Here is a 58,237-nt window from a genome sequence, read left to right as displayed (position 1 = left end):
TCCAAGTCGGGAATTGAGAAAGTATCGCCAAGTAAAGGTTGGTCGTAAATTCTCTGTGCTATGCTACACTACCTACTGTGTTACGGCTGTATGGAAGCATTCACATACCTCCGCAGTTTCAAAGTGTAGCTAAGGAAAAATATAATTATTGCACATGCAATAGCTTAGTAGGCTACAATTTATTCATGGCACATAGCCTACAGGGAGCAACATTTTATCAAGGTCAGTGTCAAGCATGATACATTTTTGAAACCACTTTTCCTTCATGTTATGATTTTATAGTTTATATTTTAAAATATGCCTAGATTACCTTTTGCCTAATGTCGTTGTGTCAACTTGTCCCTCAACTTTCTATGCAGTTTTTGCATTAACCAGTAGGTGACGCTCTCAAGCAGATATTTGGAAATGTTAGGCACCTCAAAGATTGTCTTTTATATTGACAATATATTCGAGTGACAGTTCTAACAATGGAAATGCATGTCTTTAAAGATGATGGAAGGCAGTCGGGAGGAGGCAAGATCAGGTGGGACCATTCTAGACAATAAGAGGGCAGATATGTGTGTGAACAACTGGCCATAGAGATAGAGGACTCATCTTTGTATCTGTGCCATTATAGTGTCTGTAACAGCATCTCCATTTTAAAGTAGTAAATTTTCTTATTTTTTTTGGCTGATTTTGCCCAACTCAAAGGCATCTCCGCCAAGTTGAATACTTTAAAATAGTGGAAGCCCTCAATGGCCATGCTTAAATGTGTTATATCCATAATGAGTCCTCTATATATCTCTATGACAACAGGCACAACTCCAAAAAAGTAATTTTTGCGTACATTGCCGAAATGCCACTTGCGTACACGTATATCAGTGCATTCGTAACAAACTAACTAGTACGAAACTTCTATTCGATCAAATAAGCATAGTGTAGAAATTCAATTTTTTTGTTAACCAAATTCAAAACGTTCTCATTGACCTCCAAACAAAAATGTCTTATTTATTTTATTTTATTTCACCTTTATCTAACCAGGTAGGCCAGTTGAGAACAAGTTCTCATTTACAACTGCGACCTGGCCAAGATAAAGCAAAGCACTGAAACAAAAAAACAACAACACAGAGTTACAAGTGGGATAAGCAAAAGTACTGTAGAGTCAGGATGGGCTATTTACAGATGGGCTGTGTACAGCTGCAGCGATCGGTAAGCTGCTCACATAGCTGATGCTTAAAGTTAGTGAGGGAGATAGAAGTCTGCAACTTCAGCGATTTTTGCAATTTGTTCCAGTCATTGGCAGCAGAAAACTGGAAGGAAAGGTGGCCAAAGTAGGTGTTGGCTTTGGGGATGACCAGTGAGATATACCTGCTGGAGCGTGTGCTACGGGTGGGTGTTGTTATGGTGACCAGTGAGCTGAGATAAGGTGGAGCTTTACCTAGCAAAGACTTATAGATGACCTGGAGCCAGTGGGTCTGGCGACGAATATGTACCGAGGCCCAGCCGACGAGAGCATACAGGTCGCAGTGGTGGGTGGTATATGGGGCTTTGGTGACAAAACGGATGGCACTGTGATAAACTGCATCCAATTTGCTGAGTAGAGTGTTGGAGGCTATTTTGTAAATGACATCACCGAAGTCGAGGATCGGTAGGATAGTCAGTTTTACGAGGGCATGTTTGACAGCATGAGTGAAGGAGGCTTTGTTGCGAAATAGGAAGCCGATTCCAGATTTCATTTTGGATTGGAGATGCTTAATATGAGTCTGGAAGGAGAGTTTACAGTCTAGCCAGACACCTAGGTATTTGTAGTTGTCCACATATTCTAAGTCAGAACCGTCCAGAGTAGGGATGCTAGTCGGGCGGGAGGGTGCGGGCAGCGATCGGTTGAAGAGCATGAATTTAGTTTTACTTGCGTTTAAGAGCAGTTGGAGTCCACGGAAGGAGAGTTGTATGGCATTGAAGCTCGTTTGGAGGTTTGTTAGCACAGTGTCCAAAGAAAGGACAGATGTATACAGAATGGTGTCATCTGCGTAGAGGTGGATTGAGGAATCACCCGCAGCAAGAGCGACATCGTTGATATATACAGAGAAGAGAGTCGGCCCGAGAATTGAACCCTGTGGTACCCCCATAGAGACTGCCAGAGGTCCGGACAACAGGCCCTCTGATTTGACACAATGAACTCTATCAGAGAAGTAGTTGGTGAACCAGGCGAGGCAGTCATTTGAAAAACCAAGGCTGTGAGTCTGCCGATAAGAATATGGTGATTGACAGAGTTGATAGCCTTGGCCAGGTCGATGAAGACGGCTGCACAGTACTGTCTTTTATCGATGGCGGTTATGATATCGTTTAGTACCTTGAGCATGGCTGAGGTGCACCCATGACCAGCTCTGAAACCAGATTGCAGAGCGGAGAAGGTACGGTGGGATTCGAAATGGTCGGTAATCTGTTTGTTAACTTGGCTTTCGAAGACCTTAGAAAGACAGGGTAGGATAGATATAGGTCTGTAGCAGTTTGGGTCTAGAGTGTCACCCCCTTTGGGAATCTCAGACAATATGAAAGAGAGGTTGAACAGGCTAGTAATAGGGGTTGAAACTTTTAGAAAAAGAGGGTCCAGATTGTCTAGCCCGGCTGATTTGTATGGGTCCAGATTTTGCAGCTCTTTCGGAACATCAGCTATCTGGATCTGGGTGAAGGAGAAGGGTTCTTCAAATTGAAAATGTGGGGGAACCCTTTTAAGTTAATCGAAGAACCATTTAAAAGGGTTCTTCAAAGAACCCATTTTAATGGATCGTCAGAACCTTTTGAAGAACCTTTTGGGGTTTATTTTTTGAACTACCTCCTCTCCCCTAATTATTATTATTATGCATAACAATAACAACAACAACACAACATTTTAGTTCTCTGTGTTTATTATGATTTTAGTGGCAAAGCAGAATACATTTTTTTAAATATGAGGTAAACTCCAAGCAGAGCCCCAAGTCCAATTGGTATATCCTCTGGCGTGTTGATGTTAATGTGTTGATGTTCTCTGTATCCATAGCTAGAATGATTTTGCAGCGCATGGTGATCTAACAGGTTTTCTGTTTTATTCGTCAGAGGTGTAGGGAGGGTGAAATCTGTGAAACCAAAAAATATTAATTATACAGATGATTAACAAAACGTGCACAGGACAGAATTCATAACTTGGTTTTTGAGGTGAATGTGAATGAAAAGAAAACTGTTTTGATGATGGTTTTCATAAACATATCTTATCCATAATGTAAAGGCCTATGGGATATTCATTGAAGAGGTAAGGAAGGAGGATGGTAAATGTGATCTGTAAAACATACCAATACCAATTGCCATATCTTTGTATGCCTCCTCGTCTGTGTACCTGCAGATACAGACACAACATTGAGCAGTTCAGTCATCTGCACCCAATACAGCTAGCCTTTAACATATTCTTATAGTCTACATATTCTTACCTCTTTGTTGGTTGATATCCATTGAATTGTGTCCATTTTCTGTTTTAGAAAGATTGGCACAAATATGAACAGATAGATGGTATCATCATAAAACAATATCAATTTAGTTCATGGCAAGGGACAAACCTTACCTTAAATTGAGGAGATCTCTACATTTTTCAGTTAAATGCCTGCACCTGCTGTCTTATCAAACTTCGAGGATCTTAGAATAATCCTTGTTGAACCCCTAATTGTTAGAGTGTGGTTTGTGTCATGCTCCTGGCACCTACTACCATACCCCATTCGAAGGCACTTAAATATTTTGTTTTGCCCATTCATCCTCTGAATGGCACACATACACAAACCATGTCTCTATGGTCTCAAAGCTTAAAAATCCTTCTTTAACCTGTCTCCTCCCCTTCATCTACACTGACTGAAGTGGATTTAACATCAATAAGGGATCATAGCTAGTTACATAGTTACATCAATAAGGGATCATAACGTTCACCTGGATTTACCTGGTCAGTCTGTCATGGAAAGAGCAGGTGTTCATAATGTTTTGTACACTCACTGTATGTTACAGTATGATTGTTTATTGTATATGTTTTATCTGAATTTAGATCAAATTGTGTAGTTGTCAATGAAATGTGAAATCCTTTTGCAATCAAACCTCTGCAGTTTATTGCCTGACTATTAATGTTGACTATAAAAGGTGTGGAGGCAATTGTCAAAGACTCCAGTTACCCAAGTCATAGACTGTTCTCACTGCTACCGCAAGCGGTACTGGAGTGCCAAGTCTAGGACCAAAAGGCTCCTTAACAGCTTCTACCCCCAAGCCATATGAGACTGCTGAACAATTCATCAAATGGCCATCCGAACTATTTGCATTGACCCCCCCCCCCCCCCCCCCCCCCCCAGGTTGATTTACTCTGATCTGGTCAGGCATCGTAAGGTAACACAAAATAAGCACAAACTCATCCATAATGCTTAGATATTTCAGCAGCATCTCGTGGAAAGTTTTAGTGTGTGTGTTTTGGTATTGGAAAGACTTGCAACAGTAACCACGTTTCCATCCAAACATTTTATACAGATTATTTACTTGACACATAAAAAAAGTCACGACCGGCTGATTGAAACATGAAATGCCAGTACAATTTCACACGTTTGTTCGTTCGACATGGTGGGATCTTTTTGTGTCAGTAAAATGAATTATGGGAGAAATGGCAGTGAATACGGCTTTTTTGCGCAAATATTGATATAATAACCATCAAATCGAAGTAAACTTGGAGTCACACGATTATAAACTCGCAATAATCCAAATAACTTCACAGATCTTCATTGTAAAGGGTTTAAACACTGTTTCCCATGCTTGTTCATTGACGGTCGTTAAGACACTAACAGCTTACAGATGATAGGCAATTAAGGTCACAGTTATGAAAACTTAGGACACTAAAGAGGCCTTTCTACTGACTCTGAAAAACACCAAAACGTGCCTTAGGCATGCTGCAAGGAGACATGAGGACTGCAGATGTGGCCAGGGCAATAAATTGCAATGTCCGTACTGTGAGATGCCTAAGACAGAGATACAGGGAGACAGGACGGACAGCTGATCGTCCTCGCAGTGGCAGACCACGTGTAACAACACCTGCACGGGATCGGTACATCCGAACATCACACCTGCGGAACAGGTACAGGATGGCAACAACAACTGCCCGAGTTACACGAGGAATGCACAATCTCTCCCTCAGTGCTCAGACTGCCCGCAATAGGCTGAGAGAGGCTGGACTGAGGGCTTGTAGGCCTGTTGTAAGGCAGGTCCTCACCAGACATAACCGGCAACAACGTCGCCTATGGGCACAAACCCACCGTCGCTGGACCAGACAGGACTGGCAAAAAGTGCTCTTCACTGACGAGTCGCGGTTTTGTCTCACCAGGGGTGATGGTTGGATTCGCGTTTATCGTTGAAGGAATGAGCGTTACACCGAGGCCTGTACTCTGGAGCGGGATCGATTTGAAGGTGGAGGGTCCGTCATGGTCTGGGGCGATGTGTCACAGCATCATCGGACTGAGCTTGCTGTCATTGCAGGCAATCTCAACGCTGTGCGTTACAGGGAAGACATCCTCCTCCCTCATGTGGTACCCTTCCTGCAGGCTTATCTTGACATGACCCTCCAGAATGACAATGTCACCAGCCATACTGCTTGTTCTGTGTGTGATTTCCTGCAAGACCGGAATGTCAGTGTTCTGCCACGGCCAGCAAAGAGCCTGGATCTCAATCCCATTGAGCACGTCTGGGACCTGTTGGATCGGAGGGTGAGGGCTAGGGTCATTCCCCACAGAAATGTCTGGGAACTTGCAGGTGCCTTGGTGGAAGAGTGGGGTAACATTTCACAGGAAGAACTGGCAAATCTGGTGCAGTCCATGAGGAGGAGATGCACTGCAGTACTTAATGCAGCTGGTGGCCACACCAGATACTGACTGTTACTTTTGATTTTGACCCCCTCTTTGTTCCGGGACACATTATTCCATTTCTGTTAGTCACATGTCTGTGAAACTTGTTCAGTTTGTCTCAGTTGTTGAATCTTGTTATGTTCATACAAATATTTACACATGTTAAGTTTGATGAAAATAAACGCAGTTGACAGTGAGAGGACGTTTCTTTTTTGGCTGAGTTTATGTTGAGTGGTCCTCCCACTACAACAAGGAAAACCATGCAGTTTATTAGGCTACAGATTAAATAAATGATGATGAACTTCACAGGGTGGTGAATGTGCAATGTGATGAGCTTGATGAACCTTTCCAATAAATATTGAGGGTCTTATTCTGGTGACATGATGATCGATGCTTGGCTGCTGTTTGACAAATTCAAATGATATCGCCCTCATCCATGATAATCTCATATTGTAGGTAGCCTACCCACACTGTATCTGTGAGCTATTGGCTAGAGCTAATGTGCCAAGACCAGAGTGGGCACTTTTGCAATATTACGCAACAGTTTTTGTAACATAACCATCAGTAGTTGAAAATGCGATGGAAACCCATTTAACTTGTATTTTTAATTCGGCACATAGGAATTTATTGTCAAAGGTTATTTTTGTATGCACTATGTCATCACGCACAGCCTTTAATCCACAAAACGTTTGCTTGATGGAAAAAAATCTCTGGTGGAAAAATATGCAAATTGTTTTATGCAGATTTTAGAATATTGACATAAAAATTGGTCACAAATTGGATGGAAACCTAGCTCTTGACTATCCTGACAGTTGTTTTTGTACAGTAAGCTTTATTTGACTCTTGAAGCACAAGCGATTACACAAACAGTTACAAGCAAAACTAATCCTTTACATCTATGTCTGTCTTCTGTACAAAATGTATGTACATAGGTATGCCTCTGACATTGAGATGTGACCGATTTTTTTACACTGTCTTTCAACTCAGGACTGCTCCTGAATACCTGAAGAGGCTGTTTTATTGGTGGACTCTGTGGGGAGGGGTGTGGCTAATCATGTTCAGAAGCTTCATCAGCAGATCGTGGCCATGGCTACGGCTCACTGATTGGCTTATGTATTCGGCTTCGTCCTCCTCAGTACAGGATTGGTCAATACTACAACCCTCTAAAAGAGAAAAGATCAAAATAGACAATCTGTCACACAACTGTAATATAAAACTGAATCTGTATGAACTCACAACAAGTAATACATGTAAAGAGAACATTATTACCATTGGCTAATGGCTACACAACACCACATTTATTCCTAAACTCTTAAGTGATCGTGGAGCAAATCGTTTGGTTGCTGACAATGACAAAGTATTTAATACCACAAGAGCTTGGCACATGATATTAACAATTAAATAGTCTATTTAAATTGCCACAACCAGCAATCCATAGAAAAACAAACCCTACTGCATACAAAGCGTTTTGCTCCGTTGCAGAATCATTCAGTGTGAACAGAAACATTTGCTATACATGAAAATAGGAGTATAGTCTTTGTCTTACCCACGTCACAGCAGATCCCCGGTGCAGCACAACGTCCCTCCTCAGTGCCACACACTCTTCCTCCGGCCTCACAGGGGGAGGGCAGGTAGTTCTCATCCACGCAGCCAGCTGCCTCTGGAGAGCCCACGTAGCAGCCCATCCCCTCCCCACAGCAGATATTTGGGCCAAAGCAGCGGCCCCTGTCCCCGGGGCCACATGACATGCACTGGAAAGATAATAGGAAACAGAAAGTTATACTTATATTGTTATTATAGATACAAGTTATATATTTATAGAACATTTTGTTTTTTCATAACAGTACAATACAATATACAGTATTGATAAACAAATACATTCTAAACCTGTTATAATTGTTAAAGATAAAGATACAAAATCATTAATTAGAAACAATTAAATTAAATACAATTTTAAAAGCTTCTATGAAAATGTAAATATATCAAAATGAAAGAACAGTTGGATGGATCTTATAGCTTTCCTAGACGCAACAACTAAGAAGCAACTATCAGCAGACTAAAAAGAACCAAGAATAGATGGCTTTCCCATAGTATTCTATTAAACATTTTGGGGTAACGTAGCCCCACTATTTACACAAATGACAACACATGTCACTCAATTCAGTACTTCCTAGTTCAATATCAAACAGTTATTTCAGTTATATTAAAACCAGGAAAGTCTCTGTAGTGTCCCCTGTTGATTATAAACCCATAAGGTTAATAAATTGTGACAATAAAATGATGCCAAAGCTTATAAGCAATAGGATGGCAAAAGTCTTACAGACTTGATAATCAAACAGGGTTTATAAAAAAACTCAAACAAATACAAGAACATGTTTCAGTTTAATACAGTACGCAAAAAAAAAAAAGATATAGATTTATCAATAATGGCTGTTGATGCCAAAGAGGCTTTCGACCGTCTTGAATGGCCTTTTCTATTCAAAACTTTTACATTTAATACAAATATTGTATAAATGTCTTAAATCCAAAATATACACAAATAATGCATTATCTGATGAAATTGCTTTAGAAAGAGGCACAAGACAGGGATGCCCCCTCTCCCCTCTCATGGTTGCACTGGCAATTGAACCGCATGCAGAAAGAATTAGACAGGACCCAGTTAACGTAACAGGTATTAGTATTGGTAAACATGAATATAAACTAATGCCCCCTTTGCTAAAAAATATTTTTCAGAATACTCAAATGTCAGGTTATAAAATGAATGTGGAAAAAAATTAAATAATGCCAAGAAAAATAACAACTCACGATCTACAGGAATGCTTTAAGTGGACCACAGAAAATATTAAATACTTTGTTTGCTTAATAAGCAACAACAAACAACAAATATATAAATATAACTTATTGTGTTACTTTTTAAATGTTTTACTTTAGTTTATTTGGTAAATATTTTCTTAACTCTATTTCTTGAACTGCATTGTTGGTTAAGGGCTTGTAAGCATTTCACGGTAAGGTCTACACCTGTTGTATTTGGCGCATGTGACAAATAGAATTTGATTTGAACTTTATTCCATTATGAAAGCAACAATATGAAAGCAGATCTAATTAAATTGAATAATTTTCCCATAAATCTCACAGGTAGAATAAACCTCTTAGAATGGAATGGCTGACAAAGTTTTTGTATTTATTTTTCGGTAATACCAATTACCCCACTGAAGACATTCTTTATAAAAGTATACTCGGTCATAACAGACTTCATATGGGAAAATAAAATTAATAGAATAAACAGTTTTACATCTTCCTAAGTCTGAGGGTGGTTTTAACCTTTCAGACTTGAAATTATATAAACTCACTACCCAAGGCTTTTACTTGCGACATTAAGTTAAATGCACTAAAGAGGAACAATGGATATGTATGGAAGATGTGCATGCTCATCCGCAGAATATTTTTATGGGTCTATTTTCAAAGGATAAAACTTAGAACATTAAGAACTTCATAGTGAAGAACACTAACAATATGGAAGAAAATGAAAAGTATTCTACAAGAACCAATATCACTCCCTAAAAACACAACCTTATGGAACAATCCTTGGATAGCTTTTCAGAATTCACCGCTAATTTGGTCCACATGGAAAACTAAAGGCATAGAAACCGTGAATGACTTGGTAACAGGAAATACATTTATTTCCATGACAGAATTAAAAAGTAATTTTGGACTGACCAATGTAGATAGTTTCAAATACATGCAACTTAAAAGTTACATATCACAAAATGTTGATTTTAAATATTTTGGACATCAGCGCAACCTTGGGGGAATCGTATTTGAGTCCAGCAAGGATGTTCATATTATCAGGAAGATATACAAAACCTTGCAGAGAGCATATCCAACTGACAATCTCTTAGAAAACCAAGACAAAAATGTATGCTTAATCCAATATAAACGTATGTATAGAATGTATTATAAAAGAGACAAAATTCTCAATTCTACAGCACAACGGCAGAGTCATGTCTCAAGTGCAAAACTAATAATGACTCAATAATCCATGCTTTCTGGGAATGCTATAAAGTCTGGAAGTTGTGGACGGAGCTAGAAAGTTGTCTGTCAGAAGTATTACAATGTAAACATACTTTTAATCTGTCTGTCTGCATATTTCAAGACATGGTATATGGGGTGTAGTGAGATACCCAATGGGCTGGACGATTCTCTTCTCATCACTCAATTTGAAAAAACGTATACTAAAAACTTGAAAGTCAATCAATCCGCCATCATTGACACGATGGAAAAGAATGATTGTTTTATTATTTAAATGTTGCAATAGCCTAGGCAACCAAGAAAAAACAAATTGGTACAATTTAAGGCCAAGTGGCAAACAATAATGCAGGCACTAGTGAGCGTGCAGATCTGGGCAGATGAGAGTCATTATTTGTGTGTCTGTAAGTTGTTGTTCATATGTATAAGAGTGTTTTTTGAGTCTAAAGAAAACGGGGGAAAGGAGGGGGATATACAGTATTGACATATAATAACCTTTGATTTGAACGTGCAATCTCAACCCTTCAAAGCTAAGATGCAAGCCTATATGCAGCCACGAATCTAACTCTATAACAGACACACAGTAACAATAGACAATAACAAAGAGGAACTGCTAAGAATTACTTGGTACCTTTCTGGATGGGAAAGCTAGTGCTGATCTCTTGCCTCCTATGGGGCAGTTGGAGATGTAGCAGGCAGTGCATACAGATAGCAGGAACAGCAGACAGAGGGCAGACACTGGGGTGCCAAACATAGCCACTGAGAAAGAAGGAAAAATTGATTTAAAGTTTGTCTAAGTTGATGCTACTTGTCTCAGGATAGAGATAAGATAATAAGATCAATCATAGACAGTCTATTGCTGCAATAATTCTTGCAAAGTCTGTTACAGAAACATGTTTCTTCGTTTTTTTAAGATAAAGTCGTTTTAAGATTGTCAGAGAAAATACAAACACTGTATGAGATACAGAAGACATACTTACTGTGTTGAGGTTGAGGCTTTGGTGAGGATGATCTGCGAATTTGTCGATGATTGATCTTGATAAAGGTTGATTGTCTTTGTTCATGTTCCTTGCCATGAAAATGTACCCTTTTATACCTCTTGCTCTGTCTCTTAGGCTGTGACATGGCCTCAAAACCACCAATTAAGTCCAATCAAGACGTTATTCCACAGGTACTAATTGTGTAACCTGATTAGTAAAGGGAATGGACATTGAGATGGACAAGAAAAGGGCATATCAGGCGTGACCATGCATAAGAGATATGGGGGGTCTGGTTAGTCTTACTTTACACTGATATGAGTTTCCATAGTTCTACACAGTGTTGTGTTTGAGACCGGAGCAAATCGAGTCCGAGTCAAGAAGGGGGGGGGGGGGGGGGGGGGGGCGAGACCGAGTCAAGACTGAGACCAGAAAAAATGTGAGTCCAATTCAAGACCATGATTGGAATTTTGTCAAATCACCACCATAATAATTCAAAATGTTCAGGATTTCTGTGTTCATATTTCAGGACAACATGTGGATTCTTTAGACATTCAGAATAAATGCATGATGAGGGAAAAAAGAGCCACCATACAAATGATTACTAACCCAAACACAGTGGGGAACAATGAGGGCCCTCTACGCCTCTAAGGATTAATAAAAAAATAACAATAATAATTGTTTATGGACTTTTTGTGTTTTACAAAAAGTGCACTCTCCTATTACTGTTGCTGTCAGTATTACTGTTGCTGTCCTGACGAAGTTGTCACACACTAAAGGCCTAGGTCCAATAGGTTCGCCACAGCGCAAACTTCTATAATAGATATAAAGACTGTTCAGGAATTAAGGTATCAAGAATGGAGTGTATATATTTGACCTTTGAAGCGGATTTATGCACTTAATAAACGGAAGCTGATAATTATGAGTTTTTTACTCCGCTGGTCTCGGCTGGTCTCCGGAAGAAATTATGAATCCGAGACCGAGTCAAGACAAGTACAAATGTATCTGACACCGAGACAAGACCGAGACACTCATAATATGGTCTTGAGACCGGTCTCGAGTACTACAACACTGATTCTACAGTACGTTGTGTTTATAAATGTTATGGGATGAACAACAAGGGTAGGAGGGAAGGGGGGATGAAAAGGGTAAAATAGGAGGGAGCTATGACTTCAGAGTTGATTTGTTTGTCAAATCAAATCAAATTCTATTGGTCGCATACACAAATTTAGCAGATGTTATTGCGGGTGTAGCGAAATGCCTGTGTTTCTAGCTCCAACAGTTCAGTAGTATCTAACAATTCACAACAATACACACAAATCTAAAAGTAAAAGAATGGAATTAAGAAATATATAAACATTAGGACAAACAATGTCGGAGTGACATAGAATAGAATACAGTGTATACATATGAAATGAGTAAAGCAGTATGTAAACATTATTAAAGTGACCAGTGTTCCATTATTAAAGTGGCCAGTGATTCCATGTCTATGTATATAGTATGTATGTAGTATGAATATAGGGCAGCAGCCTCTAAGGTGCAGGGTTGAGTAACCGGGTGGTAGTAGGCTAGTGATGGCTATTTAACAGTCTGATGGCCTTGAGATAGAAGCTGTTTTTCAGTCTCTCGTCCCAGCTTTGATGTACCCGCACTGACCTCACCTTCTGGATGGTAGCGTTGTGAACAGGCCATGGCTCGGGTGATTGATGTCCTTGATGATCTTTTTGGCCTTCCTGTGACATCGGGTGCTGTTGGTGTCCTGGAGGGCAGGCAGTGTGCCCCTGGTGATGCGTTTGGTAGACCGCACCACCCTCTGGAGAGTCCTGTGGTTGCGGGCAGTGCAGTTGCCGTACCAGGCGGTGATACAGCCAAACAGGATGCTCTCAATTTTGCATCTGTAAAAGTTTGTGAGGGTCTTAGGGGCCAAGCTGAATTTCTTCAGCCTCCTGAGGTTGAAGAGACGCTGTTGCGCCTTCTTCACCACACTTTCTGTGTGGGTGGACCATTTCAGATTGTCAGTGATGTGTACGCAGCGGAACATGAAGCTTTTCACCTTCTCCATTGTGGTCCTGTTGATGTGGATAGGAGCGTGCTCCCTCTGCTGGACCAGGGTTCGAGTCATGGCCCCCTAATTGGTCACTCCGACATTGTTTGTCCTAATGTTGATATATTTCTTAATTCCATTCTTTTACTTTTAGATTTGTGTGTATTGTTGTGAATTGTTAGATACTACTGAACTGTTGGAGCTAGAAACACAGGCATGGGTTGCCCCCTAATTCTCCACAATATGCCACGGACTATGAAGAATCCTTTATTTATTAAATTAACACATTCATTTAAAAACAATTATGTTGCAATCTATTATTGTGTGTGTGTGTGTGTTAGTATGTATGACTTTACTCAGCCTGTATTGGCTATGTAACAACTAATGTAATAAGAGGAAGAGAGAACTTCAGATAAATAGAGAAATGGCTCAAGGGATGATTAAAAGGTTCTCATTGTCCTTATTAATAACAAGAGCACGGTTGACCTTGACCTCACCATGTGTTAATCATGTATTTGTCATTATGTTTTAACCTGGAGAGATCTTATGAATTTAACTCAAGTCATTATCTGGACATTGTTAGGCCTATTTCCACCCCAACTTAATTTTTCTAATTAGGCCTACACCAATTATTACTCAGTCCATATAATGGAAAAACATCAATTGACGTCAAAGCCCTACATGATAATGCAAAAAAAAATGACATTGAGAAAAAATTATATTTATGTGGAGAGGCACATTTTGAAAGGCCTTTAGTGGCCATATTTTAATGCATCTGATAATTATAGCTGATATCTCGAAATTGTGCTAAAAATATTGTAACGACATCAACTAGTGACATCCTCAAGAGGTTTGATCCTCTTGGCATAAAGATGTTGGCTTGACAGTAGCTGGACCAGGGTTCGAGTCATGGCCGGGGTTGCCCCCTAATTCTCCACAATATGCCATGGACTAAAAATAATAATGAATTTATAAAAAATACAATATTTTTGGTTATGGAAAATATATTTTACAGTGGTTTAGATGACACAATGATTCTCTACACTACACTTATTTATTTAGTCAATCTCTGCATAGTGCATCTTTAAGATATTTTATACACTATTAGATTGTAACATTTAAAAAATGTATGAATGTGTTAATTTAATAAATACATTATTATTTCGCCCAAAAAGTTACATATTGCATCTTTAAGGGTAAATTTGAGATTTGGCTTGACAAAATACTTCTAACCGCTGACAAAGAGCCAGCTCCTCCTCCGTTGAATCCACCTGTGAGCAGTGAGTTGGCAAAACATGGCCAGTATGATGTAATTAATCCCTAATATCAGGAAACGCCCATTGATACCTGGCATTGGTCAGTCCTGGTGTTATGCGACTGATGGTTTCTTTACATAGGAGGTTAGGATAACCGATGTTTGCAGGTTAGATGAATTAGAGAAGGGGATACATAGTCATATGCACAACTGAATGCATTCCACCGAAATGTGTCTTCCGCATTTAACCCAAATCCTCTGGATCAGAGCCTTAATCGACGTCTAGGTTAACGGCCTTGCTCAAGGGCAGAACAGCAGAATTTTCCACCTTCGGCTTGGGATTCGAACCAGTTACTGACCCAACACTCTTAACCGCTAGGCTAGGTGAATTAGCGTGTCAGGTGAGGAGACTGAGGTTAGGGTTACATTTAGCTACAATGCTACAGTTGTCAACAACTGTTATATCCAACGCAAAAGAAACTGCCATTGAATTCTTACACTGCTCGATCGAAGACAGTACAGTATGAAGATAGACTAAAACTGCTTCTCCAATAGAAATCCCCGATCACACTTGTATGCGATGTCATGGCGACGTTGGCTAGCTAAGCTCCTGCGTAGAAACACGTAATCGGGTCTAACGGTAGTCTCGCGCCAAACTACGCATGTGCAAACCGTCATCTCAATGGCATTCCTTGTCACTCTCACGAGGTTGAAGTAATAACAAGCACAAATACTTAAGACATTGACTCGAATTTAGGTTGTGACATTAGATTTCGAGAAAATTCACAACTAAGGAATACCCTTTCACTTCTCAAACCGCAAATGGCCTGTTTGGTCTGTTTCTCAAGCGTTCCCGGAAGTCTTGCGATGTAGCGCCTCTGGGTTTAGAAACTCTTGTGGCTGTATGTTCACAACATACTTCAGAAACTAACGTCTGTGGGCGTGGCGAAGCGTTTGACCGGAGCAAGGAGTTTGCTTAGCCAGGCAAGCGATTCGATAGATCAACTGCGGACGACGAGCTCTATTTTATTAATTAATGTCAACGGTTACGGAGAAACCAGAGGCCGGGAAGTACCGAAGAGAATATCTGTGAATAGTTGCAAAAAAATGAAACATTGTATCCGCATATTGTCTCTTCCAAGAAATGTGTGTGCAACAGTGAGCAGTAGAACGTTTCACTGACAGCGCAGCGGGTTATATTGTTTTGCTGGATATCCCGCGCCTTGGTGGGGATTTTAGGAGACTCCAGAGAAATGTGTCGGAGGTAAGATGCCAATGACATTTGTCTACGTGGTTGATTTCGTCTCTCCCAGTGGTCTTCATTATATTTCCCGCCGATCGTGCGTGTGTGACTGTCAGCTGACACGTAGTTCCTAGCAGGTCGATATAGGCCTACTGGACTTGAGGTGGGCAGGAAAGGAGGCATATAAGGAAAGAAGAGAACGAAGGCAGGGAGAGTTATTGTAGTTATTGTGGGTTGACTGGTACAGGTGTCGTCATCCGTAGTTTCTCATTACCAAAAACAGTATAAAGATCAGTCTTATAGAATATCATGGCCATACAATTGTGATGCATTTGAACATAATGCCAAATCGAATACATGCCAATATTACAATGATTTTGTTTGCATGATAGTAAATAATAGATGTAAAAAAAAAAAAAAAATAGGACTAGTCATTGTTTGCTAACGTTATAACATGGTTACAACACGTGATGTCATGCATCCAGTGCTCTTTCTTATTGTCTACTGTAAACTCCAAGCTGACATTAGACCCCTCCAACGTGATTCCCACATGATGTTGAACACCCCCCCCCCCCCCCCCCCCTTATCTTTCCCCATGGATGGACTCCCCTTATGAGATGAGCTCTAATGTTTTCCCCATAGCCAATATAATCCCTGTGTATGCTTTGTTTTTGTATGCAGGCCTATGTCAGTGTGCTCTTAAACATAGGCAAGTGCCAAACAGGCGAGTTGCAGGTAACCATACCTTTGGTCATGTAGTGTATGCGGACACCTGCTCATCCAACATCTCATTCCAAAATCATGGGCATTGATATGGAGTTGATCCCCCCCTTCGCTGCTATACCAGCCTTCACTCTTATGGGAAGGCTTTGCACTAGATGTTGGAACATTGCTGCGGGGACTTGCTTCCATTCAGCCACCAGAGCATTAGTGAGGTTGGGTACTGATGTTAGGCGATTAGGCCTGGCTTGCATTCGGCATTCCAATTCATCCAAAAGGTGTTTGTTGGGGTTGAGGTCAGGGCTCTGTGCAGGCCAGTCAAGTTCTTCCACGCCGATCTCGACAAACCATTTCTGTATGGACCTCGCTTTGTGCACGGGGGCATTGTCATGCTGAAACAGGAAAGGGCCTTCCCCAAACTGTTGCCACAAAGTTGGAAGCACAGAATCGTCTAGAATGTCATTGTATGCTGTAGCGCTAAGATTTTTCTTCATTGGAACTAAGGGGCCTAGCCCGCCCCATGAATAACAGCCCCAGACCATTATTCCTCCTCCACCAAACTTTACAGTTGGCACTATGCATTGGGGCAGGTAGCATTCTCCTGGCATCCACCAAACCCAGATTAGTCCGTCGGACTGTAAGATGGTGAAGCTGGCGCCAACAGACATGGCAGCTCTGCTTCTAGCTCCTAACCAACTTAGCAGTATTATTATTATATAAAACTCCGGGAAGAAGAAAGGTTGAGGTGTATGTTTCATGATTAACTTCTCATGGTGTGATTGTGATACATACAGGAACTCAATTCCTTTTGTTCACCCGACCTGGAATACTTCATAATCAAATGCAGACCGTATTACCTCCCAATACAATTCTCTTCAGTTATAGTCACAGCCATGTATATTCCCCCTCAAGCCGATACCACAACGGCCCTCAAGGAACTACTCTGGACTTTGTGCAATCTGGAAACCACATATCCCGAGGCTGCATTTATTCTAGCTGGTGACAAAGCAAATTTGAGGGAAATACTACCAAAGTTCTATCAACACATTGCCTGTAGTACTCGCACTTCAAAAACTCTCGACCTCTGTTACTCTCCCTTCCGTGAAGGCTACAAGACCCTCCCCCACCCTCCCTTTGGCAAATAAGATCACGACTCCATTCTGCTGTTTCCTTCCTGTAGGCAGAAACTCAAACAGGAAGTACCCTTGCTAAGGTCTATTCAATGCTGGTCTGACCAATCGGAATCCATGCATCAAGATTGTTTTGATCACGAGGACTGGGATATGTTCCGGCTTGCTTCTGAGAATAACATTGACGTTTACACTGACACGGTGAATGAGTTCATCAGGAAGTGTATACGGTAGTTGTTCCCACTGTGACTATTAAAACCTACACAAACCAAAAACTGTGGATAGATGGCAGCATTCGCACAAAACTGAAAGCGCGAACCACCGCATTTAACCATGGTAAGATGACTGGGAATATGGTTGAATACAAACAGTGTAGTTATGCTCTCCGTAAGGCAATCAAAAAGGCAAAACGTCAGTACAGTGACAAAGTGGATTCGCAATTCAATGGCTTAGACACGAGACTCCAGACAATCACGGATTAGCAGCCACGTTGGGAAAACCAGCCACGTCGTGGACACTGACGTCTTGCTCCCCGACAAGCTAAACACCTTCTTCACCCGCTTTGAGGATAACACAGTGCCACCGACGCGGCCCATTCTCGAGGACTGTTGGCTCACGTTCTTATTGGCCAACGTGAGTAAGACGTTTAAGCGTGTTAACCCTCGCAAGGCTGCCGGCCCAGACAGCATCCCTAGCGGTGTCCTCAGAGCATGCGCAGACCAGCTGGTTTGAGTATTTACGGTAGAGGTTGACCGATTATGATTTTTCAACGCCGATACCGATTATTGGAGGACCACAAAAGCCGCTGCCGATTAATCGGACGATTAATTTTTTTACATTTGTAATAATGACAATTACAACAATACTGAATGAACACTTATTTTAACTTCATATAATACATCAATAAAATCTATTTAGCCTCAAATAAATAATGAAACATGTTCAATTTGGTTTAAATAATGCAAAAACAAAGTGTTGGAGAAGAAAGTAAAAGTGCAATATGTGCCATGTAAGAAAGCTAACGTTTAAGTTCCTTGCTCAGAACATGAGAACATATGAAAGCTGGTGGTTCCTTTTAACATGAGTCTTCAATATTCCCAGGTAAGATGTTTTAGGTAGTAGTTATTATAGGACTATTTCTCTCTATACGATTTGTATTTCATATACCTTTGACTTGTGGATGTTCTTATAGGCACTTTAGAATTGCCAGTGTAACAGTATAGCTTCTGTCCCTCTCCTCACTCCTACCTGGGCTCGAACCAGGAACACATCGACAACAGCCACCCTTGAAGCAGCGTTACCCATGCAGAGCAAGGGGAACAACTACTCCAAGTCTCAGAGCGAGTGACATTTGAAACGCTATTAGCGTGTACCCCGCTAACTAGCCAGCCATTTCACATCGATTACACCAGCCTAATCTTGGGAGTTGATAGGCTTGAAGTCATAAACAGCACAATGCTTGAAGCATAGCGAAGAGCTGCTGGCAAAACGCACGAAAGTGCTGTTTGAATGAATGCTTACTAGCCTGCTGGTGCTAAACCACCTCTCAGTCTGACTGCTCTATAAAATCATAGACTTAATTATAATATAATAAACACACAGAAATACGAACCTTAGGTCATTAATATGGTTGAATCCGGAAACTATCATCTCGAAAACAAAACGTTTATTCTTTCAGTGAAATACAGAACCGTTCTGTATTTTATCTAACGGGTGGCAACCCTAAGTCTACATATTCCTGTTACATTGCACAACCTTCAATGTTATGTCATAATTACGTAAAATTCTGGCAAATTAGTTCGCAACGAGCCAGGCGGCCCAAACTGTTGCATATACCCTGACTCTGCGCGCAATGAATGCAAGAGAAGTAACACAATTTCATCTGGTTAATATTGCCTGCTAACCTGGATTTCTTTTAGCTAAATATGCAGGTTTAAAAATATATACTTCTGTGTATTGATTTTAAGAAAGGCATTGATGTTTATGGTTAGGTACAGTCGTGCAACGATTGTGCTTTTTTCGCAAATGCGCTTTTGTTAAATCATCCCCCGTTTGGCGAAGTCGGCTGTCTTTGTTAGGAAGAAATAGTCTTCACAGTTCGCAACGAGCCAGGCGGCCCAAACTGCTGCATATACCCTGACTCTGTTGCAAGAGAAGTGACACATTTTCCCTAGTTAAAATAAATTCATGTTAGCAGGCAATATTAACTAAATATGCAGGTTTAAAAATATATACTTGTGTATTGATTTTATGAAAGGCATTGATGTTTATGGTTAGGTACACGTTGGAGCAACGTGTACCTAAGCGATTATATGCAATGCAGGACAGGCTAGATAAACTAGTAATATCATCAACCATGTGTAGTTAACTAGTGATTATGATTGATTGGTTGTTTTTTATAAGATAAGTTTAATGCTAGCTAGCAACTTACCTTGGCTTCTTACTGCATTCGCGTAACAGGCAGGCTCCTCGTGGAGTGCAATGTAAAGCAGGTGGTTAGAGCGTTGGACTAGTTAACCGTAAGGTTGCAAGATTGAATCCCTGAGCTGACAAGGTAAAAATCTGTCGTTCTGCCCCTGAACAAGGCAGTTAACCCACCGTTCCTAGGCCGTCATTGAAAATAAGAATGTGTTCTTAACTGACTTGCCTAGTTAAATAAAGGTGTAAAAAAAAAAAAATCGGCGTCCAAAAATACCGATTTCCGATTGTTATGAAAACTTGAAATCGGCCCTAATTAATCGTCCATTCCGATTAATCGGTCGACCTCTAGTTTACGGACATATTCAATCTCTCCCTATCCCAGTCTGCTGTCCCCACATGCTTCAAGATGTCCACCAATGTTCCTGTACCCAAGAAAGCAAAGGTAACCATCCAAGTCACGGCCTGTTCTCCCTGCTATCATCCAGAAGGCGAGGTTAGTACAGGTGCATCAAAGCAATTCTCCATAATGACAAATCAAAAAGAGGTTTTTATATATTTTTTGCAAGTTTATTACGAATAAAAAAACTGAAACTCTTTACTCAGTACTTTGTTGAAGCACCTTTGGCAGCAATTACAGCCTAGAGTCTTCTTGGGTATGACGCTACAAGCTTGGCACACCTGTATTTGGAGAGTTTCTCTCAATCTTCTCTGCAGATCCTCTCAAGCTCTGTCAGGTCAGATGGGGAGTGTTGCTGCACAGCTATTTTCAGGTCTTCCCAGAGATGTTCGATCGGGTTCAAGTTCGGGCTCTGGCTGGGCCACTCAAGGACATTCAGAGATTTGTCCCGAAGCCATTCCTGAATTGTCTTTGTGTGCTTAGGGTCGTTGTCCTGTTGGAAGGTGAACCTTCTCCCCAGTGTGAGGTCCTGAGCACTCTGGAGCAGGTTTTCATCAAGGATCTCTCTGTACTTTGCTCCATTCTTCTTTCCCTCGATCTTGACTGGTGCCAAGATTCCTCCAGATGTGATGCTTGGCATTCCGGCAAAAAAGTTCAATCTTGTTTTCATCAGACCAGATAATCTTGTTTCTCATGGTCTAAGAGTCCTTTAGGTGCCTTTTGGCAAACTCCAAGCCGGCTGTCATGTGCCTTTTACTGAGGAGTGGCTTCCATCTGGCCACTCTAACATAAAGGCCTGATTGGTGGAGTGCTGCAGAGATGATTGTCCTTCTGGAAAGTTCTCCCATCTCGATAGAGGAACTCTAGAGCTCTATCCCAGTGTCCATCGGGTTCTTCTCCCCCGATTGCTCAGTTTGGCTGGGCGGCCAGCTTTAGGAAGAGTCTTTGTGATTCCAAACTTCTTCCATTTAAGAATGAATGAGGCCATTGTGTTCTTGGGGACCGTCAATGCTGCAGACATTTTTTGGTACCCTTCTCCAGATCTGTGCCTCGACACTATCCTATCTCGGAGCTTTAAAGGACAAATCCTTTGACCTCATGACTTGGTTTTGCTCTGACATACACTGTCAACTGTAGGACCTTATATAGACAGGTGTGTGCCTTTCTAAATCATGTCCAATCAATTGAATTTACCACAGGTGGACTCCAATTAAGTTGTAGAAACATCTTAAGGATGATCAATGGAAACAGGATGCACCATAGCTCAATTTTGAGTCTCATAGCGAAGGGTCTGAATACTTATGTAAATAACGTATTTATGTTTTGTATTTGTTATAAATTAGCAAACATTAAAAAAAAAAAGGCACTGTACATGGTCATGGAATCACTGGTCACTTTAATAAAGGATAAGCAGTTCATTCACTCGGACAAAATAATCTAGAAGGTCCCAATAATAAGAATTCAAAAACACAACCATTAGGCTAAGCATTACCCAATTGAAACTAGTACTTCCCATTGCAAAATACTTCTTGCTATTGTACAGTGGCCTGTTGGCCTTCATGAAGGCAGAAGTTTCCATACATTTTTTTAAAAACGGTTCCACTCATTACAAGTCAATGTGATTGGTTGATTCCACTATCACTCCAAAATGTTGCCATAGTACAGTTGAATGGCAGATGCCTTCTATCAAGCGTCTGATGGCCTAGCCAATGACTGACTTAGCTAGGTAGATTTATCTCCCCAGAGACCACCAAAGAAAAATCCTGATTGGATATTTTTTTATCTTCGGTGTTAACCATTTCCTTTCTTACAAAAACTGAAGAGATTTAATCAGAACATCATTGGAAATAATTATTCATATTTGTTATTTTATAAATTTTATACGTTTGTCTATTTTATAAAGGCCTCATTGTTCCCTACTGTGTTTGGGTTAGTCATCATTTATGACTAACTAATCCTCCTGCCGTCTTCTTTCCAAGATGGTGTAGCAGTGGTGATGTCTGTTTTGATTGTCTTGTCCCATCCCTTGTATATATTGTTTTTCTTGATATATATTTTGTATATATTTGTATTCTTTTTTTAATCTCATTTTCCATCTACGGACTGAACATACTCTCCTGTAACCCGCCTCACCCAATGTGGTATGGATCTGTTATTTTTTTTAACCAGAACCCCCTTCAGAAGCTAGCGAGCTAACTAGCTAGTCAGTTAGCCACTGCTAGCGGCCATCACCGTTAACGCGGACTGCCAGCCTCAGCCCGGGCAACTCCTGCCAGCCTGCACAGCGCGATATCTACCCAGAGCGTATTGGACTGATTTTCTCTACCACATCTTCGGATTCCTACCGCAAGCTCTGAACCTTTCCTCCGGATCATCACAGCTAGCTAGCTGCTATCTGAGTGGCTACTCCTGTCTAACGTCTCTGTCCCGAAGCAAGCAGCAGTTAGCCTGGAGCTAGCCTCGAACTAGGCCCATCTCCCGGCTAGCTGAAGAGATTCCATCAAGCAATCCCTAGGCTTCAATTACCTCTTTTGCCAATTGGCCTGGACCCTTTGCTGCCGACACGGAGCCCCGCCGATCCATCATGACTGGTATACCGACGTAACCGTCCGAGGGAGTTTCTATCCCGATGCAAGCGCCAGTTAGCCTGGAGCTAGCCTCGAGCTAGGCCCTTCACCCAGCTAGCCGAAGAATTTCATCAGATAATTCCTGGGCTTCAATACCTCTTCTGCCAATTGGCCTGGACCCTTTGCTAACAACATGGAGCCCCGCCGATCCATCACGACTGGTCTGCCGACGTAACCGTCCAAGGGGGTTTCAACAGACTCTCCCATTGCGATGTCCCCCTGAGGCCCATCTGCTAGCCTGCTGCTAGCCCCAGCCTGCTAGCTGTCTGAATCGCCGTGCCTCCAGCTCGCCTAGCTAGTCACTGGACCCTATGATCACTCGGCTACACATGCCTTTCCCTAATGTCAATATGCCTTGTCTATTGCTGTTTTGGTTAGTACTTTTTGTCTTATTTCACTGTAGAGCCTCCAGCCCTGCTCAATATGCCTTAGCTAGCCCTTATGTTCCACCCCCCACACATGCGGTGACCGCACCTGGCTTAAATGGTGCCTCTAGAGACAAAACCTCACTCATCGTCACTCAATGCCTAGGCTTACCTCCACTGTACTCACATCCTACCATACCCTTGTCTGTACATTATGCCTATATTCTATTCTTCCGCGCCCAGAAACCTGCTCCTTTTACTCTCTGTTCTGAACGCACTAGACAACCAGTTCTTTTAGCCTTTAGCTGTACTCTTATCCTACTCCTCCTTTGTTCATCTGGTGATGTGGAGCTTAACCCAGGCCCTGCAGCCCCCAGCATCACTCCCATTCCCCAGGCGCTCTCATTTCTTGACTTCTGTAACCGTAAAAGCCTTGGTTTCATGCATGTTAACATCAAAGCCTCCTCCCTAAGTTTGTTTTATTCACTGCTTTAGCACACTCCACCAACCCTGATGTCCTAGCCGTGTCTGAATCCTGGTTTAGGAAGGCCACCAAAAATGCAGAAATTTCCATCCCCAACTACAACGTTTTCTGGCAAGATAGAACTTCCAAAGGGGGCGGAGTTGCAATCCACTGCAGAGACAGCCTGCAGAGTTCGGTCATACTATCCAGGTCCGTGCCCAAGCAGTTTGAGCTTCTACTTCTAAAAATCCACCTTTCCAGAAACAAGTCTCTCACCGTTTCTGCTTGTTATACACCCCCCTCATCCCCCAGCTGTGTCCTGGACACCATATGTGAATTGATTGCCCCCCATCTATCTTCAGAGTTCGTACTGTTAGGTGACTTAAACTGGGATATGCTTAACACCCCGGCCGTCCTACAATCTAATCTAGACGCCCTCAATCTCACACAAATTATCAAGGAACCTACCAGGTACAAGCCTAAATCCGTAACCATGGGCACCCTCATAGATATCATCCTGACAAACTTGCCCTCTAAATACACCTCTGCTGTCTTCAACCAGGATCTCAGCGATCACTGCCTCATTGCCTGCGTCCGTAATGGGTCCGTGGTCAAACGACCACCCTTCATCACTGTCAAACGCTCCCTAAAACACTTCAGCGAGCAGGCCTTTCTTATTGACCTGGCCCGGGTATCCTAGAAGGATATTGACCACATCCCGTCAGTAGAGGATGCCTGGTTGCTCTTTAAAAGTGCTTTCCTCACCATCTTAAATAAGCATGCCCCATTCAAAAAATGTAGAACTAAGAACAGATATAGCCCTTGGTTCACCCCAGACTTGACTGCCCTTGCCCAGCACAAAAACATCCTGTGGCGTTCTGCATTAGCATCGAATAGCCCCCGCGATATGCAACTTTTCAGGGAAGTCAGGAACCAATATACTCAGTCAGTTAGGAAAGCAAAGGCTAGCTTTCTGTAACACTAATTCCCAAAGGTTTTGGGACACTGTAAGGTCCATGGAGAATAAGAGCACCTCCTCCCAGCTGCCCACTGGACTGAGGATAGGAAACACTGTCACCACTGATAAATCTACAATAATCAATCATTTCAATAAGCATTTTTCCACAGCTGGCAATGATTTCCACCTGGCTACCCCTACCCTGGCCAACATCTCAGCACCCCTGCACCAACACCAAAATCTTCGAAAGACAAGTTAATAAACAGATCACCGACCATTTCGAATCCCACCGTACCTTCTCCACTATGCAATATGGTTTCCGAGCTGGTCATGGGTGCGCCTCAGCCATGCTCAAGGTCCTAAACAATATCATAACCACCATCGATAAAAGACAGTACTGTGCAGCCGTCTTCATCGACCTGGCCAAAGCTTTCGACTCTGTCAATCACCGTATTCTTATCGGCAGACTCAATAGCCTTGGCTTCTCAAATGACTGCCTCGCCTGGTTCACCAACTACTTCTCAAATGGAATTCAGTGTGTCACATTGGAGGGCCTGTAGTCCGGACCTCTGGCAGTCTCTATGGGGGTGCCACGGGGTTCAATTCTCGGGCCGACTCTTTTCTCTGTATATATCAATGATGTCGCTCTTGCTGCTGGTGATTCTCTGATCCACCTCTACGCAGACAACACCATTCTGTATACATCTGTCCCTTCTTTGTACACTGTGCTAACAAACCTCCAAACGAGCTTCAACGCCATACAACACTCCTTCCATGGCCTCCAACTGCTTTTAAATGCTAGTAAAACTAAGTACATGCTCTTCAACCGATTGCTGCCCGCACCCTCCCGCCCAACTATCATCCCTACTCTGGACGCTTCTGACCTAGAATATGTGGACAACTACAAATACCTAGGTGTCTGGTTACATTGTAAACTCTCCTTCCAGACTCACATTAAGCATCTCCAATCCAAAATTAAATCTAGATTCGGCTTCCTATTTCGCAACAAAGGGTCCTTCACTCATGCTTCACTCAAGCCCCCAACACTCTACTCAGCAAACTGGATGTAGTCTATCACAGTGCCATCCATTTTATCACCAAAGCCCCATATACTACCCACCGCTGCGGCCTGTATGCTCTCGTTGGCTGGCCCTCACTACATATCCGTCACCAAACCCACTGGCTCCAGGTCGTCTATAAGTCTTTGCTAAGTAAAGCCCCGCGTAATCTCAGCTCTCTGGTCACCATAGCAACACCCACCCATAGCACACGCTCCAGCAGGTATATTGCACTGGTCATCCCCAAAGCCAACACTTCCTTTGGCCACCTTTCCTTCCAGTTCTCTGCTGCCAATGACTGGAACGAATTGCAAAAATCTCTGAAGCTGGAGTCTTCTATCTCCCTTCCTAACTTTAAGCATCAGCTGTCAGAGCAGCTTACCTATCATTGTACCTGTACACAGCCAATCTAAATAGCACACCCGACTACCTCATCCCCATATTATTACTTACCCTCTTGCTCTTTTGCACCCCAGTATCTCTACTTGCACATTCATCATCTGCACATCTATCACTCCAGTATTAATGCTAAATTGTAATTATTTTTGCCTCCTGGGCCTATTTATTGCCTACCTCCCTACTCTTTTATATTTTCACACACTGTACATATAATTGTTTTCTATTTTTCCTTTCTTTTGTTTTATTGAGTGTACGTTTGTCTATTTGTAACTTTGTGTTGTTGTTTTTGTCACACTGCTTTGCTTTATCTTGGCCAGGTCTCAGTTGTAAATGGGAACTTGTTCTCAACTGGCTTACCTGGTTAAATAAAGGTGAAATATATATATATATATATATATTTTAAATGTGTAAAATGGCTCTATTTGCCTTTCAGCATGCATTTTTTCCACCATTCTGAATGTCTAAAGAAACCATATGTTGTTCTGAAATATGAACACAGAAATACTGGACATTTTAAACTCTTATTATGGTGGTGATTTGACAAAATTACAATCATGGTCTTGAATTGGACTCGCATTTTTCTGATCTCGGTCTTGACTTGGTCTCGGACCCCTCGTCTCCCTCCCGGTCTCGGTCTTGACTCGGTCTCGCTCCCCCCTCCGGGCTTGGTCTTGACTTGGACTCGATTTACTCCGGTTTTGGTCTTAAATTGGTCTCGCTTTAGATGGTCTCGAACACAACACTGCTTCTAGACATTTCCACTTCACAATAACAGCACTTACACGGAACCCGGTTACCCGGAACCCGGCTGTGCGTGTGCGCCATCGTGCATAAATGTATTTTGTCCCCCCACACCAAACACGATCACGACATGCAGGTTAAAATATCAAAACAAACTCTGAACCAATTGTATTAATTTGGGGACAGGTCGAAAAGCATGAAACATTTATGGCAATTTAGCAAGCTTGCACTTGCTAGCTAATTTGTCCTTTTTAGCTAGCTTGCTGTTGCTAGCCTATTTGTCCTGGGATATAAACATTGAGTTGTTATTTTACCTGAAATGCAGAAGGTCCTCTACTCTGCCAATTAATCCACACATAAAACGGTCAACTGAATCGTTTCTAGTCATCTCTCCTCCTTCCAGGCTTTTTCTTCTCTTGACTTTATATTACGATTGGCAACTTTCATAAATTAGGTGCATTACCGCCACTGACTTCGTTCGTCTTTCAGTCATCCACTGGGTATAACCAATGAGGAGATGGCACGTGGGTACCTGCTTCTATAAAACAATGAGGAGATGGGAGAGGCAGGACTTGCAGCGCGATCTGCGTCAGAAATAGAACTGAATTCTATTTTAGCTCTTGACAACGCAGACGTTGGTGCGCGCGAGCAGTGTGGGTGCAATAATTGAATAACATAGATTTCTAAATTTATTTTGCAACGCTCGTACACGCGAAGCGAGCGGTGCAGTCAGCCTGTTATAGTTGACTGGGGCAGCTCTAGCAGAGCAGAAATTTGACAAACTGACTTGTTTGAAAGGTTATGATGGTGCCACATTGAAAGTCACTGAGCTCTTCAGTAAGTCCATTTTACTGCCACTGTTTGTCTATGGAGATTGCATGGCTGTGTGTGTGTCAGTAACGGGTGTGGCTGAAATGGCCAAATCCACTAATTTAAAGGGGTGTCCATATACTTTTGTGTATATAGTGTAGCTAGGCCAAATCTCTTGCCACTTCTATTTGTTGACATATCAATTGAGGTGTACCCATTACAAAATCTACCCAAGCTATTATTACCTTATGTAAGAACCGTAGCCTACTTATTTCATGCAGTATATTCATATTGTACCCATCCCATCCATCTTAAAGTCATATCAATTATTTTATCCATCATTTTAGTGAAGTTACTCTTATACCATTTTTATCAGAGATTTCTTGTGAATGTACGAAGACAGCCTCAGTCTAGAGTGGGTGTTAACCATAAGTGATTACATGTGTCAGTAAGTGTGTGTGTGTGTGTGTGTGTGTGTGTGTGTGTGATAATGGTCTTGTGTGTATTGCATAATGCCTTCTGGGCAAATGCAGACATTCCAGGAGTGAATGGGATAGCACAGGCCCACAGCTGCTGTACAGAGCTACAGCTACTCTGTGCTTTCTGACTGAAGCTGTCTGACTTCCTAGGCCTTCAGTGACTACACTAGAAATGATGCACTCTGTATAGCACAACTGTTACTATATACGTATTTAGTCAAGGTTGACATTGCCCTTACCCCTGTGAAAGGTTTGAGGCTTCTTACACTACATCAAACTTTCTCTCTCAGAATCATACATCATATTTTTGAAATAACATATGATATACAATACCAGTCAAGAGTTTGGGAAAACCTACTCATTCAAGTGTTTTTCTTTACATCAAAACTATGAAATAACACATATGGAATCATGCAGTAACCAAAAAAGTGTTAAACAAATCAAAATATATTTGAGATTCTTCAAAGTAGCCACCCTTTGCCTTGATGACAGCTTTGCACACTCTTGGCATTCTCTCAACCAGCTTCAGCTGGAATGCTTTTCCAACCATCTTGAATGAGTTCCCCCATATGCTAAGCGCTTGTTGGCTGCTTTTCCTTCACTCTGCGGTTGGGTTGAGGTCGGGTAATTGTAGAGGCCAGGTCATCTGATGCAGAGCTCCATCACTTTCCTTTTTCTTTTTTTTCTATAGGGGTGGATCAGCTTAATATTGCGGGAAGATTGTTGCTTCCATCAATGTAATTGTCTGCATCATTTCCAATCCCCCATATCTTTTTTTTGGTAAATATATCCATATACATACACGTACATACCCATACATATGCATACATATGCATACATACACATATTTATATATACATACCTATATAGATATACATACTTTTGTTTTAGAATATACCTATTATTCCCCGCAAACCCTACCACCATTCCCCCAATTGGAGTAAACTAATAAACAATAACACTTAGACTTCTTCCTTCAGTTTATACATCTCATTCACTCTCCTTCTTGGTCAAATAGCCCTTACACGGCCTGGAGGTGTGTTGGGTCATTGTCTTGTTGAAAAACAAATGATAGTCCCACTAAGCGCAAACCAGATGGGATGGCGTATCGCTGCAGAATGCTGTGGTAGCCATGCTGGTTAAGTGTGCCTTGAATTCTAAATAAATCACAGACAGTGTCATCAGCAATGCAACCCCACACTATCACACCTCCTCCTCCATGCTTCACGGTGGGAACCACACATGAAAAGATCATCCGTTCACCTACTCTGCGTCTCACAAAGACACGGCGGTTGGAACCAAAAATCTAAAATTTGGACTCATCAGACCAAAAGACAGATTTCCACCGGTCTAATGTCCATTGCTCGTGTTTCTTGGCCCAAGCAAGTCTGTTATTCTTATTGGTGTCCTTTAGTGGTTTCTTTGCAGCAATTCCACCATGAAGGCCTGATTCACGCAGTCTCCTCTGAACAGTTGATGTTGAGATGTGTCTGTTGAACTCTGTGAAGCATTTCTTTGGGCTGCAATCTGAGGTGTAGTTAACTCTAATAAACGTATCCTCTGCAGCAGAGGTAACTCTGGGTCTTCCTTTCCTGTGTCAGTCCTCATGAGAGTGACCTTCATGTCTTAAAGTAATGATGGACTGTCGTTTCTCTTTGCTTATTTCAGCAGTTCTCGCCATAATATGGACTTGGTCTTTTACCAAATATGGCTATCTTCTGTATACCCCCCTACCTTGTCACAACACAACTGATTGCCTGAAACACATTAAGAAGGAAAGAAATTCCACAAATAACTTTTAACAAGGCACCTATTAATTTAAATGTATTCCAGGTGACTACCTCATGAAGCTGGTTGAGGGAATGCCAAGAGTGTGCAAAGCTGTCATCAAGGCAAAGGGTGGCTACTTTGAAGAATCTCAAATAGAAAATATATTTTGATTTGTTTTACACTTTTCTTGGTTACTACATGATCCCACGTGTTATTTCTACAATGTAGAAAATAGTTTAAAAAAATAAAACCCTGGAATGAGTAGGTGTGTCCAAACGTTTGACTGATACTGAATATTACATTTCCTTCAGTGACAGGGGTCAACTAAGTTGGGTGAAATCTAAAACTTGCTATACAACTTTCAACACAACAGCATCTCTTCTCTGATCCTCTTCCCAGGTAATCTCCAGTCACTCTGTTACCATCCCCCATCCCCTCTCCCCAACCCACCCTGCGATGATGTCATCACCCTCCATAGCCACCCCCTTGACAACGTCCCCCCCCACCCTCTGCCCCCCCTCCGCCCTAGACTCTCTCTCCATGTCCTCTCTACTGTCCGGGGACCTAGAGGATGAGGTGGGGGATGGAGAGGGGGAGGAGGGGGGCCTGGGGGACCTGGAGGTGAACCCGTATGATGGCTTGCCCTTCTCGTCACGCTACTACTCTCTGCTGGAGGAGAGGAAGACGCTTCCCTTGTGGAGCCTCAAGTACCGCCTGCTAGAGCACCTGGAGACACACAGCATGGTGGTGGTCAGCGCCCCCAGTGGCACAGGCAAGAGCACACAGGTAAGAGGCATGCAAAGAACATACAAACATGCACACAGGTATAGGCACACACATTAGCACTGGTGATGAAGAGCCCAGAGAAAGCAAAGGTGGGGAAACATGCCAAACATACAGGTAGGCATAGGATACACACATTCACACTTGTACACATATATGGCTAGGGACCCTCCAAACGTACACAATATTCAGACACTGAAGATGGACTTAAAGACAGACTGCTGTACTAACTCAAGCAACTAAGCACACAGGCTATCACGCTATACACACTGACTTTGTGTGCATATCAGTCTCTCACTTAGTCTCTCACTTAGTCTCCCTCTTTCTCTCTCCCTCATCCTCTCTCTCCCAGGTGCCCCAGTGGTGTGTGGAGTATGCCCTGTCCCATGAGTTCTCTCAGGGCTTGGTGTGCTGTTCCCAGCCCTATGCTGTGGCTGCAGGGAGTCTGGCCCTCAGGGTGGCTGATGAGATGGACCTGAGTCTGGGCCTGGAGGTGGGCTACTGGGTACCCCACGACAATGGCTGTACCCCTGATACACTACTTAGGTGAGGAGAGATGTAGACACCCAGGTGTGCATGAACATTGGCGTATGTGTATGTACACACACATACCACATAGATGCAAGCTTGGGTACACACACATCACCCAATCTGATAGCACGTTTCATACTCATCTTTTGTAACTCATATATCCAACCTCCTTTAAGCTCCCCCCGACCTGGGAAAGAATACTGTAGTCCTTGTTTCCTCCTCTCTCTTTTTCTCCCCTGAGGTTTATAACAGTGCAAGACAATTGGATTAAGGTATGGGCTCGTTTCTCTCCCCTCACCCTCTTCCCCCCTCACCCTCTCTCTCCCCCCTCCCTCTCTCAGGTTCGTCAGTGACTCTCTGCTCCTGGGGGAGATGATGTCGGACCCCCTGCTGCGTCAGTATGGGGTGCTGGTGGTGGATGAGGTCCAGGAGCGCACTGTGCCCTCCGACGTCCTTCTGGGCTTGCTGCTGGACGTGTGCTGCCAGCGCCCCGACGACCTCCGCGTGGTCCTCCTCACCGACCCCTCCCTTGCCTCCAGCCTCGCCACCTTCCTGGGTGAGGGAGTTCCGGTTCTAACGCTGGATGAGCCTGTCGCGGATGAAGACCGGCCCGCCAGAGATACACCCGACACAGAGACAAGGAGGAGGCCACCGGTTGTCGTGGAAACGGTGTACAGGGATCCTGGAGGGAGGGAGTCTGCGGCAGCGGCATGTTACATGGTGTTGGATCTCCACCGCAGGGGAGAGGAAGGGGACGTTATGGTCTTTCTCTCCAGTGCCCAGGTAGATGCACACACACACACACACACACACACACACACACACACACACACACACACACTATAATAAATATATATAGCGAGTCTCATCAACTACTGGGGCAGTTTTCAGCCTTATCATATCATTAGACAGTAGATGCCCAGTAGTCCTACTGCTGGTACGGAGAAATGGTTCAGAAGGCTCAGTGGGTTACGTTGGGTCGAGTTAGTTAGGATTAGTCGGTGCATGCAACAGCAGACTTGTGGTATTATTTTACCGCATGGGCCACACAGTATATAAATATATATTATGAGTTAAATGTAAGTCGTTTCTATCCCACCTCTTCTTGTCAGTTTCAGCTAGACTTCCTTCTACATGTAAATCCCTATTGAACTGTGTTGTTTCTTAATGCTGTGTTTTGTAACATACCATCTTCCTTGTCTGTTGTTGCCTCTCACCCTGGGGACAGAAACAGGGACACTGTAATCTTAGACTGGTGAATGGCATCAGGCTGGGTCAGGTGTCCTGTTTAACGCATCCAGAACACACATACAGTTGAAGTTGGAAGTTTACATACACTTAGGTTGGAGTCATTAAAACTTGTTTTTCAACCACTCCACAAATTTCTTGTTAACAAACTATCGTTTTGGCAAGTCGGTTAGGACATCAACTTTGTGCATGACACAAGTCATTTTTCCAACAATTGTTTCCAGACAGATAATTTCACTTATAATTCACTGTATCACAATTCCACTGGGTCAGAAGTTTACATACACTAAGTTGACTGTGCCTCTAAACAGCTTGGAAAATTCCAGAAAATGATGTCATGGTTTTAGAAGCTTCTGATAGGCTAATTGACATCATTTGAGTCAATTGGAGGTGTACCTGTGGATGTGTTTCAAGGCCTACCTTCAAACTCAGTGCCTCTTTGCTTGACATCATGGGAAAATCAAAAGAAATCAGCCAAGACCTCAGAAAAACTATTGTAGACCTCCATAAGTCTGGTTCATCCTTGGGATCAATTTCCAAACGCCTGAAGGTACCACGTTCATCTGTACAAACAATAGTATGCAAGTATAAACACCATGGGACCATGCAGCCGTCATACCGCTCAGGAAGGAGACGCGTTCTGTCTCCTTGAGATGAACGTACTTTGGTGCGAAAAGTGCAAATCAATCCCAGAACAACAGCAAAGTACCTTGTGAAGATGCTGGAGGAAACAGGTACAAAAGTATCTATATCCACAGTAAAACAAGTCCTATATTGACATAACCTGAAAGGCTGCTCAGCAAGGAAGAAGCCACTGCTCCAAAACTGCCATAAAAAAGCCAGACTACAGTTTTCAACTGCACATGAGGACAAAGATTGTACTTTTTGGAGAAATGTCCTCTGGTCTGATAGAACTGTTTGGCCATAATGATCATCGTTATGTTTGGAGGAAAAAGGGGGAGGCTTGCAAGCTGAAGAACACCATCCCAACCGTGAAGAACAGGGGTGGCAGCATCTTGTTGTGGGGGTGCTTTGCTGCAGGAGGGACTGGTGCACTTCACAAAATAGATGGCATCATAAGAAAGGAAAATGATGTGGCTGTATTGAAGCAACATCTCAAGACATCAGTCAAAGCTTGGTCGCAAGTGGGTCTTCCAAATGGACAATGACCCCAAGCATACTTCCAAAGTTGTGGCAAAATGGCTTAAGGACAACAAAGTCAAGGTATTGGAGTGGCCATCACAAAGCCCTGACCTCAATCCTATAGAATATTTGTGGGCAGAACTGAGAAGCGTGTGCGAGCAAGGAGGCCTACAAACCTGACTCAGTTACACCAGCTCTGTCAGGAGGAATAGGCCAAAATGCACCGAACTTATTGTGGGAAGCTTGTGGAAGGCTACCCAAAACGTTTGACCCAAGATAAACAATTTAAAGGCAATGCTACCAAATACTAATTGACTCTAATTGACCACTGGGAATGTGATGAAAGAAATAAAAGCTGAAGTAAATCATTCTCTCTACTATTATTCTGACATTTCACATTCTTAAAATAAAGTGGTGATCCTAACTGACCTAAGACAGGGGATTTTTAGTAAGATTAAATGTCAGGAATTGTGAAAAACGGAGTTTAAATGTATTTGGCTAAGGTGTATGTAAACTTCCGACTTCAACTGTACATGCCGTGCCCAGAGAGAGAGCACAGAGCCCCATCATATTCACATCCACTTCTCTCACACACACACTGCCACTATGTCAACATCACCACACCCTAGTGCCTCGCCTAATTCCTGGATATGATTTCAAATCCTGAGGCAGACCAGGACTTCAGTACAGTAGTTGATGCCAAGGCGGCAAAACACAGAGCTAGCTAGTCAGGAGAACAGATCTGGTTAAGACTCACTGTAAACAAAGTAAACAAGGACACAGATAAGCACTGTTTAGGGAGAGGGAAACAAAGAGGGAGGGGGAGAAACATGAGAATGGGCACAGGGACAGAGGTCCCAATACGCTCCAATAGATATTTTTTTTACTTTTTAAAACAATGAAAACCCATTGGTCTAGCTAGCTTAAGTAGAAGAAGCCATTACAAAGTATGGATACTTTACCAGGGCAAGGAGGCAGTGGGTGGGGTAAGGGCAAAGATGAGAAGTTGGTTCCACTCTTCCCCTTTAAATGCCCTCTGTGCCCTATGTGCAATCCCTTTAACTGGTTAGCATAGCCACTCCCACTCAGCTGCCATATGGAGGGAAAAAATGATAGCCTTGGAGGGACAAAGTGGAGAGAGGAAAGAGTGGATGCATTTGGGACAATGTGTACCTTACACACTACATTTCACTGCATGTAGGTAGCAGAAATAGCATGTTCTCATTTCATTTAAATTACTCTCTGTACTTGTCCACTCATTCACTTTTTTTATGGCTGGACGACTTTTAGAATGCCAGGACTTAACATTTCTCAAGAGATTGACAAAGTGCCCAGGATAGAACAGTATGTATTCTTAAACCTTTCTTCTCTCTCCTCCCTCTCTCTCAGGAGATTGACGAGTGTAGCTCTCTGCTGGAGAAGGAGTCTGTGGCCCTGAGCCCTCAGCTGGGGACCCTCAGAGTTCTGCACCTCCACGCAGGCCTCGGAGGGGCCACCCAGCGCGTCTATGAAGCCGAGCCAGAGGGGCCTTCTGGGGACACGGAGGGGTCCAATGGGTCTGAAGGACTGGAAGGGCCAGGGATAGGGGCGGGGATGGGAGTGAGGCGCAGGGTCATCCTCACAGACACCCTGGGGGAGGCCTCCTTCTCTCTATCTGGAGTCCGCTATGTCATAGACACAGGCATGCAACTCAAGACAGTGAGTACTCATTTATTAGAGATGGGAGGGAGGAGGAGTATGTGTTGCACTATCCTACACAGCGGGCACATCTCAAATCTAATTTTATTAGTCACATGTGCCGAATACAACAGGTGTAGACCTTAGAGTGAAATGCTTACTACGAGCCCCTAACCGACAGTGCAGTGCGGATAAGAATAAGAGATAAAAGTAACAAGAAATTAAAGAGCAGCAGTAAAAAAAAATATATATATACAGAGTTGGTACAGAGTCAATTTGCGGCGGCACCGGTTAGTTGAGTTAGTATGTACATGTAGGTAGAGTTAATTAAAGTGACTACAGTTGAAGTGGGAAGTTTACATACACCTTAGCCAAATACATTTGAACTCAGTTTTTCACAATTCCTGACATTTAATCTTAGTAAAAATTCCCTGTCTTAGGTCAGTTAGGATCACCACTTTATTTTAAGAATGTGAAATGTCAGAATAATAATAGAGAGAATGATTTATTTCAGCTTTTATTTCTTTCATCACATTCCCAGTGGGTCAGAAGTTTACATACACTCAATTAGTATTTGGTAGCATTGCCTTTAAATTGTTTAACTTGAGTCAAACGTTTTGGGTAGCCTTCCACAAGCTTCCCACAATAAGTTCTGTACATTTTGGCCCATTCCTCCTGACAGAGCTGGTGTAACTGAGTCAGGTTTTTAGGCCTCCTTGCTCACACACGCTTCTCAGTTCTTCCCACAAATTTTCAATAGGATTGAGGTCAGGGCTTTGTGATGGCCACTCCAATACCTTGACTTTGTTGTCCTTAAGCCATTTTGCCACAACTTTGGAAGTATGCTTGGGGTCACTGTCCATTTGGAAGACCCATTTGCGACCAAGCTTTAACTTCCTGACTGATGTCTTGAGATGTTGCTTCCATATATCCACATAATTGTCCTCCCTCATGATGCCATCTATTTTGTGAAGTGCACCAGTCCCTCCTGCAGCAAAGCACCCCCACAGCATGATGCTGCCACCTCCGTGCTTCACGGTTGGGATGGTGTTCTTCGGCTTGCAAGCCTTCCCCTTTTTCCGCCAAACATAACGATGGTTATTATGGCCAAACAGTTCTATTTTTGTTTCATCAGACCAGAGGACATTTCTCCAAAAAGTATGACCTTTGTCCCCATGAGCAGTTGCAAACCGTAGTCTGGCTTTTTTTATGGCGGTTTTAGAGCAGTGGCTTCTTCCTTGCTGAGCAGCCTTTCAGGTTATGTCGATATAGGACTCGTTTTACTGTGGATATAGATAATTTTGTACCTGTTTCCTCCAGCATCTTCACAAGGTCCTTTGCTGTTGTTCTGGGATTGATTTGCACTTTTCGCACCAAAATACGTTCATCTCAAGGAGACAGAACACGTCTCCTTCCTGAGCGGTATGACGGCTGCATTGTCCCATGGTGTTTATACTTGCGTACTATTGTTTGTACAGATGAACGTGGTACCTTCAGGCGTTTGGAAATTGATCCCAAGGATGAACCAGACTTGTGGAGGTCTACAATTGTTTTTCTGAGGTCTTGGCTGATTTCTTTTGATTTTCCCATAATGTCAAGCAAAGAGGCACTGAGTTTGAAGGTAGGCCTTGAAATACATCCACAGGTACACCTCCAATTGACTCAAATGATGTCAATTAGCCTATCAGAAGCTTCTAAAGCCATGACAACATTTTCTGGATTTGTCCAAGCTGTTTAAAGGCACAGTCAACTTAGTGTATGTAAACGTCTGACCCAGTGGAATTGTGATACAGTGAATTATAAGTGAAATAATCTGTCTGTAAACAATTGTTGGAAAAATTACTTGTGTCATGCACAAAGTAGATGTCCTAACCGACTTGCCAAAGCTATAGTTTGTTAACAAGAAATTTGTGGAGTGGTTGAAAAACAAGTTTTTTATGACTCCAACCTAAGTGTATGTAAACTTCCGACTTCAACTGTATGCATAGATGACAACAGAGAGTGGCAGTGGTGTGGGGGGGGGGGGCGCAATGCGAGTAGTCTGGGTAGCCATGTTCACGAGTCTTATGGCTTGGGGGTAGAAGCTGTTTAGAAGCCTCTTGGACCGAGACTTGGCGCTCCGGTATCGCTTGCCATGTGGTAGCAGAGAGTACAGTCTATGACTAGGGTGGCTGGAGTCTTTGACAATTTTTAGGGCCTCCCTCTGACACCACCTAGTATTGAGGTCCTGGATGGCAGGAAGCTTGGCCCCAGTGATGTACTGGGCCATTCGCACTACCCTCTGTAGTGCCTTGCGGTCAGAGGCCGAGCAGTTGCCATACCAGGCCCCTGTGTTGAGGATCAGGTTGGCGGATGTGTTGTTACCTACCCTTACCACCTGGGGGCGGCCCGTCAGGAAGTCCAGGATCCAGTTGCAGAGGAAGGTGTTTAGTCCCAGGGTCCTTAGCTTATTGATGAGCTTTGAGGGCACTATGGTGTTGAACACTGAGCTGTAGTCAATGAAATGCATTTTCACATAGGTGTTCCTTTTGTCCAGATGGGAAAGGGCAGTGTGGAGTGCAAAAGAGACTACATTATCTGTGGATCTGTTGGGGCGGTATGCAAATTGGAGTGGGTTTCTGGGATGATGGTGTTGATGGGAGCCATGACCATCCTTTCAAAGCACTTCATGGCTACAGACGCGAGTGCTATGGGTCGGTAGTCATTTAGGCAGGTTACTTTAGTGTTCTTGGGCACAGGCACTATGGTGGTCTGCTTAAAACATGTTGGTATTACAGATTCGGACAGGGAGAGGTTGAAAATATCAGTGAAGACACTTGCTAGTTGGTATGTGCATGCTCGCAGTACACGTCCTGGTAATCTGTCTGGCCCTGCGGCCTTGTGAATGTTGACCTGTCTAAAGATCTTATTCACATCGGCTGCGGAGAGCGTGGTCACACAGTCTTCCGGTACAGCTGGTGCTCTCATGTATGTTTCAGTGTTATTTGCCTCGAAGCGAGCATAGAAGTAGTTTAGCTCATCCGCTAGGCTCGTGTCACTGGGCAGCTCTCGGCTGTGCTTCCATTTGTAGTCTGTAATGGTTTGCAGGCCCTGCCACATCCGACTAGCGTCAGAGCCGGTGGAGTACGACTCGATCTTAGTCCTGTATTGACGCTTTGCCTGTTTGATGGTTCGTCAGAGGGCGTAGCGGGATTTCTTAGAAGCTTCTGGGTTAGAGTCCCGCTCCTTGAAAGCGGCAGCTCTAGCCTTTAGCTCAGTGCGGATGCTGTCTTTAATCCATGTCTTCTGGTTGGGGTATGTACGTACGGTCACTGTGGGGACGACGTCATCGATGCACTTATTGATGAAGCTAGTGACAGATGTGGTGTACTCCTCAATGCCATTGGAGGAATCCCGGAACATATTCCAGTCTGTGCTAGCAAAACAGTCTTGTAGCTTAGCATCTTCTTCATCTGACCACTTTTTTATTGACCTTGTCACTGGTGCTTCCTGCTTTAATTTTTGCTTGTATGCAGGAATCAGAAGGATGGAATTATGGTCAGATTTACCATGTGGAGGGCGAGGGAGAGGTTTGAATGCATCTCTGTGTGGCCACAATACAGTGAGGGGTAAAATGTATTTGATCTCCTGCTGATTTTGTATGTTTGCCCACTGACAAAGAAATGATCAGTCTATAATTTTAATGGTAGGTTTATTTGAACAGTGAGAGACAGAATAACAACAAAAAAATCCAGAAAAACACATGTAAAAAATGAGGGAAGGAGGTTCTCACCCAAGATTTGACTCGCCGTGTTTGGAGGAGGAGGAATGCTGCCTATGACCCCAAGAACACTATCCCCACCGTCAAACATGGAGGTGGAAACATTCTGCTTTGGGGGTGTTTTTCTGCTAAGGTGACAGGACAACTTCACCGCATCAAAGGGACGATGGACGGGGCCATGTACCGTCAAATCTTGGGTGAGAACCTCCTTCCCTCAACCAGGGCATTGAAAATTGGTCGTGAATGGGTATTCCAGCATGACAATGACCCAAAACACACGGCCAAGGCAACAAAGGAGTGGCTCAAGAAGAAGCACATTAAGGTCCTGGAGTGGCCTAGCCAGTCTCCAGACGTTAATCCCATAGAAAATCTGTGGAGGGAGCTGAAGGTTCGAGTTGCCAAACGTCAGCCTCGAAACCTTAATGACTCTGAGAAGATCTGCAAAGAGGAGTGGGACAGAATTCCTCCTGAGATGTGTGCAAACCTGGTGGCCAACTACAAGATACGTCTGACCTCTGTGATTGCCAACAAGGGTTTTTCCACCAAGTACCAAGTCATGTTTTGCAGAGGGGTGAAATACTTATTTCCCTCATTAAAATGCAAATCATTTTATAACATTTTTGACAAGCGTTTTTCTGGATTTTTTTGTTGTTATTCTGTCTCTCACTGTTCAAATAAACCTACCATTAAAATTATAAACTGATCATTTCTTTGTCAGCGGGCAAACGTCCAAAATCAGCAGGGGATCAAATACTTTTTTCCCTCACTGTACATGGCCCCGTCCATTGTCCCTTTGATGCGGTGAAGTTGTCCTGTCCCCTTAGCAGAAAAACACCCCCAAAGCATAATGTTTCCACCTCCATGTTTGACGGTGGGGATAGTGTTCATGGGGTCATAGACAGCATTCCTCCTCCTCCAAACACGGCGAGTTGAGTTGATGCCAAAGAGCTCCATTTTGGTCTCATCTGACCACAACACATTCACCCAGTTGTCCCCTGAATCATTCAGATGTTCATTGGCAAACCTCAGACGGGCACGTATATGTGCTTTCTTGAGCAGGGGTACGTTGCGGGCGCTGCAGAATTTCAGTCCTTCACAGCGTAGTGTGTTACCAATTGCTTTCTTGGTGACTATGGTCCCAGCTGCCTTGAGATCATTGACAAGATCCTCCTGTGTAGTTCTGGGCTGATTCCTCACCGTTCTCATGATCATTGCAACTCCATGAGGTGAGATCTTGCATGGAGCCCCAGGCCAAGGGACATTGACAGTTCTTTTGTGTTTCTTCCATTTGCGAATAATCACACCAACTGTTGTCACCTTCTCACCAAGCTGCTTGGCGATGGTCTTGTAGCCCATTCCGGCCTTGTGTAGGTCTACAATCTTGTCCCTGACATCCTTGGAGAGCTCTTTGGTCTTGGCCATGGTGGAGAGTTTGGAATCTAATTGATTGATTGCTTCTGTGGACAGGTGTCTTTTATACAGGTAACAAGCTGAGATAGGAGCACTCCCTTTAAGAGTGTGCTTCTAATCTCAGCTCGTTACCTGTATAAAAGACACCTGGGAGCCAGAAATCTTTCTGATTGAGAGGGCGTCAAATAGTTATTTCCCTCATTAAAATGCTAAGTATTATATAACATTTTTTACATGCGTTTTTCTGGATTTTTTGTTGTTGTTATTCTGTCTCTCACTGTTCAAATAAACCTACCATTAAAATTATAGACTGATCATTTCTTTGTCAGTGGGCAAACGTACAAAATCAGCAGGGGATCAAATACTTTTTTCCTTCACTGTAACCACAATGCTGCTTAACCTCAATAGACTATTGAGGTGCACCCAGTACCATTGCCATGCGTAACCTCCCACTTTTCCTGCCTCCGTCTCATAGGTTTACAACCCTCAAATTAGAGCGGACTCCCAGGTCCTGCGTCCAATCAGCAGGCAGCAGGCAGACATGCGGACGCAGAGGGTAAACGGTGACCTACCAGGTAGGTTAAGGTCAATCAAATCTGTTGAAGAAATCATCATGGACAGAAGGGACATACAAAGCTGTTACAGGACAACTATCCTGTCTCTGTGTATTCTTCTGAACCCTCTCTCCTGTCCCTCCAGGTCTGTGTTTACGTCTGTACCCCCAGGCTCTGTATGAGGAGGGCATGGCGGAGACCCGCAGCCCGGGGGTGGTGGAGGAGAACCTCAGCCACCTGGTGCTGCTGCTCAAGAGGCTGGACATCGCTGACATGGGCCAGTGCAAGTTCCTGGACAGGCCTGGTAAGGAGGGCCGTGCGTCATCTAGCTAGTTCAGCCCTGTTGTTTTCTTTGAATGAATAAAGTGCACCTTGCACCAGACCTGGGTTCAAATACATCTGTATTTGAGTATATGGTATTTAAAATACTTTTTTCTTTGTATTTGACTATTTTCAATTACACTGCACAAAAACAAGTACTTTTATTTCTGTATTTGAATGGTTATTTGTAAAAGCCAAATAGTCTACCACATTGTATTTTCAAATGCTTATTTCAAATACTATTTTCTAATACCTGGCTTAAATGCATTTACATATACTTTCCAAGTGTATTTGCAAATACACTGCTCAAAAAAATAAAGGGAACACATAACTTCTCTAGGGCCAGTGGGACGATTTCGTCCCACCTACGTAACAGCCAGTGGAATCCCGTGGCGCGTTATTCAAATACCTTAGAAATGCTATTACTTCAATTTCTCAAACATATGACTATTTTACACCATTTTAAAGACAAGACTCTCGTTAATCTAACCACACTGTCCGATTTCAAAAAGGCTTTACAACGAAAGCAAAACATTAGATTATGTCAGCAGAGTACCCAGCCAGAAATAATCAGACACCCATTTTTCAAGCTAGCATATAATGTCACATAAACCCAAACCACAGCTAAATGCAGCACTAACCTTTGATGATCTTCATCAGATGACAATCTTAGGACATTATGTTATACAATACATGCATGTTTTGTTCAATCAAGTTCATATTTATATCAAAAACCAGCTTTTTACATTAGCATGTGACGTTCAGAACTAGCATACCCCCGCAAACTTCCGGTGAATTTACTAAATTACTCACGATAAACGTTCACAAAAAACATAACAATTATTTTAAGAATTATAGATACAGAACTCCTCTATGCACTCGCTATGTCCGATTTTAAAATAGCTTTTCGGTGAAAGCACATTTTGCAATATTCTAAGTAGATAGCCCGGCATCACAGGGCTAGCTATTTAGACACCCACCAAGTTTAGCCCTCACCAAAGTCAGATTTACTATAAGAAAAATGTTATTACCTTTGCTGTTCTTCGTCAGAATGCACTCCTAGGACTTCTACTTCAATAACAAATGTTGGTTTGGTTCAAAATAATCCATAGTTATATCCAAATAGCGGCGTTTTGTTCGTGCGTTCAAGACACTATCCGAAAGGGTAAAGAAGGGTGACGCGCCCGACGCGTTTCGTGACAAAAAAATTCTAAATATTCCATTACCGTACTTCGATGCATGTCAACCGCTGTTTAAAATCATTTTTTATGCAATTTTTCTCGTAAAAAAGCGATAATATTCCGACCGGGAATCTGTGTTTTAGTACAAAGAGAGAGAAAATAAAAACATGGGGTCGCCTCGTGCATGCGCCTCAGTCTCATTGTCCTCTGATAGACCACTTACCAAAGGCGCTAATGTTTTTCAGCCAGGGGCTGGAATTACATCATTCAGCTTTTTCCCGGGTTCTGAGAGCCTATGGGAGCCGTAGGAAGTGTCACGTTACAGCAAAGATCCTCAGTTTTCAATAAAGAGAGTCAAGAAGAACAAGAACTTGTCAGACAGGCAACTTCCTGTAAGGAATCTTCTCAGGTTTTTGCCTGCCATATGAGTTCTGCTATACTCACAGACACCATTCAAACAGTTTTAGAAACTTTAGGGTGTTTTCTATCTAAAGCCAATAATTATATGCATATTCTAGTTTCTGGGCAGTAGTAATAACCAGATTAAATCGGGTACGTTTTTTATCCGGCCGTGTAAATACTGTCCCCTAGCCCTAACAGGTTAAACAACACAATGTAACTCCAAGTCAATCACACTTCTGTGAAATCAAACTGTCCACTTAGGAAGCAACAGTGATTGACAATACATTTCACATGCTGTTGTGCAAATGGAATAGACAACAGGTGGAAATTATAGGCAATTAGCACGACACCCCCAATAAAGGAGTGGTTCTCCAGGTGGGGACCACAGACCACTTTTCAGTTCCTATGCTTCCTGGCTGATGTTTTGGTCACTTTTGAATGCTGGCGGTGCTTTCACTCTAGTGGTAGCATGAGACGGAGTCTACAACCCACACAAGTGGCTCAGGTAGTGCAGCTCATCCAGGATGGCACATCAATGCGAGCTGTGGCAAGAAGGTTTGCTGTGTCTGTCAGCGTAGTGTCCAGAGCATGGAGGCGCTACCAGGAGACAGGCCAGTACATCAGGAGACGTGGAGGAGGCCGTAGGAGGGCAACAACCCAGCAGCAGGACCGCTACCTCCGCCTTTGTGCAAGGAGGAGCAGGAGGAGCACTGCCAGAGCCCTGCAAAATGACCTCCAGCAGGCTACAAATGTGCATGTGTCTGCTCAAACGGTCAGAAACAGACTCCATGAGGGTGGTATGAGGGCCCGACGTCCACAGGTGGGGGTTGTGCTTACAGCCCAACACCGTGCAGGACGTTTGGCATTTGCCAGAGAACACCAAGATTGGCAAATTCGCCACTGGCGCCTTGTGCTCTTCACAGATGGAAGCAGGTTCACACTGAGCACGTGACAGACGTGACAGAGTCTGGAGACGCTGTGGAGAACGTTCTGCTGCCTGCAACATCCTCCAGCATGACCGGTTTGGCGGTGGGTCAGTCATGGTGTGGGGTGGCATTTCTTTGGGGGGCCGCACAGCCCTCCCATGTGCTCGCCAGAGGTAGCCTGACTGCCATTAGGTACCGAGATGAGATCCTCAGACCCCTTGTGAGACCATATGCTGGTGCGGTTGGCCCTGGGTTCCTCCTAATGCAAGACAATGCTAAACCTCATGTGGCTGGAGTGTGTCAGCAGTTCCTGCAAGAGGAAGGCATTGATGCTATGGACTGGCCCGCCCGTTCCCCAGACCTGAATCCAATTGAGCACATCTGGGACATCATGTCTCGCTCCATCCACCAACGCCACGTTGCACCACAGACTGTCCAGGAGTTGGCGGATGCTTTAGTCCAGGTCTGGGAGGAGATCCCTCAGGAGACCATCCGCCACCTCATCAGGAGCATGCCCAGGCGTTGTAGGGAGGTCATACAGGCACGTGGAGGCCACACACACTACTGAGCCTCATTTTGACTTGTTTAAAGGACATTACATCAAAGTTGGATCAGCCTGTAGTGTGGTTTTCCACTTTAATTTTCAGTGTGACTCCAAATCCAGACCTCCATGGGTGGATAAATTGGATTTCCATTGATTATTTTTGTGTGATTTTGTTGTCAGCACATTCAACTATGTAAAGAAAAAAGTATTTAATAAGATTATTTCATTCATTCAGATCTAGGATGTGTTATTTTAGTGTTCCCTTTATTTTTTTGAGCAGTATACATTAAAATATTAAACTACTTGTCTTTTCAAATAAAATATATCTGAATACTTACTTTGAATGTAGGTAAAAGTAATTGAGATTTTTTTTAAATATATTTGAACCCAGGTCTGCCTTGCATTCATGGGATTCATGTAGCATTCATGTTTTTACTAGGTGCCTTCTATTTTGTGATATCAGGCAAAAAATAAGATCTTTCCATATCCGTCACTTTCTTCAATCCATCCCTCTCTGTTTTATTCACTCTCTCTTTTATTCTCTCCTCTCTCCCTCCCCCAGCTCCAGAGGCTCTGATGCAGGCTCTAGAGGACCTGGACTACCTGGCAGCGCTGGATGATGATGGGAACCTATCTGAGGTGGGCATCATTATGTCAGAGCTGCCCCTGGAGCCCCCGCTGGCCAAGGCCCTCATCGCTGCCTGCGAGTTCGACTGTGTCAACGAGCTGCTCACCATCGCTGCCATGCTCACAGGTACACACGGCACACACATAAACTGACCATGTTGCTTATTACTGGCTGTAAAATGAGCCTTTACTAACCCTTTTTACATGCATTACAGAATATTGCTTTGTTTTGTTTCTATAACTTAGACTTATGTTTTTGAACAGTCATTAATTTAAATTCTCCACCTGTGTGTGTGTCCCCAGCTTCCCCCTGCTTTGTGACCCCCACACCCCAGAGAGAGGAGGCAGCAGCCACTCACAGACGCCTCCTGTTGCACAACGAGGGAGACCACCTCACCCTCATCAACATCTACAACGCCTACATACAGCGTGAGACCATATACTACACACACACACTCATAGATCTACACACATAGGCATGGAACAGACATGTATTTCACACAATCTCTACTCCTTGAATATTAATATGTGTGTTTCTCTGATTCATATTTTAGACAATGAGGATGATGCTTGGTGTACTACCAACTTCCTTAACCCCGCCGCATTACGATTGGCTGTGGTGATCAGGGCGGAGCTGCTGGAGGTGATGCACCGAATAGAGTTGCCCGTCTCGCCTCCTTCCTTTGGTTGCCAAGACAACTGCACTAATATCAAGCGTGCGCTCATTTCAGGGTTCTTCCTCAAGGTAAAAGGACTCATCAGTCCACTTCTCCATTTAAGATGTAATTTAGTTTGTTTGTGTTTAACATTTGCCTGGGAAATATATAGACCTTAACCTTTCTCTCTATCCTCCCCCCTATTTCTTCCACCTCTCTTTGTCTTTCTCTTACTATCTGTCAAAATATTCACATTCTCCTCTCTTTCCATTCTGGTGTCTCTCTCTCTCTCTGTCTTTTGCCCCCCCCCCCCCCCCGTTCTCTCCTGATCTTTCTGTATTTGTTTCTCTCAATCTCATTTGATTTCATCTTCTCCCTTCCCTTCTCCTGTCTTTTTCAGGTGGCTCATGATGTGGACGGCTCAGGTAACTACCTCCTGTTGACTCACCGTCACGTGGCTCACCTCCACCCCTTCTCCTCCTACCTGTGTCGCCGGCCGCGCCTCAACCCCCCCTCCTGGGTGCTCTACCACGAATTCACCATCTCCCACGACAACTGCATCTGCACCGCCTCCGAGGTGCACCCCCACATGTGAGTAACCCCAAAATGTTTTGTGAACTTTTGTTGTTGAGCAAAGCCATGTACAGTTGAAGTCAGAAGTTTACATACTCTTAGGTTGGAGTCATTAAAACTCGTTTTTCAACCACTCCACAAATTTCTTGTTAACAAACTATAGTTTGTTTTGGCAAGTCGGTTAGGACATCTACAAGTCATTTTTCCAACAATTGTTTACAGACAGATAATTTCACTTATAATTCACTGTATCACAATTCCACTGGGTCAGAAGTTTACATACACTAAGTTGACTGTGCCTTTAAACAGCTTGGAAAATTCCAGAAAATTATGTCATGGCTTTAGAAGCTTCTGATGGGCTAATTGACATAATTTGAGTCAATTGGAGGTGTACCTGTGGATGTGTTTCAAGGCCTACCTTCAAACTCAGTGCCTCTTTGCTTGACATCATGGGAAAATCAAAAGAAATCAGCCAAGACCTCAAAAAAAATTGTAGACCTCCACAAGTCTGGTTCATCCTTGGGATCAATTTCCAAACGCCTGAAGGTACCACGTTCATCTGTACAAACAATAGTACGCAAGTATAAACATCATGGGACCATGCAGCCGTCATACCACTCAGGAAGGAGACGCGTTCTGTCTCCTTGAGATGAACGTACTTTGGTGCGAAAAGTGCAAATCAATCCCAGAACAACAGCAAAGGACCTTGTGAAGATGCTGGAGGAAACAGGTACAAAAGTATGTATATCCACAGTAAAACAAGTCCTATATTGACATAACCTGAAAGGCCGCTCAGCAAGGAAGAAGCCACTGCTCTAAAACCACCATAAAAAAGCCAGACTACAGTTTTCAACTGCACATGGGGACAAAGATTGTACTTTTTGGAGAAATGTCCTCTGGTCTGATAGAACTGTTTGGCCATAATGACCATCGTTATGTTTGGAGGAAAAAGGGGGAGGCTTGCAATCCGAAATACACCATCCCAACCGTGAAGCACGGGGGTGGCAGCATCATGTTGTGGGGGTGCTTTGCTGCAGGAGGGACTGGTGCACTTCACAAAATAGATTAAATCATGAGGAAGGCAAATTATGTGGATATATTGAAGCAACAACTCAAGACATCAGTCAGGAAGTTAAAGCTAGGTCGCAAATGGGTCTTCCAAATGGACAATGACCCCAAGCATACTTCCAAAGTTGTGGCAAAATGGCTTAAGGACAACAAAGTCAAGGTATTGGAGTGGCCATCACAAAGCCCTGACCTCAATCTATAGAAAATTTGTGGGCAGTACTGAAAAAACGTCTGCGAGCCAGGAGGCCTAGAAACCTGACTTAGTTACACCAGCTCTGTCAGGAGGAATGGGCCAAAATTCACAGAACTTATTGTGGGAAGCTTGTGGAAAGCTACCCGAAACGTTTGACCCAAGTTAAACAATTTAAAGGCAATGCTACCAAATACTAATTGAGTGTATGTAAATTTCTGACCCACTGGTAATGTGATGAAAGAAATAAAAGCTGAAATAAATCATTCTCTCTACTATTAATCTGACATTTCACATTCTTAAAATAAAGTGGTGATCCTGACTGACCTAAGACAGGGAATTTTTACTAGGATTAAATATCAGGAATTGTGAAAAACTGAGTTTAAATGTATTTGGCTAAGGTGTATGTAAACTTCCGACTTCAATTGTAGATAGTGTGTAATGTACACTAACCCTGAACTTCTTTGGGCCATCCTCATAGTGGTGTCTTTACTTCCTTTTGGAATACTAGTCCTCTGATAAACAGTAAACTGTACTATCTGTCAGAAGATAGTGGTGCATACCAGGTTGTCTTTAGTGATCAGATCGCACAACGAGAAGCATTAAACTTCTCTGGAACCAGGTCAATATGATATAGCAATCTTCTGAGATGTGCACATGTCATTACATTGAGGTAAACTAGGCATTTAAGTGCATTACTTTGATAACCTACTTTGGTAACCTTGGCCTATTAATGTTTCCTGTGCAGGTTGGTGGAGCTGGCCCCTCTGTACTACCTAGGCAACTTGCCGTCCAGCGAGGGACGGGACCTTCTCATGGAGCTGAGACAGAGTCTGCTGCCCCCAGAGGAGGTACAGGAGAGGGGCCCAGAAGGGGTCTATGACACACGCCACATTGAGGAACACTTAGACAGGACCGGAGATCCACGTAATCAAGACAGTACTGAGCTGTGTGTCATACAGTGACAGGAATGGTGTGGGCAACCGAAAGCAGAACCAAGGGAGGAGAACCTGAGAGAGAGGACTTGGATGCACTATGCAGGATAGTCTCAAGTACTTCCAGGAACACACTATAGATCTATACTGTACGCATGGACAGTTGATGAGGGAGAGTACGTACAGTACACTATCCAGCCATACAACGTTGTATGGAGGCAGTTGTTTCCATCTGAGTGAATAAGGGCTCACCTACAGGGGTTAGTGAAATCTTTAAATGAGATTAAATGCATTTTTGGTACATGAAAATGTGTGAGTTAGTGGCAATTTCAGACTGAACCTACAGAGTTCCTATAAAACAAACTGTATACTGGTATGCAAAGTAATATATATTGGGAATTATATATTGCCATGAATGTTGACTATTCTACAAGAGTCCCTGATACTTCACTGAAGAGACAGTCAGCTGTCAATAAGTGGACATGCATTCTTTCAATGATGACTGGTGAGGTATGGCATTGATGCTGTCACTTCCAGGGAATTTGTGTTTTTGACTGTTGTGGCACCAGCACCCATCTCTTCAGTGGAACTATTGGTTGACCTATGATCTCTCTGTAGAAGTGCCCAATCATAGAAGCTGACTTGATGTGGACTGGACATGTGATTTGCAGGGCTCAGTTAGGTTTAAACAGGGCGATCTACCATTGTACGGAGCTTTAGAATCCAGTTTTTGTTACTGTTGTTCTTTGTATGCTAGTGGGTTTCCAATGTGTTGAAATAATATAATATTTTGTGTGTAAATCAAGGGTATCGGGTCAGCCTCCCTCTATCTAATAAATACTTTAAATATATTTTGAACAACACAATTAAAGGTTTATTTGTTGAATTTCAGCTTGAAATGGTTAACTACTTCATGTTATACATTCAGCCCTTCAATTATGGAGGGACAATCTGTGGTCGGTGAAACATCGCATCCAGGTTTCTCACTCATGTAGCATGGGGAATTTGGGTAATAAGTTCATTAGGATAGCATAATAAAAGTAGACATTTTGGTTAGTACAATGTGCAATATTTACTGCTGTTCAATGGCCTCCCATACGATGGCATAGTTGATATACCGCTGTTCAATGGCTTATAAATGCCTCATGGCAAAAGAGCTTGCCAGTTTGTAGCCCTAAAAAAATGAAATTAGTTACCACTGGTTTATTCAGCCATTCCTATGGGGAAATTAATGTAGAAATAATAGAGGTTTTGGATAAACTCAGAAAATAAGGTCTGAGGTTAACAGAGGCTTAGGAGATCTTATACGTTTTGTTCTATGAGTTACAATTATAGTTTTTTTTTAATTACGCTGGGCCAATTGTGCACCACAGTATACATTGTTAGTTAAGATGACCTTTATGAATTATGTAGCCTTGATGTGCTTTTTTTCGATTACACAAATACTCCAAAATTCACAAAATGTGACAGTTGATGAAGATTATCTTAAAGAACAAAATGTCTAAGATATCCATTCATTTTCCCATAGGCTTTGTCCAACGAACCATGGCAGAGTTAGTGCCTACAAAAAAAACGCCATTCCTTTGCTATCTATAGCCTACGTCGGTGTAACCGGTGTGAAATGGCTAGCTAGTTAGCGGTGCACGCTAGTAGCATTTCAATCGGTGACGTCACTTGCCCTGAGACCTTGAAGTAGTTGATTCCCTTGCTCTGCAAGGACCACAGCTTTTGTGGAGCGATAGGTAACGATACTTTGAGGTTGAATGGTTCAAGCCCAGGTTGGGGCGAGGGGGTATTCAACTCTTACCAGTGGAGAATGGTGGTAGGAGTTATTGGAGGATGGGCTCATTGTAATGGCTGGAATGGAATAAATGGAATGCTATCAAACGTGGAAACCATCACCTTCCATTCCAGACATTACAATGAGCCCGTCCTCCTATAACTCCTCCCATCAGCCTCCACTGACTCTTACCATACGAGGTCCAGAGTCTGCTGGTTTTCTGTTCTACCTGATAATTAATTGCACCCACCAGGTATAATGTGGGGAGCCACTCCAAAACAACCGCTATGTGGATGTTGGCTAAACCTGATCTGATTTAATTGAGCCCTAGGCCAAAACCAATTGTAGGCTATACCTTAAGAAAAAATTTAAACTCATATCTTGGAGCAGCACCCTCAAGGGGCAGTATTGAACAAGTATTGAGCACTCCTCCCACCAGCCTCCACTGACTCTTACCCTACGAGGTCCAGAGCCTGCTGGTTTTCTGTTCTACCTGATAATTAATTGCACCCACCTGGTGTCCCAGATCTAAATCAGTCCCTGATTACAGGTGAACAATGAAAAAATGTTCCAGAGTTGAGTTTTAGGGGCCTACTGTCTAGGTCCCCATCCCTCTGCATTATAGAGTGGCACTGGCAGGGGCTGCCGTTTTGGCTGAAAACAAATCAAGGACTGGCATTATAAGCCACCTAAGCCAAATGATGCCTGATCAATATTATTTAGCCTTAAGGTAGGCTCAGTTACCAGGTCACAGAGCAAGATACAATATCGATATTGTCCTTGCTTTAGGCACAACAGGAAATCTAACAATGTTAAATTAAACTAATTAAGGTCTAGATTAAAGGGGCAATCTGCAGTTGCTACATCCATTTTTGGACTTATAAATTAATATGTACCCATTGATTCTTAAAGAATATAACTTATAAATGCCTCATGAGCTTAATTCAACTGTGGTACCCAACAGTTGAGGTTGCTTTATTGTTTCTTCTGCTTATTGCTGCTTTAAGGGCTCTATTTAATCCGAATTGAAAAAGTTCAGCTTTACAGCACGATTGAAATTTAAAGGCAATGTTCCCGCTTTAGCACACAGGGTTCACGTTAAACTGCTTATGTCGGCTTAATTGGAAATGACCTTACACCGAATCTGTAACGCTTCAGTTTTACAGATTGAATAGAGCCCTCAATCAGATTTAGCGTTAACCGGCCATAGCAGACACCAGCATAGTGGATGTTTTGGCAGTGTCTAGGTGGAACTGAGTTAAAACCATCAAATCGGTGAGCAGCTGCTCTTGCGATCATTGTCATGAAGCCACTCCCGCGTTAATGTTCAGAACGAGAAAGTGTAGGCTATATAGAAATAATTACTCAAATAGAAAAATCATGAATCATCCTAAACAAGTTGTAGATTACATCACGTTCCAGTGTTCAAACCTGTAAACAAGGCTGCATGGGATTTCTGTTAATGCGACTCCGTGCAGCCAATGGCAATGTCCACTTTAGGTATAGTGGGGAGCCACTTGTGACAGTTCTAATGCAGTTCAACCTCTATGCGAGCTACATTTTGACTCTAACCCATACAACTCATGGCCCTACTCATAACTCACCCATACAAATAGTTTCACTCCCCTTTACTTGGCATAGTGCTTTTGCGCAGACAAACTCATCAAAAATATTGGTTGTATCAAATGGGTTGTACATCAATTGTAGAACCTGAGTGAGTACAGGGCCAGTGTCAGACTGGTTTTATTACTGACAGTAACAATATAGGACACCAAAATATCTTATTTCAAGGCCTTCTCTAATGTAAAACTGGAGAAAACAACATTCTAAATAACCATCAGATGACAAGTAGACTGCCAAACTTTATTTTAAAATCAAAACCAAGCTACAGCAGGACATGTTCATATTGTAATGACCTAATAATATACAAGGTGTCTGAAAAGGCCGCAAACACGAAATGGATAAAGAACATGCTCCGAGAAAAAGTAAAATCGATGCACATGGCCATGGTAAAATTCACCTAGTCTGTTTCAAACATCCCAAAATAAGTTAATGCCAAAGCAGTAACGAACTAAATAAAAATTACATTTCACAGCACTTTTGGTTTGCAAGTTTTGCAATGCATTCAATCATTGTTTATAAGAAGTATTTTGTGATGACTTGTCAGTATATGCAGCTTGTAACATGGTGGATCACCAGGTCCTGTAGCAGGACTGGTGGAGATCAGCCCAGGTAGAGGAGGAGGGGAGGGGGGGGTTGGAGGGGTGAGGGAGACAGGGTCATAGCGGAGTAGGGAGGTGGGGATGATGGTAGGGGACGTGGGGATGAAAGTGGGGGACATGAGGATGAAGGTGGTACATGGAAGGGCTGATTTCGAGGCTTTGTCCTCATTTCTTCTTGGGTTTTGCCTCCAGGGGCAGTCCAATATCTTTCCCGCGCAGTTTCAAACCTGTGAACAAAAAGTTGCGAAGTCAGACAAAAAAAGTACCAATGGTAAAAGCCAAAGTACAGATGAATAAGGTGGCATACTACTCCGAGACCTGATTAAACATAGGGGTTGATTAGGAGAAATGTCAGTGTAAGTCTTTCCCAGATTCCACTCACCGATTGCTCTCTCAATCTTTCCCATGACCTGATTGTTGGGAATTGCTTTCCCACACTCATAGTCAGCAATGACCTGAGGCTTCTCATTGATTTTCTGAAAGTGAAAGCCAAAAGAGATGTCAGTAAAAATCGGTGACCTAAAAACTTTATTTTATTTAGACCTACAGTGCATTCAGAAAGTATTCAGACCCCCTTGACTTTTTCCACATTTTGTTACAGCCTTATTCTAAAACAGATTAAGTTTTTTCCCCTCAATCTACACACAACACCCCATAATGAAAGCAAAAACAGGTCTAGAATTTTTGCAAATATATTAAAAATAAAAACGGAAATATTCCATTTACATAAGTATTCAGACCCTTTACTGAGTACTTTGTTGAAGCACCTTTGGCAGTGATCACAGCCTTGAGTCTTCTTGGGTATGACGCTACAAGCTTGGCACACCTGTGTTTGGGGAGTTTCTCACATTCTTCTCTGCAGATCCTCAAGCTCTATCAGGTTGGATGGGGAGTGTCGCTGCACAGCTATTTTCAGGTCTCTCCAGAGATGTTCGATAGGGTTCAAGTCTGGGCTCTGGCTGGGCCACAAGGACATTCAGAGACTTGTACCGAAGCCACTCCTGCGTTGTCTTAGCTGTGTGCTTAGGGTCGTTGTCCTGTTGGAAGGTGAACCTTCGCCCCAGTCGGAGGTCCTGAGTGCTCTGGAGCAGGTTTTCATCAAGGATCTCTCTGTACTTTGCTCTGTTTATCTTTCCCTTGGTTCCTGACGAAACTCTCAGTCCATGCCGCTGAAAAACATCCCCACAGCATGATGCTGCCACCACCATGCGTCACTGTAGGGATTGTGCTAGGTTTCCTCCAGACGTGACGCTTGGCATTCCAGCCAAAGAGTTCAATCAGACCGGAGAATGTTGTTCTCATGGTCTAAGAGTCCTTTAGGTGTTTTTTTGCAAACTCCATGCCGGTTGTCATGTGCCTTTTACTGAGGAGTGGCTTCCGTCTGGCCACTCACCATAAAGGCCTGATTAGCGGAGTGCTGCAGAGATGGTTGTCCTTCTGGAAGGTTCTCCCATCTCCACAGAGGAACTCTGTAAGAATGACCATCGGGTTCTTGGTCACCTCCCTGTCAAAGGCACTTCTCCCCCCGACTGCTCAGTTTGGCCGGGCGGCCAGCTCTAGGAAGAATCTTGGTGGTTCCAAACTGCTTTAATTGAATAAATGGAGGCCACTGTGTTATTGGGGACCTTCAATGCTACAGAAATGTTTTGGTACCCTTCCCCAGATCCGTGCCTTGACACAATCCTGTCTCGGAACTCTACAGACAATTCCTTCGACCTCTAGGCTTGGTTTTTGCTCTGACATGCACTGTCAACTGTGGTACCTTATATAGACTGGTGTGTGCCTTTCCAAATCATGTCAATTTAAATGAATTTACCACAGGTGGACTTAAGAAACATCTCAAGGACAATCAATGGAAACAGGATGCACCTAAGCTCAATTTCGAGTCTCATAGCAAAGGGTCTGAATACTTAAGTAAATAAGGTATCCGTCTTTTACTTTAAATAAATTTGCTACAATTTCTAGAAACCTGTTTTCACATTGTCATTATGGGGTGTTGTGTGTAGATTGAGGGGGTAAAAAATAATTTCATCAATTTTAGAATAAGGCTGTAAAGTAACAAAATGTGGAAAAAGGGAAAGGGTCTGAATACTTTCCGAATGCACTGTACTGTCAAACTGTTGAAATGTCAATCATCACTGAGGCCATCTCTTTTAAGGTATACATACATTGGAGGCATCTTCAAAGTGTCCTCCCATGCTCATATGTACTGATGTGAAAGAATTGGACATAATTTTCACCTACACTGTGTTTAGATGAGTGCAGAGGAGACGAGGAAGCCACAGAAATGCACCAATATCTTAATGAGTCATATGGGTTTGCAGTAGCATTACTCACAGTGGCTAGGTCTTTCTGGGTGAGGCCCTTGTTCTGGCGGCCCTGCTGGATGACCTTGCCCACCTCCAGGGAGACCCGCTGGTGCTGCAGCTCCTCTGTCTCACGGTCCAGCTTGGCCGTGTTCTTGGTCATCAGGTGCTGCTTGTTCTGCCCTGCAGACCCTGTGGAGACATTGGCATGGTAAGCATAAACAAGCCATAACATAATTTTATTCAGAAATCAATCCTTCATGTCCCAGACTTCCCAGTAGGGGAGTCGGTGGATTGCACCTTGCATGTATTGCTATATAGAACAAGGCTTACATTTCTTAGTAGTCTCGAGGTCTTCTCCACGTCTCTGTGCAGCTGTGATAGCCTAGACAAAACATTGCACATTATTCAAATGTACTCTACATCGTTCCATAACACTGGGATATATTTAGTTAGCTAGTATTGCTGACGAGTAGGCCAGGCCAGGGGGGCTTATCCAACACAGAATCAAAACACAGGCTACGAAAAACGCAGAAAATGTTTGATAAAAGTCCAATTCATCGACGTCAGTCAAATGATTAGACGCCAACCCACATAGTTGCTATTTCTGTCCGTCGACCGTTTCACCGAGCAGGAAACGCCAGGGAGAGGCGAGGTCACAATCAAATCCCCGGTATTTATTAGCAAGCTTCCCTGCCAGTGAAAGTGTGCAGCCTACATGGGCTCAGTGGTTTGATTAATTAAATCGCATATTTATTTACAATATATCGAGTTGTTTCTCAGGTTCACATGCTAAGTGGCTGATGCTAGCTGCTCTAGCTAGCAGCTAGCTACCTGCTTAGATTTGGCCTGCGCAGCAGTCGGACCCTTCTTCCTCAAAACCGTCACGGTGTCCCAGTCGCTTTCTGCCATTGTTTCCAGGAATTATTCGATAGCCGTAACGACAATAATTATACAAAAATAAAGCTAACGTTAAATGCCTGGGTATCAAAACGATATCTGGCGACGTAAGGCTACTTCTTTCCTACGCGTGCTTTGACAACAACAACAAACGACGAACTAATAACAAACATCCACGCGTCTTTCAAAACCCAAAGCTCTATTCAAAACAAGCTCATAGATATGTGAACCTAGAGCTACAGTGACCTCTGCTGTTAAAAAGAAGGTGCTTGAGAACAAAGGAAATGTCAATGATACAATATTCTAGGGGTTACAACAAATTACAGATTATACAAAGACCTTAAAATATACGCACGTATTGATTGTTTTAACAGCTTTCTTATTAGAATAATGTAGAATGGTCTTAATGTACTGCACGAATTCCTTATAGAAAACATGGAAGATGGTTTTTTTATTAGTGAATTTACATTTATTGATATTTTCCATTAGCACAATTAGATTTATGAGGTAAAAATTGTTTTTCTTTATACTTATTATAGTTAAGGAAACCGAGCAGCACATTCTCACATAACAAACAAAAGTCATCAAGAATATTAACAATTATAAAACTAAATATCTTGCCATAATTTCTTTACATATAGACAATGCCAAAATAAATGCAAAACTGTTTCTGGATGCTATACACAAAAAATACAGTTAATGTTAATGTCTTTTCTTAGTTTCTTCAGGTAGTTCAGGGTAAAATGTTAGTTTTCCAGTCTTCATAGGTTGATGTTACATGAACGTCAGTAATTACTGTAACAACAAAGTAATAACCCTAACCTTAACCAAAGTGTTTACTTTATACCTAACCTTAAATTATGATCATAAAGCACATTTTTGCTTTCATTCATTTTTTACGATATAGCCAAATTTGACTTATTGGCTGTGGTTATTGTGTTAACCAGTATTAATTGGTTGATGTTACAAAGTATCCCGTATTCATAATGTAATAGTGGTTGATATTAAGTATCCATACAATGTACTGTAGCAATATAAACATGGATGGAGGCTGCTGAGGGGAGGATGGCTCATAATAATGATTGTAATGGAGTCAATTGAATGGTATCAACCACATGGAAATCACTTGTTTGATACCATTCCACTGACTCCTTTCCAGCCATTATTATGAGTAATCCTCCCCTCAGCAGTCTCCACTGGATTGGGAATTCAGAGGTGGAGTGGAGGAGCCTCTATTTTAAGGTGTAGAGTTAGGATTAGGGTTGAGCCATGCCCTGTCATCTGCCATCTCTCCACACTTTCCTCTTGTCCCGTGTCCAGCTAGTCTGGCTGATACAAACTCGAAGTCCTCCTCCAAGGCTGCTGTGTACCACATGGGTCGCATCAGTCAGGCTAATGTCCATCCTAACCCTAACTTCATGTCCACACCCCAGTTCAACCCTAACCCTTGCCTCAACCCTAACCATAGACTGGTAATGCATTGTACTTAGAGCTGTAGCACAAACCAAAACCATAACCCTAGTAATACATTGTACTTAATTATAGCTATAGAAACAACCAAACCATAACTCTAACCATAGGCTGGTAATACATGTACAGCTGTAGAGCCAACCATAACCCTAAATTTAACTCTAGACTGGAAATATTGTACTTATAGCTGTAGCACCAAACCCAACCCTAGACTGGTAATACATTATAATCCTAACTTCATGTCCACACGCTGACTTAACCCTTACCCTAGCCATAACCCTAGCTTCATGTCCACACCTTGGCTCAAACCTTGGCTATAATAACCCTAAGAGTTTATCATCCTTTCCTCTTTGGACCCATAAGATGCTGGAGCTCGGCTCCCCCTTTGACCCAAGGTGCAGGAGCTTGGCTTTGATTGCTCTGGCTCCATTTCAACAGTGACTATAAAACAGGTAATCAACAATGTTACAAATACACACTGGAATGAACTTAGTTATTTCTCTCTGTAGCCTTTAACTCCTGATTTAATGTAATATTTGATGGAATTTGCCTATTATTGTTGTGGAACAGGTTTAAAAATGGTTCAACATGCATATGCAGATTGTGTTGAGGGTATTTTCTTTATTATACACTGAGATAACTACATAACAAGGTGTACACTTTTTAGGTAAGTTTAGCCAATGATGTATTGCTGATGCTATGTATTGGCCCTTGAGAGAGATTTTGAAGCCACCGGTCGCCCATATAGCCACTCCCCAGTATGAGCTGTATTACCAGTCTAGGGTTCCATAGGAATGAATGGAATTCTACAGTATTTCAATTAAATGTTTCAAGGACAAAATTACATGTATTTACACTGAACAAAAATATAAACGCAGCATGTAAAGTGTTGGTCTCAAGTTTCATGAGCTGAAATGAAAGATCCCAGAAATGTTCCATATGCACAAAAAGCTTATTTCTCTCAAATGTTGTGCACAAATTAGTTTATATCCCTGTTAGTGAGCATTTCTCATTTGTCAAGGTAACCCATCCACCTGACAGGTGTGGCATATCAAGAAGTTGATTAAACAGCATGATCATTACACAGGTGCACCTTGTGCTGGGGACAATAAAAGGCCACTCTAAAATGTGCAGTTTTGTCACAATGCCACAGATATCTCAAGTTCTGAGGGAGCATGCAATTGGCATGGTGACAGCAGGAATGTCCACCATAGCTGTTTCCAGATTATTGAATGTTAATTTCTCTACCATAAGCCGCCTCCTAACATTGTTTT

At 42.8% G+C, this 58,237-nt stretch overlaps 3 protein-coding genes across 5 annotated transcripts; 1 reads left to right on the top strand and 2 right to left on the bottom strand.

Annotated features, from left to right (window-relative positions):
• Positions 1-6,880: 6,880 nt before the first annotated feature.
• Positions 6,881-10,900, bottom strand: neu1 (neuraminidase 1). The gene is made up of 4 exons (NM_001123652.1): positions 10,880-10,900; positions 10,531-10,658; positions 7,420-7,624; positions 6,881-7,036 (listed from the first exon to the last, which is right to left on the bottom strand). Coding segments are annotated over exons 1-4 (480 nt in total). The 5' UTR covers positions 10,881-10,900; the 3' UTR covers positions 6,881-6,890.
• Positions 10,901-15,070: 4,170 nt separating this feature from the next.
• On the top strand, positions 15,071-49,171 carry LOC106563254 (ATP-dependent RNA helicase homolog DQX1). 3 transcript variants are annotated; one of them, XM_014128671.3, is made up of 13 exons: positions 15,071-15,439; positions 20,072-20,131; positions 30,156-30,542; positions 30,892-31,085; positions 31,412-31,853; positions 34,851-35,159; positions 40,784-40,883; positions 41,008-41,166; positions 44,799-44,990; positions 45,167-45,292; positions 45,418-45,608; positions 45,920-46,110; positions 48,099-49,171. In XM_014128671.3, the coding sequence occupies exons 2-13, from the start codon at positions 20,096-20,098 to the stop codon at positions 48,313-48,315; spliced, it is 2,544 nt and encodes an 847-aa protein (XP_013984146.1). In that variant the 5' UTR covers positions 15,071-15,439; positions 20,072-20,095; the 3' UTR covers positions 48,316-49,171. The 3 variants fall into 3 exon arrangements, with proteins under 3 accessions (XP_013984146.1, XP_013984145.1, XP_013984147.1); XM_014128670.3 differs by having other exon boundaries at positions 20,072-20,182; XM_014128672.3 differs by lacking the exon at positions 20,072-20,131.
• A 2,743-nt stretch (positions 49,172-51,914) lies between these two features.
• On the bottom strand, positions 51,915-55,701 carry LOC106563255 (endothelial differentiation-related factor 1 homolog). Its single transcript, XM_014128673.3, has 5 exons — positions 55,428-55,701; positions 54,927-54,978; positions 54,625-54,785; positions 52,670-52,763; positions 51,915-52,514 (listed from the first exon to the last, which is right to left on the bottom strand). Exons 1-5 carry the CDS (start codon positions 55,503-55,505, stop codon positions 52,453-52,455), a joined length of 447 nt encoding a protein of 148 aa, XP_013984148.1. The 5' UTR covers positions 55,506-55,701; the 3' UTR covers positions 51,915-52,452.
• Positions 55,702-58,237: the final 2,536 nt, after the last annotated feature.

The sequence above is a fragment of the Salmo salar genome, chromosome 11, assembly GCF_965601325.2.
Source record: "Salmo salar chromosome 11, fSalSal1, whole genome shotgun sequence".
In the NCBI taxonomy this organism is placed as follows: Eukaryota; Metazoa; Chordata; class Actinopteri; order Salmoniformes; family Salmonidae; genus Salmo; species Salmo salar.
The sequence above is the reverse complement of the archived record's forward strand: the minus strand, read 5'-3'. Positions and strand labels throughout refer to the sequence as shown.

Excerpts from the sequence above, each read along its gene's own strand:
- neu1 (NM_001123652.1), bottom strand. Across the intron at positions 7,625-10,530 it reads TAGCTTTCCCATCCAGAAAG|TGCATGTCATGTGGCCCCGG; the intron begins GTACCAAGTAAT and ends TTATCTTTCCAG. Across the intron at positions 7,037-7,419 it reads GGGGATCTGCTGTGACGTGG|AGGGTTGTAGTATTGACCAA; the intron begins GTAAGACAAAGA and ends TTTCTCTTTTAG.
- LOC106563254 (XM_014128670.3), top strand. The coding sequence starts at position 20,096 with ATGTCCACCAATGTTCCTGTACCCAAGAAAGCAAAGGTAACCATCCAA. Across the intron at positions 40,884-41,007 it reads GGTAAACGGTGACCTACCAG|GTCTGTGTTTACGTCTGTAC; the intron begins GTAGGTTAAGGT and ends CTGTCCCTCCAG. Across the intron at positions 45,609-45,919 it reads TTTCAGGGTTCTTCCTCAAG|GTGGCTCATGATGTGGACGG; the intron begins GTAAAAGGACTC and ends TGTCTTTTTCAG.
- LOC106563255 (XM_014128673.3), bottom strand. The coding sequence starts at position 55,505 with ATGGCAGAAAGCGACTGGGACACCGTGACGGTTTTGAGGAAGAAGGGT. Across the intron at positions 54,786-54,926 it reads CCTCGAGACTACTAAGAAAT|GGTCTGCAGGGCAGAACAAG; the intron begins GTAAGCCTTGTT and ends ATGTCTCCACAG. Across the intron at positions 52,515-52,669 it reads AAAGATTGAGAGAGCAATCG|GTTTGAAACTGCGCGGGAAA; the intron begins GTGAGTGGAATC and ends TTTTGTTCACAG.